At 36.3% G+C, this 60948-nt stretch overlaps 9 protein-coding genes across 11 annotated transcripts in view; 4 read left to right on the top strand and 5 right to left on the bottom strand.

The window, feature by feature from the left end:
• The first annotated feature begins 1021 nt into the window (after positions 1 to 1021).
• Positions 1022 to 7377, top strand: LOC137736659 (histidine kinase 3-like). The gene is made up of 11 exons (XM_068475895.1): positions 1022 to 2334; positions 2704 to 2985; positions 3267 to 3436; positions 3645 to 3857; positions 4016 to 4202; positions 4288 to 4339; positions 4462 to 4691; positions 4819 to 4917; positions 5089 to 6221; positions 6436 to 6787; positions 6937 to 7377. Exons 1-10 carry the CDS (start codon positions 1846 to 1848, stop codon positions 6701 to 6703), a joined length of 3123 nt encoding a protein of 1040 aa, XP_068331996.1. The 5' UTR covers positions 1022 to 1845; the 3' UTR covers positions 6704 to 6787; positions 6937 to 7377.
• Positions 7378 to 8133: 756 nt separating this feature from the next.
• On the top strand, positions 8134 to 10724 carry LOC137737897 (nuclear transport factor 2B). Its single transcript, XM_068477474.1, has 2 exons — positions 8134 to 8555; positions 10359 to 10724. Exons 1-2 carry the CDS (start codon positions 8259 to 8261, stop codon positions 10431 to 10433), a joined length of 372 nt encoding a protein of 123 aa, XP_068333575.1. The 5' UTR covers positions 8134 to 8258; the 3' UTR covers positions 10434 to 10724.
• Positions 10725 to 11943: 1219 nt separating this feature from the next.
• On the bottom strand, positions 11944 to 13162 carry LOC137738395 (uncharacterized). Of its 2 annotated transcripts, XM_068478033.1 has the most exons (3): positions 12898 to 13162; positions 12201 to 12546; positions 11944 to 12170 (listed from the first exon to the last, which is right to left on the bottom strand). In XM_068478033.1, the coding sequence occupies exons 1-3, from the start codon at positions 13060 to 13062 to the stop codon at positions 12133 to 12135; spliced, it is 549 nt and encodes a 182-aa protein (XP_068334134.1). In that variant the 5' UTR covers positions 13063 to 13162; the 3' UTR covers positions 11944 to 12132. The 2 variants fall into 2 exon arrangements, with proteins under 2 accessions (XP_068334134.1, XP_068334133.1); XM_068478032.1 differs by having other exon boundaries at positions 11944 to 12546.
• Positions 13163 to 13535: 373 nt separating this feature from the next.
• On the bottom strand, positions 13536 to 19517 carry LOC137737646 (calmodulin-binding transcription activator 4-like). The gene is made up of 12 exons (XM_068477186.1): positions 18927 to 19517; positions 18433 to 18558; positions 18197 to 18312; positions 17818 to 17906; positions 17696 to 17741; positions 16981 to 17580; positions 16672 to 16759; positions 16362 to 16573; positions 15188 to 15861; positions 14346 to 14910; positions 13910 to 14203; positions 13536 to 13820 (listed from the first exon to the last, which is right to left on the bottom strand). Exons 1-12 carry the CDS (start codon positions 18934 to 18936, stop codon positions 13710 to 13712), a joined length of 2931 nt encoding a protein of 976 aa, XP_068333287.1. The 5' UTR covers positions 18937 to 19517; the 3' UTR covers positions 13536 to 13709.
• Positions 19518 to 21953: 2436 nt separating this feature from the next.
• Positions 21954 to 22163, top strand: LOC137736640 (uncharacterized). Its single transcript, XM_068475876.1, has one exon. It carries the CDS (start codon positions 21954 to 21956, stop codon positions 22161 to 22163), a length of 210 nt encoding a protein of 69 aa, XP_068331977.1.
• Positions 22164 to 25000: 2837 nt separating this feature from the next.
• LOC137738391 (uncharacterized) lies at positions 25001 to 25544 on the top strand. Its single transcript, XM_068478025.1, has one exon. It carries the CDS (start codon positions 25098 to 25100, stop codon positions 25305 to 25307), a length of 210 nt encoding a protein of 69 aa, XP_068334126.1. The 5' UTR covers positions 25001 to 25097; the 3' UTR covers positions 25308 to 25544.
• A 1135-nt stretch (positions 25545 to 26679) lies between these two features.
• LOC137737360 (uncharacterized) lies at positions 26680 to 28856 on the bottom strand. The gene is made up of 2 exons (XM_068476812.1): positions 28313 to 28856; positions 26680 to 27126 (listed from the first exon to the last, which is right to left on the bottom strand). Exons 1-2 carry the CDS (start codon positions 28713 to 28715, stop codon positions 27110 to 27112), a joined length of 420 nt encoding a protein of 139 aa, XP_068332913.1. The 5' UTR covers positions 28716 to 28856; the 3' UTR covers positions 26680 to 27109.
• A 4806-nt stretch (positions 28857 to 33662) lies between these two features.
• Positions 33663 to 39002, bottom strand: LOC137737541 (agamous-like MADS-box protein MADS4). 2 transcript variants are annotated; one of them, XM_068477057.1, is made up of 8 exons: positions 38749 to 39002; positions 36607 to 36685; positions 35378 to 35445; positions 35190 to 35289; positions 34716 to 34757; positions 34524 to 34565; positions 34303 to 34430; positions 33663 to 33942 (listed from the first exon to the last, which is right to left on the bottom strand). In XM_068477057.1, the coding sequence occupies exons 1-8, from the start codon at positions 38931 to 38933 to the stop codon at positions 33867 to 33869; spliced, it is 720 nt and encodes a 239-aa protein (XP_068333158.1). In that variant the 5' UTR covers positions 38934 to 39002; the 3' UTR covers positions 33663 to 33866. The 2 variants fall into 2 exon arrangements, with proteins under 2 accessions (XP_068333158.1, XP_068333157.1); XM_068477056.1 differs by lacking the exon at positions 38749 to 39002 and adding an exon at positions 37754 to 37876.
• Positions 39003 to 60818: 21816 nt separating this feature from the next.
• Positions 60819 to 60948, bottom strand: part of LOC137737940 (probable DNA primase large subunit) — a 5778-nt gene continuing 5648 nt past the window's right edge. The window contains exon 20 of the mRNA XM_068477528.1: positions 60819 to 60948. This exon is cut by the window's right edge and continues 163 nt beyond it. The gene's annotated coding sequence lies outside the window, so the exon portion shown is untranslated.

Below are 60948 nucleotides of genomic sequence, written 5' to 3'. Positions count from 1 at the left end.
CCCTTCTCTCTTTACCAACTCTTTTGACTACTGGTCCTCCCAATCGCAATTTTGGAAAAGTACGGGGCATCTAATGCCATTTGGTAGCAAGTGGTCTAGTGATAAAAGTGCAGACTGCGACTCTTTAATAAACAAAAATATGCGAGAGGTTTCGGGTTTAGTGCTCTGAGCTGGTGAATTTATTTAACTATAGTTATGGACAAGGTAAAATTCTCATAACCTCTCTAAACCCCCAGAAAGAAATGAATAAATGTGGCTTGCCATTGGTTGTTCTCTTTTTAAAAGAACAAAAAAATGCCATCTGGTACAAAGCATCAAAGGCTGACATGTCAAAGAATGAAATTACACCCCCATGCAAAGGGTACTTTTGTCACTAAAAAGTACAGCCAAACAAACGCATAGAGTTAACGAATTGGCGACCATAGCGTGTGGAATTTGTCTACCAGGCATCGGATGGATCGGGATGTCAAACACCAAACGAAAGTTAGACCAAAAAGCAGCTACTTCTGCTCAGTGGGAGTAAATCTTTACGGCCCTCCGTTGGTAATTTTTCCGTCCACATAAAACACGTTTACACGATGTTATTCAGTTTAATTGCTGTGGGAAATCATTTTAAGCCTTAAACAAATCAGTTTGATCGATAAAAAGAGATCAAGTGGTGATTTTGCCAATTATTTTAGAGTTAAAAATAAAAAAGATTCACAGAGACATACCTAATGTTCATAAAACTTCACCTAAATAGTTTTATTCATATTTTTATGAGTAATGCTATAATTATTAGCTAGTTGTATTATTTTTTGTACTATCTTTTTAATAGAATTAAGTCCCGCGCCATAGCATGTAGATTTTGTATTTATTAGAAAGATAATATACATGATAGTTGAACTAGAAATTAAGAGTAGCATTTTTGTATTTTTATACAAACAAATTATATAACATTTGGTTTTGTTTTTATTTTATTTAAAATTTAAAATATAAAATTTTATATTTTCCCCTGGGTGGATGTTTTGGATAGAGATAATGGCCCGTGCTAGCAAGACATCTCCAATTTGCTACCACCATATTCTTGCAAAACTTCTCTCAAAGTCGCAGATTCTTCTTTGTTCTTCCTAGTTCTAAATGTCCATGAGTCATCCACACTTGCTAGCTTCTTCTTCTTCTTCTTCTTCTTCTTCTTCTTCCACTACCAAACTTGCTACTTCCACCATTACCTTTATTCCTTATGATGTTTTCAGTGCTTCTTCTCTGCATAGATCTCTCCAGCTGGTTGTGCTCAATAGTCAAACGTTAGCAAACAAAACCCACATGCTCGAACTTGTTCTGGTATGATTTCACGAAGGAGTTCTCTGTTGGTTTGATTACCAAATTTGGAATCTTTGTTGTCCCATTTGCTTGTTTTGGGCTTTGGTTGGTGGCCGGAGAGAATAATCAAATCAAATTCTTCTTAGAAGTTAGAAAAACCAGACAGAATCTTGGGATTCTCTTGTTCTTCTTGGGTGTGGTGGAAGTAAATTCATTGTCTTTTCGTGGTTTTGGGTGTCCTGTTTCTGCCTGCTGCTGCACACCCGAATTTGAAGTTATTTGGGTGTGGATAAGGGTAACTTCTACCGACACACATCCTACCAAGAATCCCAAAATCTTCCTGGCTGCAGCGGATTCAAAGTCGGTGGGTTTGTTTTCCAAGCTTGGAATTTTACTTCTAAATGTTGGGTTTTGCTGGACAGTTCCTGTAGATTTGATAGTTGGTGTCTCCCTCTCCCTCTCTCTCTCTCTCCTCTCCACTCTCTCTCGCTCTCTCTGTCTCTCTCACTGTTTGTAGTTAATTTGCTTGGTTTACTGTGGTGGATGAGTGTTTTCCATGTATTTGGGTTCGGTTTAAAGGTGGGGCATATGCTTTGGATGCTATGTTGCTGGATTGTATCTGTAATTTCCATGAACTGGTACCTCACTGGTGGGATTGTGACAGACACCAAGGCAGGATTGCTTGGTGAAGTTGCCAATATGTGCCTCAAATGGTGGGAGAAAGTCCCGATGAACATCAGCAAGATCCGCTACCATTACTACCAGTATATCGGGTCGAAGAGAGTCCGAAAAACGTGGTGGAAGGGGCTTTTGTTTACGTGGGTGGTTGGATGGACAATTGGGAGCCTCTGGATCTTATGGTACATGAGCTCACAGGCTAGTGAGAAGAGGAAGGAGACTCTTGCAAGTATGTGTGATGAGAGGGCTAGGATGTTGCAGGATCAGTTTAATGTCAGCATGAACCATATTCAGGCCATGTCGATACTGATCTCGACATTCCACCACGGGAAGTACCCGTCTGCCATTGATCAGGTAAAGAGATCATCTTTCATCTTTGGGTAATTTTAGGATGGTAAATATGTTGGAATTGATGTTTGTCATTGGTGCTTTTGATGCATACAGGTTAATTGGTGTTTTATGTCGCTCAGTTTGATGTTAATTGGCCAAGTACCTGTCTGTTAATTAACTGTTTTGGCTACGTAACTGTCTTAGTTGATGCATTTTGTTCATATGGGTATTACTTGGAAACGTTAAATTGTTCGAATTTTGTAGCGGTTTCTCAACCGGTGTTAATTTGATATGCTTAGCTTGTTTTGGTTTCAGATATTAAGATCTGAGCTTTCTTTAGCTAAGATGCTAGTTATCTATTCGATAGAACATCCTAACTTTCGCAACCTGCAGAAAACTTTTGCGCGGTACACTGAAAGAACTGCTTTTGAGAGACCCCTCACAAGTGGCGTGGCATATGCTGTAAGGGTGCTCCACTCGGAAAAGGAACAATTTGAGAAGCAGCAGGGCTGGACTATAAAGAGAATGGATACCCTCGAACAAAACCAGGTTCATAAGAACGACTATGCCCCAGAAGCCTTGGAACCATCCCCAGTTCAGGAAGAATATGCTCCTGTTATCTTTGCACAGGATACCGTTAGACACATCATCTCTTATGATATGCTGTCCGGGAAGGTATTTCCTTATCTAGTTTCTGTCGTCAACTTGTGCAATACAACTATACTGGTAGATCCAATCGAATTATATTATCTTAATTAAGCAGCATGTTAATTAGTGGTTGTCTAGGATCTATTACTTTTATTTTGCAGTCCTGCTGTATCCAAAATCTAGATTATAGTACCTTTCTCTTAGAAATTTAGAAAGCTCTTCAACATTGTCTCATGTTATCTAGAAAAATTTGGTTTCCTGATTTGCGATCCTCAACCGTGAAGTTTCATTCATTTGCGTTGCAACAGGAAGATCGACAAAACGTGTTGCGTGCAAGAGAATCAGGAAAGGGGGTTCTAACTGCTCCTTTTCGGCTGCTTAAAACAAATCGCCTTGGAGTAATACTGACATTTGCTGTCTACAAAAGAGATCTGCCCTCAAATGCAACTCCAAATGAAAGAATTCAAGCGACTGATGGGTATGCTTTCTATGAATGAGAACATGTTAATATTAAGAACGTAATGCAAGTTTTCTGCCGATAAAAAGCATATTCACAGTCCTTTATGGTATCATCAAGGCCTTGAAGTGCTGTCAGCAGACAGGGAATTGCTGTTAATGCTAAACTCGTAATATTCAGAGTGGTCATACTTTCGAAGTTTTTTAATCCTGTTGTTTCTGCCAACCAGGTATCTCGGTGGAATCTTTCATATTGAGTCACTTGTGGAGAAGTTACTTCAACAACTTGCTAGCAAGCAAACCATCCTTGTGAACGTGTATGACACTACCAATCAGTTGCATCCAATCAGCATGTACGGTTCAAATGTTTCAGATGATGGATTGCAGCACATAAGCTCCTTAAGTTTTGGAGATCCCTTAAGGAACCATGAGATGCGGTGCAGGTAATCACCTAGTCTTGTGCTCATATGTTATATGCCTCTCCTTGGTCTCTGGTAACGGGTCTAAGTTCATATCACTTATTGTGATCACACTATTTCTGAGGCACCTAGGCATCTAGAAAGTCTTGTAGAACTTTATTCCAAGTTTATTTTTTTTGCAGGTTCAAACATAAGCCACCATGGCCGTGGTTAGCCATTACAACTTCTTTTGGGATCCTTGTGATTGCATTGCTTGTTGGATACATTTTCCATGCAACTGTAAATAGGATTGCCAAAGTGGAGGATGATTTCCGTAAGATGATGGAGCTCAAGAAACAGGCTGAGGCAGCTGATGTTGCCAAATCTCAGGTACTTTCTGAATTTTGTTAATGCAGGAAAAATTTGTTTGGAATTGTACTATTCTTGTGCCTAATCACATCTTAATCCTATGTAGTTTCTTGCAACTGTTTCACACGAGATCAGAACCCCAATGAATGGTGTCCTAGGTGAGTTCGTGAGACTGCTGCCGTTATTTGTTTAAAATCATGTCCCTGCATTGCTCAAAATTTTCGAGCAAAACTACAGCCAAAAGAGCTTGCTGAACATTGACAGTTCTGTTCCCTTTCAGGAATGTTACATATGCTAATGGACACAAATCTGGACGTTACTCAACTAGATTATGTCCGAACTGCCCAGGGAAGTGGAAAAGCTCTTGTCTCACTTATAAATGAGGTGTTGGACCAGGCAAAGATTGAATCTGGTAAGCTGGAGCTTGAGGCGGTGCGTTTTGATCTGCGAGCTATTCTGGATGATGTTTTGTCACTCTTTTCAGGGAAGTCTCAAGAAAAAGGAGTAGAGGTAAATAACATTTCCACCCCCGGCACTTCCCCAGAACTTTTTTTATGTGTGGTTTTCTGCTTCAAGTTTTCATGGTCTAATAACTGAACTTTTGAAATTTGCATGACCAAATTTTTGAGGAGAGCAGTTGGCAGTATACATCTCAGATCAGGTTCCCGATATGCTTATTGGTGATCCCGGAAGGTTTCGGCAGATTATCACCAATCTCATTGGGAATTCAATCAAAGTAAGTGTCTAGTTGGTTCTCAACTCTTGGTTAAAATGATGAGATTTTGTTAAATATGGGAAATGAATTCTATTTAACTAGAATTCACAAAATATTAGGACAGGGAAGAAACTAAGCGATGCTGTCTGCTTTCTGTATAAATAGTTCTGAAATTGATTATTTTATTTAAAGTTCACAGAGAAAGGACACATCTTTGTCACGGTTCATCTTGTCGAGGAGCTGATTGGCTCGATAGATGTTGAGACTGAATCATCATCAAAGAACACCTTGAGCGGTTTCCCTGTAGCAGATAGACACTGCAGTTGGGGAGGATTTAGGTGTTTTGGTCAAGATGGATCGACGAATCAATTCTCATCCTCCTCTGACCTCATCAATATTATTGTATCTGTTGAGGACACAGGAGTAGGAATCCCTCTAGAAGCACAATCTCGTGTTTTCACTCCTTTTATGCAGGTGGGACCATCCATCTCACGTACACATGGAGGCACAGGAATTGGGCTAAGCATAAGCAAGTGTTTGGTTGGCCTCATGAAAGGGGAAATCGGGTTTGTGAGCATTCCCAAGATTGGTTCCACATTTACATTTACTGTTGTTTTCACCAATGCCAGCTCCAATTCAAACGAGTTAACAATCCAGCAAATGAACAGCCAGTCAAATGTTGCATCCTCAGAATTTAATGGCATGACGGCATTAGTAGTGGACCAAAGACCTGTTAGGGCCAAGATGTCAAGATATCATATCCAACGGCTTGGAATTTGCGTTGAAGTAGTTTCTGATTTGAATCAGGGTTTATCTAGCATAAGCTCTGGGATTACCACCATCAATATGGTCCTTGTTGAACAGGAAGTCTGGGACAAAGATTCGGGCACCTCAGCTCTCTTTGTCAATAATTTACGGAAAATTGATGGACAGGTTCCTCCGAAACTGTTCATTCTCACCAATTCTATAAGCTCATGCAGAATAAGTTCTGCAATTTCAGGTGTCTCTACCCCAACTGTCATCATGAAGCCTCTCAGGGCAAGCATGCTTGCTGCCTCACTACAACGAGCCATGGGAGTTGGTAACAAGGGAAATCTCCGGAACGGGGACCTCCCAAGTTTGTCTCTCAGCAATCTTCTGCTCGGGAGAATAATTCTTATTATAGATGATAATAATGTGAATCTCAGAGTAGCTGCTGGTGCTTTGAAGAAGTATGGGGCTGAGGTGGTCTGTGCAGACAGTGGTAAAAAGGCAATCTCACTGCTTACGCCGCCCCACCATTTTGATGCCTGCTTCATGGATATCCAGATGCCAGAGATGGACGGGTGAGTGATGCTTCTAGTTTAGAAAGCTTTCATTTTTGAAAACCTTACTGAAATGCCAGAGTATTAAAAAACTTGCTTTTTTGGCCTGTCTTACAAGTCAACTTGTATACGATGGTAGTTGTTTGTAGTTCATTCATAAAAAACTCACTTTCTGTTGCGTACTTGGCTAGTTTTTGGCCTCTAGATTTATATGTTCTATTTATTTCCCTCACAGGTTTGAAGCTACAAGGAGAATACGCAACATGGAACGCAATATCAGTAACCGTATTCAGCATGGCGAAGTTTCTGCAGGGGATTCTGAAAATATTCAAGCATGGCATGTACCCATTCTAGCCATGACTGCAGACGTAATTCAGGCAACCCATGAGGAATGTACAAGGTGCGGAATGGATGGATATGTTTCAAAACCATTCGAAGCTGAACAGCTTTATCGCGAAGTTTCACGTTTTTTCCAATCTACAACAACTGGGAGCTTGGAGTGAGGACTTGAATTGATGAGTTGCAGATGGCATAAGCTCAGGCACCGTTTCTCCAGGACACTGTAAATGGATCCAGAATTTTCCAGAGTAAGTTTTTATCGACAAAGATTTAGTTTGTGCTCGCTAATGCTCCTTCATTGTGTTATATTAGAAGAAAATGTACGAAAAATGTGATGAAATCATCTTGAGTTCCGTCAGGAACTGACAACGCACTGCCCCACTTTCTAATTTTTCAGGAGAACATGTCTTTTGTCACACAGAGCATATAAGGAGCCCTGCTCGATTACTTGGGATCCAAGTCAGTTTTTCTTTTCCCTTGTATTTTTTCGATGAGCCAGATATCAAAGCCGGTTCATTCTCCTTGCACAGTTGATCCATCTCAAGAACCGATGACTTGAAATCCCGAATCATTTGGGGGTGAAATGGAAGCTCTGGGTTTGGATTCCGATTCTGATTCCGAGTTTAACGATAGAAGTTTGCATCGTTGAAGATATATGACACTTTTCTTAGCACCAGTGTACCATGTATAGATTGATTTGGCCGTGAGGAGGAACTTGGAGCTTATCCTGGGAAGATGTTGGAGGATCCACCATGTACATTTGTAGAGTTTGATCAAATGTAGGATTTGATGTCAACTATATACAACGTTGGTAATTTCAGAAAATCTCATTATTTTTTGTCTGATTTGTACATTTCAAAGAATATGTTGAAAACATGCTTAAGAGTTAGGCCCATTCATGTCATTCGTAGCGGCATCTTGCACAGTATTTATTTTAGTTTTGTCCAAAATTAGACAACCTTGTTGAAATTCCGTTAATTTTGTCAATAATTTTAAGGAAAATTAATGAAAAAGGGTTTGAAAATTTTGAATTTTAACAATAAGGATAAAATAAAGGGTAAAGTGAATAGTATCAAGATTGATTTTTTAGTGTAAAAATGTGGTTTTTTGTTATAGTAAACAATACTGAGAGCTTTTCGTTAAAGTTCTCATTATTTTATCAAAGGGAGGGTTGTTTTGTTTCATTTTGTTTGGTTAAAGCCTTTGAATTTGCAATAGAAAGAAATCTCAATTATTATAAATCAGTTAATATAATTTTAGGTGTTTTATAATTCATGTGAATGAAGTATTTTGTTGACTGTGCCTTTAAAAGCTAATGAATTTTACGATGATGGATGATTAAAAAGGTTGAAACGTCTCATGACCTCTCTTTTCCTGAAAAAGTAAATTGTCATGATGAAGGTAGAAGCTAATTCCTTTCATTAAAAACAAAAAAAGGAAAAAAAAAGCGACAAATCAAAAATTAAAAGTTTAAAATAAAAAACAAAAATAATAATAACAACCGGCGTTCGTCATTGATAATTCAAAATTATAGTTTTAACTCCCCAACCCCCTGAAAAATCAATTAATTAAAAAAAAATAGATATAAAAACCTAGCCACTCGGTCGCAGCTTGTCTCAACCGCCCCGTATCCTTCCATCGCTTTGTTTTGCAGCAGTCCCTTCCAACAAATTTCACAGTCGAGGCTCCTCTGTGGCGCGGCGATCAGGTGCGGCGGCGATGGATCCAGACGCACTTTCCAAGGCCTTCGTGGAGCACTACTACACGTTGTTCGACGCCAACCGCGGAGCCTTGGCGAATCTGTACCAGGAAACCTCGATGTTGACCTTCGAAGGTCAGAAGATCCAGGGGTCACAAAGCATCGTGGCCAAGCTCACCAGCCTCCCTTTCCAGCAGTGCCAGCACAGCATCACCACCGTCGATTGCCAGCCCTCTGGCCCCGCCGGCGGCATGCTCGTCTTCGTTAGCGGCAATCTCCAGCTCGCTGGCGAACAGCACGCTCTCAAGTTCAGCCAGGTCCTATTCCTTAGTTTTCTAAATTCGTCTTTGCTTTAATCTTTTGCGGCGATTCTAGGGTTATAGATGCGATTCATTTGCTGATCTGCTGCTAAATCGGCGTGCGATCGGTGGTTGTGGCGATTTGATTGTCGTTGCGTTTCTGCTGGTGCTATGAGCAGGATTATGAGTTTTCTTGGCTATGATATTAGGGATTTTGCCTTCCGTGATCGAAGTTTAGTCCTCGATCTACTCGAAACTCGAGTATGCAAATCCGATAGTGGAACCGGCATCATTGATTGACTATGATTGGTTAGATTTATCAGGTGTTTTTCTGTATGTGATTTTGATTTGTGGACCTTATGATTATATTCATGCGATTTATTTAGTGCTTGTGTGATTGTAATTTCAGTCGGATGTGCTTATGCAAGTTTCACTCTGCGGATTACTCGCAGAGATGGACATTTGTACCTTCGAGTATTCTGATTTTGTTTCTTTTACAATGCGTTTGATTTGAGCTCACAGTGGATTTTATGCTCATTCGGTGTTTCTTTCTGTTTATGCACACCAATTGAAGATTATTAGTTGATTTAGCAATGCCTTTTGTTATTAATTAGATATGGCTTCTGCTGTAAAAGAGAGGGAACAAATGCACATTGTAGATGATGTTGAACCGTCTGCATAAAAGTGCTGTTTTCTCTTTTGAATTCTTAGTTTTGACTAAATGGTTGTTTCATTTTCATGTGGCCTAAATTTTGGTGGATAGGTCCACAAAATTCTCGTTTTCTAATTTCACGTTAGAAAGTTTTACATTGTCTCGTTATGTATTTTGGATTTCATGTTTGGTATTTATTGTTTGGAATTCTATTTGTGTCTATCCATTATCTCTCTTGCCTTTAATTGCTTTGTAGGTAATGTGAAGGGTCTCGTATCACCTTTTGCTTTATGGGCACCCATTTTACAAGGATCTTGGACAACGTGTAGTGATTTACAATTCGAAACTGCTTGATTCGCTATTCTTTTCAAGAAAGTTTTTCGCAGTTGCGAACTGATAGATAAAAACTTGGGATGGGTGTACTTGACCTAAGAGTGCTAATTAAGTTGGTCCCTTCGGTTTTCTGATTCAATCGTGATGTGTCATTCACTGACTGACATTTTGTGATTCTGCGGTATATATTCATTTCTTAGGCATATAACTGTGGCTACTTTCTGCTTGCACTCAGCCATCATCTATGATACCCAGTGATAGAACTCCAAAATTAATTTTCTTTCCCGCTCCCCTCCCTTTTGCATTGGGATATAACAGTGTGTTTGCATGAGCCCCATTAGGGATAAGAGCTCCGTTCTGCGTCTTCTTGTAGGCTTGCATGCCTTGTTTATCATTATAGGCGTATAGGCATGGCCATTGCTACCTGCTGCTTGTATTAACATTATGAGCTGTCTTCTGGTGTTGTCATCATCACTTTGCTTGATCACGATGTCAACAGCTTTTCACTTATGCAAAACCATTACATGTGTACTAGGTCGCGTTTTAAATTTTTTTTATGCGGGTGTATATTTCAGATAACTGATTAAATAATTCCAAGTTTCCCGAAATTGTTCTTAAACCTGTTGCAATTGCGTATTCTACGATGTTTACTTATTTTAGATAGAGGGTCTTGGGCCTGTGTCTGTCTTTTATCGATTCCAATTTCTATGTGGTTTACCATTTATGTAGGATTTTGAAGATCTTGAAATATTCGTCTTTGCAATGTAGTTTACTCGTTTTTGTTTCCCATCTGCAGCCAGCTTTTACCTAACCATAGTTCTTTATTTCGTTTCCAGATGTTCCATCTGATGCCGACTCAACAGGGAAGCTTCTACGTGCTCAATGACATTTTCCGGTTGAACTATGCGTGAAGACAAGATTATGAACCACATTTCAACAAAAGGGTGGGATTATGTGTGGCCTCTCTCTATTGCCCTGTTATTGTTTAGTTTCTAGGGATCTGAAATGGAAAGTATGAACGTTATTTCGGTCCTTTTCGGTTGGTGATGTGTTTAGTGTTGTTGAATGTGGTTTTTGTCTCTTAAAAGTTTTAGAAATTTGAAATATTGTTATTGGTTAAATTGATGATGTTAGCGTACCGGATAATTGTCTAAATGAATACAGTTATTGGAGGTTTGAAAACGAGATCTGTTTCTTTGCTCCAATTACTCTTCCAATATGATTTTGTGAAGGGGTATTGTTTTGCTGAAATATCTAGTAATGGGTATTATTATAGTGAGATTTTTTGGAAATGTTTTTAAAATGACTGAAAGCGCTTTTGGTAAAAAATGTTTTTGAAACACTTCTAAAGGAGTCATTAATTTGGTTTTCTAGCTTCCCTTTCCCACAAGTTATGTTGGGTTGGAATGGGCAAAAGTTCTGGATAACTGACCGAACTGCCCGACTCGGATCCAACCCGCATTGGAATGCATAGGCATCATTAACATCGCAGTGTGCATATGTATTATTACTTTTCGCTACTATAAAGCACCATCTGCAGTTTGGCCGATTTGGTTCAGTTTTCTCAATTGTGCAAGGGACGTTCGACCGTGTCTTGTTGAACCCAGGCAAAGATCATGCTAAACAACGTCATGATATCATGAAAGCATTAACCAAATGAGCAGTAGACTCCTTGCAAAAATGTCATAGTCACCACTTCACCAATTCACGCACATAACTGGCGCCACCGATTGCCTGAGCTCTAGCCCTGCCGGCGACATTTTTGTCAGCGGCGAGATCCAATTTTATCTTTCTTGCATTCTTTTGTGGCGGTAATAGGTTTTGTTAATCATCATGTAACCCTGTGATTCTTTGCTTCTTCTGTTGCTAAGTAGATGAATTTCCAAATAAGAGTCGTCGTAAAACTTGGTATGAGTATGGTTCTCCTCTCGTTAACTTTCAATTCTCTATTTGATCAAAACCGTTCATTGACAATATCACAACAATCTCAAACACACTCACTCGTTCCGTTTAGTAGCATACAAGTTGACGCATATACTGAAGCGACTTACAAAATTACGACAAGAAAAAGTTGTGCACGTCAAATTATGATTTGTAAGTAATAAGAAGAAACAAAAAAACTAAGGAGCCAAGTAATTTTCGAACAGGACTCACGCAACACTAGCAAGTATATTCAGAGTTTGTTCTCAAGCAGGCAAACACTCTTTGAGCTTTCCTTTGTCAATGGTTTGGTATTGCTGTGCTTTGAAAAAAAAACTGTTTCTGCTGTGCTGTGAAAATAAGCTCAGCTTTGTTGCTTCACGTTTTCAGTTTTTTTTTACCTAAAACTGTGAAAATAAGCTGTTTTTAAGTGTTTACCAAACACATTTTTGAGCTCAGTTTTTTTTTTATATCCACTTTTTATAAAAGCACATCAGTACCAAACCAGTATATAGAAGCTTTAAAGATGTCAACATTAACAACAACATTATACCTAAATCATCTTCAATGTTATTCTCGAATTTGAACCGGAGCAGGCGAAAAACAAAGCAGGCAACACACGATCGACTCTTCTTTTTTGTCGAAAAGTTCAATGCTTTTTCACTTAGATTAACATCTGGTAAGGGGAACTCAGGTATTTTGAGGGAAGGGAGGAGAAGGAGACTCATCTTGAGTGAAAGGAAGAGAAGCAGACTCACTCCGGTGGTGTTCTTCCGAGTCCTTCTTCTCCTTCAGCATCCCTCCTATCCATCGAAAGGGGTTTCTGATTCCGTCTTTGAGTTTCCAAATCATAGTCATCTCAGAGGCTTGCCAGGCGACAGTAAGCACAATCATGACCGAAAGCAGCCACTGAATGACGCTGTTCTGTTTCTGCACCTTGTTTAGTTCTTTCACAATTCGTTCCGTATCAGTTTCAGCCCCACCGCCATCATCCCCATCCACTCTGCCACCGCCCTCTCTTTGCGGCTCCAATTCCCCGTCTGCGGAGGGTTTGGTTGAAGATTTGGGTGGTTGAATCCCGTCATTAGCTTTCAATGACTCCAACTGTCATTAGAAATGAGAGTAGATTGAATTTTGAACAATACTCACTCACTCTCAAGAGATGAGAGATGAAACTGTAACGGTATCTCAAAACAATCATGCACTTTTTCATATGTCAATGCCATGCGTACTTTTTCACATGAGAGTGTAGGAATTCAGTGACATCTCGGCTCTAATCTCTATGAAATTCGATAACCACGGCATATTCTAATTTCAATCCAAAATATTAGTGGGGGGCAACAATTTGAATAAGATTCATGAACTTCTATTGCAAACCTTCCACACGAAACAAAGAAACGAATCCGAAACGAGGGAAATAGATAGAGAACTAGTGGATATGGCCCGTGATCTGACCTGAGAGAGCAATCGGTGGAGGAGGCGGCGGTCCTCATCTTTATCATCATCTTCACCGCCTTGGAAAACGCTGTCAGCGGAGGAGGCTTCGCTGTATTTGCTCTCCTCTAAGAGCCTCTTGATTGCCACGTTGATCAGCTCCAAGTTTTCATCCTTCGAATCCATGGCTTAAGTTAGGATGTAATATCTCACACAGAAAGAGAGAGAGAAGGAAGGAAGACACTCATGAAAGTCTAGAACCGTTTTCGTTTATTCCATCCAGATTTGACCAACGAGTTGCCAGTGGAATTACACGTAGCACTTTAACCTACGAGTGGCAGACATGCAATTATAGTCACAGTACTCTACTTCAAATATTCAATAGTTACCGCAACATGTTTTGAGTTTGATTTGTGGTGCTGATAAATCGTCACCACTCGTCTATTAATATCCTTGTTAAAACTTGAATAGTATAACGTCGTATAGATTTGGAACATGATAACGAGCATGCTATACACGTATTAGATTTCATTGCAAAAAGTAGTTGCACAATACATGCTCCGATCATAATCGTATTGTCCACGTATTTGGCTTTAGTAGCAGCTATAATGACAGTTTGGGTCAATCCATCACTTCGGGGAAGGGAGGGCAAGATTTTCTCCGAAGAGAGGCCGAGTATTTGAAAACAAATGGTCATCATTCATCAAACATCATCTCTTCACATAAACCCAGATCAGATCAGATCATTATGTACAAACTGAGAATCCATAAAACATCTACCATTTATCAGCAAGATTTTCGCCAACCTAGAATCACCACATGTTGCTTTGCTTCTACGGAAATAGGTACATATCAATGTCATCTACACTTAAGTCATCTTCACCGGAATGTGGTGTGTCTGCTTCAGCACCGAAACCTTCACCGCTAGTGCCTCCTAGTTCAGCCTGCAAGAGAAGCATATATCTTCTGAAATTAGCTAAACCCAAGTCCATGGTACGTTCCGTCACCAAAGATTAGTTGTTTGTTTGCTTACCTTAGCTTGATGGTACCTCGTCAGTATGCGATGATATTGCTGGCGTGCCTTAGGAGACTCGACCATGGACAGCACGCGCGAGACTGCCTCCTCAATGGCTACATTGACTTTTTGTTTGCGGAACACCTTGAGAATATCTTCATCTTCACTTTCTTCATCGGTCTGTGTCTCCTGCCGAAAGCCACGCAAACCAGCTCCTTTCCTTCGCCACCTTAGTACAACCTTGTCCAGAATTCCAACAGCCCAGCAAATTACCTTGTAGTGCTTCCTCACCTGATAACCTCTCACATGCGCCTGCCAAGACAAAAAAATTTAATACTTCATTTTACTAACCGGAAGAACATCAATATAATGAACTTATATGCGGGCGTTGCACCTCGTTAAAATGAAAAAGGTAAATAAAGAAGAGAACTTCTTTTGTCCAAAGGTGAGGTACCTGTATCTTCACAACTTTCTGGCGGAGAACGAGGAAATCTTTGCGGCCTTTATACCCACGATATTTCTTTTGAATAGATACTGCAGCTGAATTGTAATCACGCGGATTGCGAAAGCTTAGCTTTGAAAACACTGAAATGTCATCTGAACTGATACCATAGTCATCTATACTAACACCAGCTTCTTTCAGTTGCCGTTTTCTGAAAGAATGCGCCCGGAAAGCAGACTGTATGCGTGCTGCAGCCTGGGCTGCATTCCGGACTGCAGCCAAGGTGTTTTTAAGTGACTCCTGGTCCTCACTGCCCTCGAGGCTTCTATTTGAGATGCTGTTTACTGTTATTTCTGCTTCAACCTCAGCTGAACCTTTGGAAAGCTCAGTTTCTTCCAGTGTAAGGGAGGACAGATGACTAGTCAGTGACAGCTCTGAAAGATAACCTGCAAGTCCCTTATGCGCATTGATGGCTGCAATAGATGCCGCAGTTCTTCCAACTGGATCTTGGGAACTGGGATCTGTCACCGCTCCAGCTGATGCACCAGAAGCTACAAGTATGGCAACCATCTTTTCCCTGTTAACATTAAGAAAGTTTCAATGATGCACATTGCACAACAAGGGATAGCCTATTTCAGATTAAACAAATCCAAAAGTTCTGCTGAGTAATCACCCTTAATCCTAATGGTATGCCGATGCACAAACAAATCTGACCTAATAATACCGATGACATCATTACGTGTTGATACTTATATTAGCAATCATATTTGTACACAGATGACAACCCCTATGCATTACCCCCTTTGCTACTTTTTAACAAGCAATAACTCAAAGAGAAAAGGAAGTTTCATAACCTTCCAAAACGAGCAGCCCAGTGTAGAGCAGTCCATCCGTTTATGTCACGGAAATTTATATTGACTCCACAATTTAGTATCGGGTTTAAGGCCCACTCAAATCCCAAACCAGCAATCATGTGTATTATCCCTTGCTCTTTCTTGGACAAGCAACAACCATACTGGTCAAATTCATGGGATCTGGAAGAAAGCCATTGCTGCAACTTGTCTTTCAGTAGCACTTCCAAAAGCCAATATATGGTAGTAGATGAACTTCCATTGCCGAGTAACAGGGATTCAATGATAGTACCCCATGAATCATCATCAGCTTTCAATTTCCTCAAGGACTCAGACCCAGCACTGTCCCTTTTCTGCACTGATGAATCATACGTAAGCATCTGAACGAATCTAACTAGTAATAACAGCTCTTCAGCACTCTTAGCAGCTTCTTGTGGAGGTGAATTATTGTGGGTATAGCTACTGCTCTTCACTCGATATTCAAACTCCCTGACTTCACTGCAAGACACCCGATTTCCAGCAGTAATGCAGACAGTAACCTTTCCTGGAAGGTGAGGAGGAGCTTCACAACGGATTACACCTTCCTGAATGATCCGAGCAGGGACTTCAACGCCACCAAACATACAAGTCCATGCAGATTCTGATGGATCACACAGAAAAGATCCAATAATGATGACCTGCATCAAGCAAAGTAGGTTTTTAAGTATTTTGAAAATAAATAATATATCCAAAGGAGAATGTATGACATTAGAATTTTGTTATAAAGTAGAAACCGAAACCTAGTGGGTTCTGCACTGTTGGAAACTTAGCACCATAATAACTGAACAAAACCAATACCGTATAACCCCCTCCCCTTTAAAATGGACAAAGGAAAGTACCCACTACCCATAAACATGACTAATTTTAATTGTTGTTTCTTCCGCTGATCACAATGTGATGGATTGCATTTAAAATTCAAACTCTTTATTTTCTCAGGAAAATGTAAGATTAAAATGTCAAGTTAAATTTCTAGAGTTGAGGATATTTGGTTTTTGAAAGGGCTTTGATACTTGTATCTGTAACTCTGATAATGGGTCATCGAGTTCTGGACCTATAACTCAAACTTTAGTTTTGAAGCATTAGAAGCACCTGGTAGAAAATATTTGCACTAGTATGATAAAACTGAGAACAATCATACCTTCGTCGCTTCAGTGGCATAACCCCACTCTGGAGATATTTCCTGAATTGTAAACTTTTGATTTTGTGCAACGGTCAAACTAATATCAGATTCAAGAGATCCTATCTGGCCTTGCTCAAACAACTGTGTATAATAATCCGAATGTGTTCCAGTCACAGAAGAATACGGAGAAAGCTTGAAGCTGTCAACTTCTTGTGGCAGTGGCAAGGAATCTGGTTACAGGTGAAGCTTGTTAGAGTCTGAAAATTACTCAATAAATGCAAAACGAAGAATTAAAAGAGATTTTCATAACGAGAAAAGGATATCATACAATTGTCAACAATGTTTCCATTGGAATTTAGCCACTGACAATGCTCCTGCACTTCAGTTGGTCCACTCAAGGAAGACGGCGGGTTTTCCTGATCCAATTGGGAAAAAACAACGAATTAATGGCTCAATAGTTAAAAGGACAACTACGCAAATAACATAGAGAGGTTATTGTCACAATAGACACCCAGGACCAAGTTATGCATAAAAGGCAAACAAAGCGGCCAAAAGCCATTAACAAATTCATCTGAGTAAAGGTGTAATAAAAGTGCAAAATAAAACAGAATACTATGACCTTTTTAGCAACACTCACATTTCTGTCCAATGTATATAAAGATTTCTCCTCGGACTTTAGGACCGATGAAGTCTTGTGTGGATCCAGAAACTCTTTCCAAGTAGCAGATTCTTTGTTACCGTCTCTGATTTCACGGTCATCGATTTGATGCTCACCACTATAGTCAGCATTACCTTGCATCTGAGCAGGTTCATTGTAGAACTGATCATGTGCAACATATTCAGGTCCATTGAAGGCACTAAATTGATCCTGATCGGCAATATCACTATAGTCCAGGATATCTAAAGCATTTGGATTATCATCCACAAATCCTTTGAAGCTGTCCTCATCTAAGCTTAATTGCTCTTCAAGCTGCCGCAAAGCTTGATTAACATCCAACTTAGTCAAACTATCTAACTCCCCCGTTCCATATAAATTTTCTGGGTTCTCCCTTCCATTTTCCTTGATGACTATATCTGAACTAACTTCTAGTGAACCTGGACTGGATTGATTCTGATAAGGTTCATGTAAATCACTAACAATGGAGATAGAGCCTGGATGAGTAGTATTAGAGCTCGGACTGCGGCTAAAGGAAGAAGATACTGGTGATTGTAAGAAAGATCCAGTACTCGGCTTGCTCTGAAATGCATAATTGTATAAAAAACTATCACAACCTGGTGAGGGGAGAGAGTGAATTCATGTGAAAAGAAGTAGTGAGATATGCCTGGTTTATGATCAGGTTCTGAAGACTCACCTCATTAGTTTCTCTATAATGCACAAGAACAATGTGCTCATATGCCCTGTAAAAAAAATTATCTATTTTGTAAAGAATCTCTTCAGGGAAATGCACTCAACAATAATTGCAAGGGTACTCACGGATCTAGCATCCAATAGCTACGTCTCTGAAAACTTGGGTTGTCCTCTCCATGTGCGTAATAACAGTTTAAAGTTTCGACATTTCCAACCTATGCATATGAAACTTGGTTACTCAAGCTGGAATATAAGACTACATTGGCCTCAGTAGTGCAAACAACATTAGCTTAGTGCAACAACATAAAGGGAGGAAAATAAAGCACGATTTTTTTAACACCAGAAACCATTCCATCGGAATGCTGAACCATCCAAAGACTCCAGACAGATGAATTTTATCATTTTATAACTACCCGAGAAAACAAATAACTGTCATGTGTAATAAGGACATACCTTTTCACAAAAGAATGCATTCAGTGTAACTAAATAGACAGCGTTAACAAACCTTAAGCCGTTCATGTGCTTCACCTACGGTTCGTCCATCCTTCTTTTTGCGCCATCGGTGCCCATCTCTACGAAAGAACCGAAGGATCCTCTTGTTAAAAAGAAATAAAGATCCACCTGTTGGAAAATCCAAAAGAAAAAGATGTAAGGATAAATGGATTCAAAATCTAGTGGAAGCAACAATGCCACTAAGCCATGCCATTACAGTACAATAAGAAGAACACACAGGAGACATACTACTAGGCTGTTGCGCGGGCGCCGTTGCGAACTTATACTTGTCATGGTTCTGCAATATGAAGAGCACTTCAGCAGGCTTCAGCCAACGGGCTTGCGCTTCTTGAAACAGATCATTGATGTTATATCCTGAGACATCATATGACATAGACAATGTCAAACAGTTTCCAATTGACAAGACAAACACAAATTTGAGATCACTAATATTTGTAATAAAATAGTTGTTTGCAGCAGGAAAGACTACTTCATGCAGAGAGAAATTCACCAACAAAAGAAGTTCAAATTTCGACGGTTATTAGTTATTTCGGTGCATAAGCAAACTTTAATCAAACTGTAAACAGGCCCAAATTTCCCTATTTGTAACACGAAAAGGGGCAGAAAATTTCCAATCTTCAACATAATCATAGCATTTTCGTACTCAAAATTCAATAAAAAATTGTAAAGTTGGTATTTTTTTTTTCTGGGTACATGTGAACAAGCTCAGTGGCCGTACATACCTGATTGCATCGTGATCGGCTGCCGAAAAATCAAAAACTGACGAACTGCAGAGAAAGCGTTTGACTTGCGGGCATTTGAAAACCAGGGGCGGTCGGCGGAGCAAACTCGAGAGTCGAAGTTTGGACTTTGGAGAAAAAGAGACCGGAATCTAGGTCGTGAACCGGATCGCAGGTGAGCAGAGTCCCGTTCGCCTTGTACTCGAAAGGAAAAAACCCGACAGAGACAGCACGATCAAAGACAATAAAGACAAAGTGTGCCAGGATGTCGTCAGAGAGGACGAAGGGTGTAGGTAAACAGGAGCGAGTTATCTCCCGCGCCCTGTAACTGCGAAGCTTCCTGAATCCTGATGAGGTGCCAAAATACTATTGCCGAGCTCCGTAGTCATCGAGGTCAACATGTACGGACGAAAATAGTACCAGCAGCTGCCGAGAAGTAGAGGAACGAATATGGGTTGGTGGAGGCCACAAACGTTGTCGTCGCTACCCGAATGGTATCATGGTCATTTTAGTACTGCTGACCGCTGATGCACATATTGTTTTTAGACCATCATAAACAAAGGAAAACGTGGAAAAGGTGCCGACTGCCTTGCCGTGATCGCATTATCCGCCAACAGATTCTATCTTTTGCTCTTTGGATATGTTTGGGACTGAAATTCCCCACTAGGACCCCTACCCAGACTCGGATTGAGACTCAGAAGGATGATGATGCTCTTCAAACATAATACAGCCACACAAATTATGGATTTCATAAAAGAGAAATGTTACAGAGATTTTATCAAAGTGAGATTCTTAATGAATTTTTTATCACTTCATAATTTAACGTTAATTTTTACACTAATATTATAAAATATTGTGTAAAAAATATAAGATGTTGAAGAATTTATGATGAGTCTTACTTTTGAGAACCCCTTAACATTTTCTATCATAAAAATGAGAGACTGCCTAATTGACGGCAATCGGCCTCAAAAGTGGGGATTGTATGTTTTTGGGAAAAGATATTTTTCAGTATAACCCGGTTACTCTATATTCCAGTATTTTTAGTTGTTAAATTCTTGATTAAGGATGTAAGGTCTTTTGGGCTTTTCACAATATACACACATAAAGTGTGAGTGTAATACTAGAATATTGAATTTATATAGTAATCACATTAATAGTAGGGTAAAAAGTTAAGTGTGATACCAATACAATAAACTAACGAAGTTAATATATTAAATTCATGAGTTTGATACTTATAAACTAATTTTGTAAAAACGTATGACTCTCATAGTTATTAAACGCACACTAGTATTGTAGTAGCGTTATAATACTAGGTATTACACACGCTCAAACTATTGTAGAATACCTTATAGTGATAATTGCTTATTGCTTACAAGATGCAATCCAAGAGTATATTCCATGTGAAGAGGCCATGCAAGGAGAAATTTTAAGAGTTAAGTCGCATTACCACGTTGTTATATTATTATAATAGGAGTGGACAAGACAATTGATATGATACTAGAATTCTTGTGTGGAGCTAACGACCACTAACTGAATTGGAAATTGATATGATACTAGATTATCCCAAGCTGAAAACGAAGCTCTTTACCAATCACAAACTATTGCCGGCGGCTTGCGTTGCGATTTTGACAGGCACTCTATTTCGGGCAAAATAGTTAACATACCAAACAAATAGTGAGCCAAAAATGAGACCAAATTAACATCAAGGACGTGGAGATATTATATTTCATGATTCTTTATATATCCAGAACAGGTCAATTTGTTGAGAGGTCATAAATTGAGTGGGTTCTTGGTTATCTTTCGAATGTTCAAACACGATGATGCAAGACAGAAAACATGCCAACAGGATCCTTTCCGGATCATTTTGGTGAGAATTCTGAGGATTCATGAATCTTGTCCGTTTATCGTATATCGTACGGTTAGTTTTTGTCAAGTACTGTTTGTGTTTAATTTTAAATAATATTTAAAATAATTTCTGACCACATAATGTACGATGAACTAACAAGATTGACGAATCTCCGGAATCCTTACAAAAAGTATCTGGATTCGAAAACATGGGCACACCATTTGCACAAACTATTATAGTATATTAGTAGGTGTTGGAACTGAAACTGCCTAATAAGCCTACTTACTATGTTCATCATCCAATTAATTTTATGATCAAGGTGAAGAAAGTCATGGTTCCACCATAAAATCGATGGACAATATGGAAAGTAGTCAAACTTACTTATAAGTTTATGCAATGTCTATTCTCCCATTAATGTGGAATTCATTATCAACACAAGAGAATGTTTTATATGTGGTCTAATGTCCCAATAGATAAGATGTTGGGTTTCTACATATGCGTCTCGAATTCGAAACTCTCACATTCTTTATAGTATTGTAATAGTTTTGAACTTTTTCGCTTCCCCACAATATTAATAAATTTAAAAATAAAAACATGAAAAAACACGAGAATGTTGCAAATTGTTGAGGATTTCAGCTAAGGGCGCAACAGGGACTCTGTGGTGATTAGCCCAGTAATACACAAAAACAAACGGATAGGGATCAAACGTGGGTTAAGTCAAAATGATACGTACATATTTGTGATGGGCCAGCAGTAGCACAGCAGCAACATTAACGAGAAAGAAGCCTAAGAAGCAAGGAACCTCTGGCTCTTATTCGTCGTCACATGCATGGCAGAAACACACACAGACAGATCTTAATGGGACGGCGGCAGCGAATCCAAGTGACTTGTTTCCCCAACCCTCCACCCCACCACCCCCACACCCCCCCCCCCCCCCCCCCAAACCAAAACAGACTCTTCTCTCTCTTTATCTCGCTTCAACCAGTCAGTCAGTGGTTCCTTCCCATCGAAGTCTTCTCGACATATACATAACCCCAAATCCGATCCTACCATAGTTCTCACTGGAGCACTACTGCTATAATTATTACGTACGTATCAACTGATTACTTCCTCGGTTTATTGGGCACGCAAAAGATCCTGCGAAAACTCTAGATCATTAGTAGAAATACAAAGCGAGCTTAAGGATGTTGGACTGGGGCCCAGTTTTCGTGGCGGTGGTGCTGTTCGTTTTGTTATCTCCGGGCTTGCTGTTCCAGTTGCCCGGCCGCCATGGCTGTGTGGAGTTTGGCAGCTTGCACACAAGCGGTGCAGCCATCATGATTCACTCCCTCCTCTACTCTGGTCTCATTTGTGTCTTTTTGTTGGCCATCAAGGTTCATTTTTACCTTGGTTAACTAAAATTCTTAAGTTACTCCACCTCCTGTGTACTGATCGAGGTAAAAATGGACACAATCTGAACAATGTGATCAACTTTTGTTTCATCGATATTCTGTGTTACTTCATGAATTTGTAACATTTCAACTACAATGTTTGGGATTTTTCAGCAATAATATGTAAGTTTTTTGCGGCTTTGATTAATTGATGAAGGGTGGTATTCTTTTTTTTTGCAATTTGGGTTGGGAAAGTAAAAACAGTGGTAACATTTACGTTGGATGGTTGAAGCTTGGATTTGGATCATTGGATTTCGATGTGCCTATTTCATTGATGATTGGCTTAGCTCTCACTCGTGGATAAAGCGGACTCGAGCGAAATAGCGGGCGTGGTCCATGTAATATTGCAACCTGATATTTCCGTAGTTAAAATCAATATATATATATATATATATATATATATATATATATATATATAATGTTATTCAAAAACTTGCACTACAATCAATTAAAAGTATATGTAGCTGCACAGGGATGTTCAGTAAAAACAATAGAATAATGCTCGGGAGATCAACTTTTTAAACCAAATTTTATAGATCATATGACATGTTTGTTGATGATTGGGTTATAATTTAAGTGTTGATTAACATGTTTATTTCCTATTCGTACCACATCATATAGTTTGCATATTTTGTTTAAAAAAATTAGTCTACCTAGCATTACTCAAAAGAATAGAGGGTCAATATGAATGAAGAGGGCATAGATAATATTTTTTACTAATCTGGATGGTCGGAATATAATATGGTTTCAATTTAAAACGATACAAATTAAATTGTTTTATAGTAAAAAAATTATGTTTTAAATTCTTGTGATGAAGTCTGTTAGTATCTAAACCCAAAATTGAAAATTCCGTCAACTCGCAATTAGATTTGTCTTTTTGTTCCTTTAAACTCATTCAACGTTCTCTTCATGCCCAACAGGAAAGGAAAAAACAAAAAAACAAAAAAAGCCATTCAGTGTCCCACTGAATTTGAACTGGGATCGAACCGAAATCGTCTATTGAAATAATAGAGGTGAACGATGAAACCGAGAAGTCGCGAGATGGGTGTTAGGATTCGCCGTAGAAATCGAAGTGGGTTTGAGTTAGATATCTAAGAGGGTTGTTGAAATTGTTTAAACTCACATAAGTATTTTGGTATTATGCTTTGATTTTTAATTGATGTTGATTTTGATGATTTGTAAAATTTTAATTAAGCTGAAGAATTGTGGGGGAACCCAAACTGTACCGTGAACGGAGTTTCGTCGTCTAGGGCTTATATCCATTGATGAAGATTCTACCCTCCTAATTTCTCTACTCTTTCATGTCCTCCTATTTAAACGGTCACAGTTAAGCCACGTCAACATCTTATATTAATTTTTTTTTATAGAGATAATAAGACAAAAAACAATGTGTGAGTGGAGGGGATGGAAGATGATAAGAACAGAAGGGTAGAGAATCCTCCTCCATATCCATGAACCTACATGCTGGTTTTATATGTATTAGACTTATGCCATCTCCAATCGAAAGATGGTCAAAATGCTCCTTTTAGCCCTATAATTCTGCAAGAAATTATATTTTAATGAACAATGTTAAGCCATATTTTATATCATCTCCAACCGAGGGGGCCAAAGGTCTATAGGCCGAACATAACCCTTTGACAAAAAATCATCTCTAACGACCAAAGGACCGTAGGCCAAACATAATTTATTATTTTAATTAAATTAATATGGTTAATTAAATTAAACTACCATATTAAAATAAGATTTTCAGACATATTTTGAGTGTCACTTGTTGCCAAATGAATAAGCCTCTGGATTTCTTATCTTTATATAATCTCAATAATTTTTTGGATAGGATTTCGAGTAATACGTGAGTAACTCTCTAGATTTCTTATCTTTATATAATCTCAATAATTTTTCGGATAGGATTTCAAGTAACACGTGTAGCTAAAGTGAGTAACTCTTCAGATTTCTTATTTTTATGTAATATTAATATTTTTTTGGATAGGATTTTGAGTGACACATGTCGAGATGTAATTGGTTGTGCAAATTTTAGATAGGATTCTTATCTATGTGACACTTCTTATCTTCAACTTTTAAAGTTGTAGGAATGATGTAGGTATTTATAGGAATTTTTTTTTTTTAATTCGTCAAAAAAAAAAAATTCAAATTCCAAAGGTAACCTGACGGTAGCATGACGTTAGCTAGCCGTTGCTAGTTGGCGTCACGTTGACGCCAGGTAGCCGTTGGCATTCAACTGGGCTGAGCTGGAGGGCTGGCTGGAAATGGCCAGCTCGCTGGCCTGATTTGGGGGTTTGGGCCTAGTGGGGTCTACAAACCCTTTGGCTTAGCTCTCGGTTGGAGACGATTTTCGTATCATTCTGAGCTATTTTAAGCCCTATAACTCTTTGACCAAGTCGGTTGAAGATGACCTTAGATATGGACTAAAACGGTTCAGGACTTCACAGCACATCCGTCTATGGAGCCATGTGTCACAGTGGTCCGTTTTAAAACATATTAGACTTGAATTGAATATGGTGACGTCGTCAATATTAAAAAAGGATAAAGGAAAATGGTCATCAACCACAGCTTTTTAAAGGGTTTTGTTCATCACGTTGCTGCTTTGCCATATGTCTAATTAGCATCATCCATTCCACAAGGCACCGGCCAAATATGATGATTTATCATTTTCCTCTATATATATATAAGGAGGTGGCAGAAGATTTCTTGATCCACAATCAACACTGATGCTCCTTCTTTTCAACATTCCTTTCTTCCGTTGCTTAATTACTTACCCTCTTTGATTCTCTTCTTTCTTCCCTTTTAATACCACACACATAAACTCTTTGTGACAGCCTACACTTGCACACAAAGAAGTAAAAACAGTAGGAAGATCATCTCACATATCGTAAAGATCGAATGGCGGATTGGGGGCCGGTGGTGATAGCTGTGGTGCTGTTTGTGCTTCTGAGTCCGGGGCTGCTGTTCCAACTGCCGGGGAGGGGCAAGGTGGTGGAGTTTGGGAACATGCATACGAGCGGGATATCGATCCTCGTCCACACCATCATCTTCTTCGGCCTCCTCACCATCTTCCTCATCGCTGTTGGCGTTCACATCTACACTGGATGACCATTACCTTAGTCTCCACTTTAGAGATTTGCTTTCTTAATTATTTCATTTAATTTCAATATGCATACTTTGTTCAGATTGCTTGTTTTGAATTTGAACAGTACTGTTTGATGTTCTAAGTTTTTACTTATGATCGATAAGAAATTGGTGAGAATAAGTTTCTTAATTTGGGGAAAGCATGTACTCCTCCAAATTTTTTTTTTTTTTGAAATTTCTTGTATTCTCTAATTTTTATTGAACGCCATTGGTTCTTTACATCTAAGAGCATCTCAAAATGATATGTCAAAACTGTCACATAGGTATATAACAGTAATACAAATTGTGGTTATGTGTGTTAAAAATTTAATAACTTAAAAAATAAAATTTCTCACCACTCCTATTAAAACACTTGGTGTACCACTTGTGTTTCCATCGTAACTAAAAATTTCTCCACAAAGTGATTAAAAAAAAATTTAGAATGACATTATTATTTAACATATTGGTTGTATCAAATAATTGTACAAAATGTCAAATTGCAAACCATTAAATATCAATTTAATGTTTTAAATTTAACATCTCCTTTGGAGATGCTCTAAGAAGTCATTCTCTAATTTTTTTTTTCTTTTTTTTTTTCTTATGATCAAAATTGAATGACCATAAATTCTTAGCATCATGTGATCAAGAGACCGAAACTCTATTTTGACGTGAGAAGCACTATTCAGACTTGATCGGGAGAAAACCACCCCATTTTCAGTTCTTAAGCACTTGGCAGTTTGAAGTTTCCCAAAAAATAAAAAAAATAAAAAATAAAAAACACACACACTTGGCAGTTTGATGTTATTTTCCCTTGGGCTTTTGACATTTTCACAATCTTCCTTGGTTGTAACTTGTACACTTCGCAACCCCTCACTGACTTGTCGGACATCGCCGCACGCTTTTGTTTTCTACTTGACAATCAATCAATTTTCTCACAGCTAACATTATGAATTATCGAGAAAAAGACAGGAGACAATGCACAACTAATGGCAGCCTACATCCCCACTACTTACCTTGAAGAACTTGCATGACAACTGTAGCGCCCAGTGTGATTGTTGCAATGCCTTGTAGAAAGAAATTTACATAGGACATTACACAAAACGCCAGTGCAACAACAGTTTACTCATGTCATGAAAATCTCCGTTACCTAAAATGACAGCTGGCCAAATTAATTCGTTATGGAGATGATTCCATCCACACCCCATGCCTCTTCATTTCCCACTGGATAGAATGCGTACATTTAAGTTAAAAGCGAACGACTTTAAATTCCCCTACAATTTTCCCATCCGTTCCCTTCCCTGCCCACACAAGTTACTACCAACCTTATCGTTGACAAACCAGTCCCAACATACAAATATGCACAAAACAACAAGTGAAAGATCATTTGTTCCAGAAATTGAAGAAATGTTGAGCTGAGCTATAAACTTTTACAGATTTGAGAACAAGAGATATATAGAGATGTATATGCACTGAACAACAAAGATATCAGAACAACGAAGAGGCTAAGCGACATCCCCCGCCATCTCCTCAAAACCAGGAATTCCATCATCCTTCAACAATTCACTATTTCAGAAGCCATTTCCCCGTATTCAGTAGAGTATTAATAAAACATTTATCCACTGTGTATGCATCAATTACTTCAACAAGCTCTCGTATTTAATTTTCCGCCCCCTTTACCTATATGCAGCACCACTCTCACAAGAACAACATCTGTGCTGCTGCTGCTGCTGCTGCTCCGTCCTTCCGTAAGACATATCAACTCTCTTGAACCACCTCCTCCCTCTCCTTCACAATAGCTTCCATGCTGCACCAATAGAAAATTTATAGAGACAGTTATTAACAATCTTCAGAGAAGTACCAATCGAGGCAGCAAATAATATTTCCTGTGCGTCTAGAATGAATGAGGGAACAGGGACTACACCATTAACCTTGACAGGGGAAAAGAGCAGGGAAGATGAACCAAAAAATAACTAAATGTCAAACACGTCCTCGCAGGCCTTAACTTCACATAATATTTCCTTAACTTTTTAATAAAAATATACCCACGACAAATTATACTTCAGATATCATTTTCAATACCAAAACGCTCTGTGAACAGCCACATGGACCTACATCCAATCCGAGCTGAGTTCTAACTAAATTTAAATCCAAGCTAGCATGTTCATCCTTCAATTGGGTTTGATGAATCTAAACCCTGGTTAGTCGGGCCAGGTCACATTTCATTGCACATTCAACACCAGGGTTTATCTTCCTTGGCGGCTTTACAAAGTAAACAAAACCTTCCAATCTGTTTCTTCCGTTACAGGAACTTCAAGATTGTGGGACTGCTCAAATTAACAGATGAGAAATTTAGAAGAAAAAAACAAAGTATTCCTAGGATACCAGTAAACAAAGATGTCCAAATCAATTTTCCTCTCGACGTTTTCTTATTGAACGATCATATGCATTTCTGAATCGAAGGGTATTAATGAAGTTTAATACTTTTTCATCAATGATGGATTAAGGTTGGAAATTTGGCACAGTTGTGGCAGCAATCAAAGCGGAATTTGATGAACAGATGGGGGGCCGAGGGAAAGCCAAATACTAATGCATATGCAGCACATGGCTCCGCGCTCTAACAGAGCAAATGGTTTGAGACTAATTTCTAGCTGGTTGTACAGTTCTTCCCCAATAGCGCGATATTCCAATTCCAATCAAAGTCGGTAAATTTAACATCAAATGTTAAATCAAAATGTTTCCAAATATTACCCCTTTTTTGGTTCTAATTAAAGAATATATAATCTTCCAAATAAAATATGTTTAGCAAATGGTTACAGATGATACAATACACAACGAAAAACCAGACAAATTTCATACCAAAATATACAGACGAACAACATCAAAAAAGCCATAAACCATGGAAAGGAAAACAGAAGCAGATTATCCACCAATAGACAAAAAAAATAATACTAAACGGTGAGAATTAACGCTAAAAAGGAACAAGAACTTACCAGGAATGTCCTTCCGCGGCGTCGGCGGAGCAGAGGCGTAGCAAAGAATCGACTTCCCCAAGAAGGAGAGGCTCGATAGGATCCCCGCCACATACAACACCATCAACAATCCCAGCACCCACGGCATCAATAAGAACCCAATGAAGAAAGTCACCGATCCGCACAGCATCAGAGCCATCGAAATCCCCAGCATCAACGACGCGAACCCAGCCGGAGAGATCTGCGCCGTCGACGCCGGCGGCGGCCGCCTCAACGACGACGAAGACGAAGACGGCGGCATCACCGTGGAGTTATCGGAGAATTGAATCGGTGTGGAAGGAGATCGGAGGAGGTTGAGAACCAGAGCCGATAGCTCGTAGAAAACCCTAGACTGCTGGTCTTGTTCCTGCTGCCTCCGCATCATCTTTCCTTCTTATTTTCTCGGGAAAATTAGAAAATTGAGGTCAGCAACTCTTAAAAAAGCCTAAATACTTCGAAATCGAAATCGAAATTTGGGCGAATTTTTGCTAGAATCGAGGCAATCGGATAAAGAAGTCTGTTTGGATTGGATAGAGTTCTTTCTCTTCTGAATCCTTTTGTAATAATTAAAATCCAAGTGGTGAGTTTTGAGAGGCAGAGGTTTGTTTGTTTCTTTTGATAAAATCTCAGAGAGAGAGAGAGAGAGAGAGAGAGAGAGAGAGAACCGGATTTTCCTTTTCTTTTATTTTTATTTTTTTCTCGGAAAATCGGCTGTTTGGATTGGAAGAAAAAACAGAGAAAAGAGAATAAAGAGGGGAGGGAAAATCAGCTATAAATGGAGACTTCAGCTATTTGCGCGCTTTATCCGGAAAGCAAAAAATAATAGGAGGTAGTTTGGGATAGGACTGAGGGCACGTGGCGGGCGCGATGTGGACTGGAGTGGAACTGCAGTCAGTGATGAGATGAGTTGTGGGACCTTATCCTCTCCCGCAAACAATCACCTTTTTATTTTGAGTATATTTTTGCTACTAAAGTCATTTGGTACTTATTATTTTATTTATTAGCCTTGTATAAGTTTAAATTTTAAACTTAACAACTAATTTAAAATTTTAAAATTTACAAATTAAAATTATTGAAATGATTAATGCTTAAGTAGGAGACGGTTTACAAACTAATAAAACAATTATAGCAAAAATATTGTACAATTTTATTCTTTTTTTGATAAAAGAATAAAAACAAATAGATGAGTTGTTTTGTGAGTTTGTTGAATCATCCTAGCCTGTCATATTGAAATTTGATCCAACGACTACAAACAAGAGGTCCCTATAAAGTTATAATAATTGTAGCAATTTGATCAAATTTCAATGGCCCGAATCATTTGATCATTGGGCTCAGTTCCTTTAGGTTCGGAAGGGGATCTGGTTCATTTTTTGGCAAAATGGTCATCGAGATTGGTATAACTCTCATTTTGGTCCTTGAAATTTGAAATCGATGGAGATGGTTTTTAAGTTTATTCACCATCAATCATTTTCTTTCTTTTGCGAACAATCTTTGTGAAAAAAGACCAAAATGATAAAAAATACATTTAATAAATAATAGGCAAAATGATTTGATAAAATTTGATCATATTTTTGTCGTTTTAGTCCTATTTAATAGAAATTTATCATGAAATAACTAAAATAATTAACGGTAAATAAATTTAGAGACCACTACTATCAATTTTAAATCATAGGAACCAAATCTTGTTAGAGCTCGAAAAAGGAACATATTGGGGCCCAAAAATTTTCTATGTACGCTGGCATATTTAGGATATTATTGTTTGAATTTTCTCACTTTGATCATGCAACTATGAAATTATTGTTATATACGGGTGGCTTATAATTTGAGAAATCTTGTAATCAAATGGTGCCAAAGTTGAAGTCAGATCATTCATTGAAGTTGATCCACAAAATTATTACTTTTATGAAATTGGGATGCAATGAGGTCTCAATCCCATATACGTGCCATTTTATATCCCTCAAACATCCTATTTGTAAATCAATATACATATATATATATATATATATAGATATATATAGAGAAGTGTTATTGGCACTCCAAAAATCTCATTGTACATTTCTTATAAATGTATTTTTCTTTCCAAATATAGAAAATTTGAAATGTGGAATGAGATTTTTGAACTGTCAATAACAATTTTATATATATATTCAATTTCATACCTTGACCAGGCCCCTTAATTAACAAATATCAGTTTGCACAACTTCAACAAAATTACATACATGTCAATGTCATTAGCCAAGCCCCTCTAGACTATTTTTCAAAAACAATTTCAGCTACATAAAGAATCAATTTTGTATACTTTTTAGTATAATCAATTATACTTTAAATAAAATTACATGTAAGCCATTAGCCCAAACCTCTTCAACCATTTTTGCACAAATTGTTTCACTTATATGTAGAATTAGTTTTGTATATCAATTTGTGTACCTTTTAGTAAAACTAGTTTGTACATATAATTTTGGTTTTTATCACAAACGATTCCTGAAATTAACCCACACCATCAAGATGGTCATAGAAATTAAAAATCAATCAATGTAGTCTCTGAAAATAAGTGTTGCGAATCAAAATGATCCTTCTTGCCACAATTCTGTAAAAAAATTTGTTATGTGCTTATGTGAGTTTAATAATTAATTAAAAAATTGTCTAAATACTTTTTTTGCACAATGAATTTTTTTACTTCTTATAGTAGGGCCTACTCTGAAGAGAGATCCCTTCCATAAATTCTCAAAGGCATAAGGCTTAACCAAGGCCTAAGAGGGGGTGTGGAAATAGTTTTCAACCAACAATAGACACACCTCAGTCATTATCTCAAGGCGGATCTCGCCGTTCTTTGCATCACTAGACCACTAGGGAAGCGTCGAACAAGCTCTCCAAGATTAAGGTTGTGAGGATGTTGATCGCCTAAATGTTAACGGTGATGTCCCAGTAGTCGTTGCCAATGGGCCAAGCTGCCATCAAAGGTGATTTTGATCTAGGTTCAATTTAATGAAGGGTGTCGAAATGTGTAAAGATAGGTGTATTGAGATTTTTTTAGAGAATAGAGAGCGAATGAGGTAGAGAAATGTGGGCTGGGATCGGAGGTGATTGCAGGACTGTGTTTTTGGGTTTTGACCAATTTTTTTTATTAACTATTAAATTATTAAGCCTATTTGTAATTTTTTAAAAATTTAATTAGACTTGTGTGACCCATTTATGTGACACATCTGTCATCAGCACATAACATAATTTTTGACAAAATTATGACGGAAATACTACATTAATTTGAGACACATACTTTGCGGGATTACATTGATCAATTTTCAATTTTAAGGGCCATTTTGATGTCGCGGGTCAATTTCAGGGACCGTTTTGATGTTGTGAGTCAATTTCAAGGATCATTTGTGAGAAAAGATGACTTATGAGGCCCATTTATGTTACACAATAGAACTTAACATAATTGTGACGGAATGACCATATTGATTTGCGACAGCTATTTTTAAGGACTAAATTAATTGATTTTCAATTTCAATGATCATCGTAATAGCAAAAGTCAATTTTAGGACCATTTGAAATAAAAATCCTATACGTTTTAATAAATCAGTTCGTGAACGTTAGAAAAATATCTTGTGAAAATGACAACATAATTATTTATAAAATCAGTTAAACTATTTGTACAATTAATTTTGTATATTTTAATGTCAATAGTCAAACCAACCACCCTCACCAGCTGTAGATTCAAAAACTTTCCTTGTTTGATGAATAGACATATATTATTAAATTAACATTGATGGTTAAATATGGGGACACATATTTTGACTAATCTTATTGATAAACGTTTTCCTCGTGTGCAACATTCTCACAATTTACACAAATAATGCACTTTCATGCATTTTCTTTTAGTTAATATTCTTAATTTTGTATCGGAGTTATGATTATTCATAGTGATAATTAAGTTGCTACATTTACGAGGGTTGATTTAGTCGGTAAGATTTCTGTTTTGTGTGTTGCTTCATCAAAGTTCGAGTTTCGCTGTCAACAGTTGTTATTGGTTCGCTATTTGTAAATTTCTACGTAAACATATACATGTGGCAGCTGACATTTAGATGCCATGCATAAGGCCTTCGACTCGAGGTTGTTGAGATACCCTTGCGCTAGTGATAAGAATAACCGATCTCCCTCTAAACTTAATCGAAACAAGTAAGTTGTTACATTTACGAATTTGTATCAAATACTAGGTTGAATATCATTATACCTTACTATAAGTTAAAAGTATCACTCTTTCATAGAACGTATATTATTAAGGAAGAAGGCCTTATGATTAAACATTCATATAAGTCCTAATATGCCCTTAAAATATTATAGAAAATAAAAAATTCAAAAAATACTTTTCTATACTTACAATCTTCGGCAAGGTCTAAACTTACTGTTTCATTTATCAATTGTGAAATGACAATATACTCATTGAATGGTTAATATACGTGTATTTCTTAAAATTTCTAAGTTTTCGAAAATTGTATATCAAGGTAAAATCAGGTGTGCATGGTCAAGAAAAATTCTCGTGCATATACGAAGTGTGAAAAAACCTCTCTTAAAAATTATAATAAAAAACAACTAACATAACATATTTTTAAAAACGCATAACCCTGTGAATAAAAAAAATAAAAAAAACTTTCGCGATCGTAAGCACATTTTGAATGTCAAGGGTTGTATTAAGCGACAAGTAAACAGCGACAGAAAGAAACAATACTTCTGTCTTGATTGGATAAGAATGTGGCATTTGTCGATAAAGTTGCAAAAAATGTACGCAATAGACACGGACATTTGTGGCTATAAAGTCAAGCTTCTCGATCGTCTTGTACCGCGCACAAGAAAATTGAATACTTGTGTAAGGCCTGGACTCATGGGCCTAAATTTTGGTCAGATTGTCCAGCCCAGTAAATTCCGGCCCAACTGACCTTGTGCTTCTTCAAGATTAGAAGTTCCACCACCACAAAAGAGTCCAATTCCTCCAAAATCACGATATCCGATTCATGATTCCGTTTGTGTTTACATTCTCATATAGTCAGGAAACTAAAAGAGTAATTCGTAATCGAAAATTCGAAATCCAACTTCGTGTTCTAATTTCAATTACGTATAAGTAAACATGTACAAAAAATGTTGACCTTCAATTGTTTGAAAAGAAATCATGATTTTGAACTAACTTGGCTAAACTCGGATCTGCATAATGCTTTAAACTTTCTGCTTAAGGCTAAATAATTGGTGGTTGGTGGTGGACTGGAAATTGAGAAGAATTTAGAGGCAAATACAGAGAATTTGGATTGGCAAAACAACACCAAAAACTGGAAATTGACAATTCTTAAAGGTCCAGAGTTAATTATGGCATAAATAAATCCATACAATTACAGAGAAATGAATGTCGTCGTTGATCGTTTTAGGTCAAATAAAACTCAAACATAAAAACAAAACATGCATAGATTGTATCTTGCTTATCAATATTAACTGCAAATAACATGCATGGCTATAGCGGCTGTTGTTGTTGATGACCATGCATGCATACTCATGGCAACCATCCTCCCATGTAATTACTCAAGCTTGGACCTGCTGTCACCACCGATATTGGATCATTCTGATATCTGCAAAATTAAACAAGTACATTCATTCAATGAGAAAGATGACTCAAACCCAGAAGGAGAAAGAAAGAGAGAGTATCATCCATTTATTACGAGTCTTAAACTTCACAATAGTCACTGACATTAGTTGTACAAAATCGGGCGCGCGAAAGGCCTATAAGTGGCTAATTAGTGATGTTCAATTTAATTAAAATGCTAATTAACTGGGTTTAGCATAGAGGCTAATTAAATACAGAAGACCTAGACCTGGCATCCACACCTTCTAGGTTCAAGCAAGAGGAGATGATTTCAAGTACAGCATAGACTTAATTAGGTTTGGAGTTTGATTATATTATAAAATGCAGTACTCGTACAAGTACATACCCAATCTGTAAAGTGGGCTCGCAGTCTAAGGGATGGAAGAAGACATCACCCTGGGCCGCCTGAGCTTGTTGGCGGCCGTACTCGTCGGCATTTGCATTCAGTTGGAGTGCATGGTATCCCTCGAACAACTGCACAACATGAGCACCAAAAGGTCAGCTGGTACGTGCAACGTCTGAAAACAAAATCAACTTACTTGTTCAAAACTATTGACTTTTGCCTACCCTTTCTTTCAGGGTCTTATTTGCTTCGTTTAGCATGTGTTCCTGTGCATAAATCAAACAATAAATAAATAAATATACAGGATGATGATATATATGCATTTGCGAAAACTGAAAAGCACGAAAACTTCCGTTGGCCAAGATGGGAAGAGTAAACTCAAATGAAAATACATAAGGATATATGTGTGCTCGTACCTTTCGCTGAAGATCTGTGAGCTGATCCAGCATACATTGGGTCTGTAACATAAGAATGCATACCAAGTTACAGATATCAGTTTATGTCATGCATGCTTCACTTAGAGGCAATCTGGAAAATCTGTTTCGTGTTCTTGGTTTTGGATTCCCAGTCTCTATATACTAGGTAAAACTTTTTATTTTATTTTATTTATTTTTTATTCTGCAGTAAGGATGATTTTCCATGCATTTATACACACGTCTGATTCACTTCATAGTTTTCTAATACAACATGAGGCAAGCCGTTTCAAATATCACAAAAAGTTAGAAGAGTTTACGGAGCACCCGACAAATATACATGAAAAATCTGTCACACAATAATAAAAACCTTGAAACAGCCAAATATTCAAGGAATCACTGAGAAAAAAGACAATATGTTAAATCAGTTTAAACAGTTTAAACAGTAATTAGGTGGCGATCGATGAGGTCAGGTACCCGTGTGGATCTGATCTGCTTCAGCGACATATCCAGCTGCCTTTCAAGTGATTCAAGATCTTTGCTGCTTAGAGGGCCAAGATCTTCTCCAAGGAGATTCCTAAGGCAGTTACGAGAAAGTTCGTACTTAGTAAACCTAATTTTTAGCCTTTAAGGTTTATATAACTGAAGGTCGGAAAGGCAATAACCTTTGGTTTCGTTGTAGGGCTTCGAAGCGTGCCTTGAGCTTCAAATACTCCTGCTGGCTACTCAACTCCTGCATATATATATATATATGAATTAGGAGGTTTTCATATATATATATATATATATATATATATTTGAATCCAAAACCTTTCCTACAAAGCACCTTAATCAGATTTTTGGTCTAATATACATACAAAAAAAATTAATAAAGATTTCATATTGTACAAACATTTGAATTAGTAAAACGGGGAGGGATCGACCTATATATTTAAGCACGCCTAAAAACACGTTAAATTTCTATCTTCAAACTTAGCTTGTGGAGAATTCTGAATTGAAAATGGGTACTGTGATTATAAATTCATACTTTCTTTCATAAGCTAATCAACCAACACTAAGATTCTTTAATAGCAAGACCAAATGTTAAGCTTCTTTGAGTCCCAAACATTGAAGTATTTGTGTAAGTAATACATCAATACTAAGAAAAACGTTGGGATTGTCATTTACTAACAATCAAGCTATGCAACAACAATAAGATAGGGAGAGAGAGAAACAATTAGCAGTAGATAGAAAATAACCAAACCCTTAATTAGGAAATGAGTCAACTATGTATATCAACTAACACCCTCCTTCACTTGCATCTATCTTTTGTGGGAAGAGGTAGACAAATGTAATAAGATTTAAGTGCAGTGCCACCTTATTGGTTAACAAATTACCGAGGTCCGGGATGGGTGCCGGCCGGTTAGAGGTTTCAAACTTAATTAGGACTTCATATAACCATTTACAGCTAATAAATCATGTGACAATAGTAGAATTCAAAAACTAAGGATCGTTTGATAATCATTTCGTTTTCAATTATTACTTTATCTGAAAACCAAAAACTTGTTTGGTAACTGCTTTTGATTTTTAGTTTTCAGAAAAATGAAAACTAAAAACTAAAATCGAAATAACGGATCCCAAGTTATTATTGGTCAATAGGCTAACACAACGTATATACAGTTGATACCAACAAGATCTTAATTGAAAGGAAAAACCAGTAAAAATGTTTCAATGTTAATTGTACTTTCTTCAAAACATTCTAAATATCCATAAGGTTTGAGAATGAACCCTTGTCATAATGCAGTGTTTCTTGCCAGTAGTTTTGTTTCTTTTGTATCCAATCAATATTCCTTGTTATGTAGGGTAATAAGCAAGAAACTCAATATCAACTAATTAATTGAGAAGAAAGTATTACCAAGGCCTCCCTTGTTGATACATTTGTCTCCGGTGCTCCATAGTTGCACTTCTGGTACCTCTCAAGAGTTTTGAGCATGCTGTACAACAACATGAACAAACATGCATGTAAATTAAACACTCTTTGAAACATTATTTGAAGGGTGTAAATCATACAAAATATGAACTGATGGTTTAGAGGAGAAAACAGACATCACAGGCCAGATAAAATGAGACATTTTATGCGCGCGTGAGTAGGAAAACATGTAATTAGCAAAAACAAGTACGGAATTCCTTGTCCATATACAAAATTCAAATTTAGTCACACCTTGACAATTTATCGTTGGCTGAATGATATGAATGTTTATAGAGAGACTAATAGTAAAAGTGTTAAGTCTTGTACAATAAAAATAAATAAATGCTGCTTAAAAAGCTCTAACTCTCAAGCTTGCAAATTTCATATTATCTAACATAAAGTATGTGCAAATTAACTTAAACACTTCAATAGTTGCGTAATTAAAATACTTTATAATTCAGTTGGTACTACAAGATCTAAGAAGGTTTTACATCACCGTTATACAGATGCATTTGAAAAACCAACAAACAAAGATGAAAATTGAAAACGGACAAAAGCAAGGCGATTATATATATGTTAATTTCTCATAGAAATTATACGTGTAAGTACAAAAAGATTTTTTACTGATAAGATAGATCACTGGTAAATTAAGCAACTAGAAAATTCAGAAGTGATGGACGTAAAGAAGTCATTTTTGACATAAAGTCGGATCAAAAAGAGTGAACAAGAAAAACCCTAAAGTCGGATCCAAGCCAAAATTGCAGAGATTTAGTACTAATCACTCGATGTCAAGATGTGATTGAAAAACACAGTGGAAAACAAGGGAAATCCTGTATATTTAGAGGACCCAAATGAGGAAGTCAAAAAACCAGGTAATTAACTGCTTGCTTTTGGCTTAATGTTCCCAGGAATCTCAATTTAATTTAAAAAAAAAAATAGAAAAATTGCCCGCCCCGAATTTTCTGTGAAAGAACAGAGATGATAACAATTTGTAACAATTTGTAAAAGAAGGAAAACAGAAGAAGAGAATTTGGTAAAACAAAACCCTAGCTAAGTAATTAAGCAGCTAGGTTTTTGGAGAGAGAGAGAGGACCGGTTGATTCGTGAATCGCAGAGTAGTTGGATCCAATTGCAGATTAATTCGTCTGTTAGTTGGTTCTTCCTGGAAGAAATGAGAGCTGAAAATCCGAAAACAGATACAGGAAAAACAAAATATCTACACCTGATGAAGAACAAAGGCCTGAAACTAATTAACTAAGCTGGCTAACCAGAAAGCTTCAAATGCTGAAAGGCTTTTGGATCGATCAGATCGCTCTTATGATAAAAAAATCAGGAAAAAAAATGGAAAATTGAAATAAATTGAGTGAAGCCAAAGTTAGGGCGAGCAAATTGAGAAGAGAAAAAAGGCAAGTGCTTTGTGGAAAACCACGTTCACAGAAGTTAAGGCGTTAATTAAGCATAGAGAGAGAGAGAGAGAGAGAGAGAGAGAGAGAGAGAGAGAGAGATATCTTCTTTTGATGGCCTTTATCTTTATTTCCAGTTGCAGATCTAACAGCAATGCCGAAGCAGAAACACTCAACCTGCTAAAAACACCGAGGCAATCACCAAAACGGCAACCAAAAAAACGCCGCTAAATGTCGTCAAATTTCAACAATTTAAGACAAAAGGCGAATTTTTAAAAATAAAAATTAAATAAGTAAACTTCACGAGGAGCTTTTGCCAAAGCGCTGCTGCTGCTGATGCTTCATAACTCATGATTCAGCAAGAGAAAACTGGAAACAGCAAAAAAGGTTCACGGAAGCAAACGCCTTGGAGATCCAAAAAAGCACTCCAAAAATCATAGAAGAAGAAAGAAAGAAAGAAAAACAAAACAATTGAAATTAAATTATATGAAAATAAACGAAAGTTAATTACTTAGTTAGATAAGAAATAAGAAAGAAAGAGAGTGTATAAATTGATGTATGTGTGTGAGAGAAATTGCGATAGCCGAAATGGTACGAAAATGGAGGGAGGGAAAAGGCCCGCGGGGGGGGGGGGGGGGGGGGGGGGTGTTTAGTTGTTTTGGTGAAATAATATTGGAGAGAGAACCTTGAACTACTGCAAAACTCGTACAGCTTTCCTCTATTGGAGAAGATGATGAGAGCAAGCTCGGCATCGCAAAGAACGGAAAGCTCGTAGGCTTTCTTCAATAGTCCGTTCCTTCTCTTCGCAAAGGTCACCTGTCTGTTGATCTTGTTCTCTATCCTCTTCAATTCCACCCTCCCTCTTCCCATCTCTCTCTCCTTCCTCCTCCCTACCTCTCTCTCTCTCTCTCTCTCTAGATTTCCTTCTCTATTCACCAAGTAAATTATGTGACGACTCTCTCTCTCTCTCTCTCTCTCTCTCTCTCTCTCTCTCTCTATCAAAAAACAACTACAACAACAATAGTTGCAAAAAGCTTCCTCTTTTGCTTTATTTATATACTTTTATTTTTCTATTTTCCTTTTTTATATAAATATGTATAATATTTTCATGGTTATGAGCTTAACACCATTACCATCTTCAATTCTCTCAAGAGTTTCACTCTCTCTCTCTCTCTCTCTCTGTTCCTCTCTCTAGCTTTGTGTTTTGGTTAACAATGATAAGACAGACTAATTGAGCAGAAGGAATCAAATTAATAGTTCAAATCAGTGGTGACTCTGAGATAAAGATGGAATCCAACGGTTGAAAGTATTAACAATTAACATGAAACGGATTTACTGTTTAGGTCTAATAGTCAAATGTTATATGAAGAGACATACATATAATTGTATTATAATATTAAATTAAAACGTCACGATAACAGTAAACTCATTCAATATAAATGTAAGTTTCATGGACGGGGAGGAGGATTTTGGCACGTGAGAAGTAGGTGATGCTCGAGAGAGAGACAGCCCAATAGGGTAAAAGCGTGCGAAATGGGAGAAAACCTTAAAACCGGCTGGCAAATGGGGCAATCAGTGCAGAGGTCCCGAAGGATGCTACGTGTCGAAATATTAAGTCAACAACGTTTGATATCCACCTGATCTATTTTCCGCCTCGGGCAATCATGTGACCCAACCTTAAGAAGTTGAGCCTTCGTATGTTCCCCCATTTTACCTAAATACCCTTCCTTTTGTCCCCACCCCATCGCCAGCCTTTGATTCAGCGGTGGCTGTTTTCATCTTGCTCAAGCGCACCTCAAGTTCAACTTACATAGATACAATGGTGATATATTTTTATTGAGTTGGAGTAATTCTCAGATTTGACTTTATCTATATGAGAACGATATATTGTTTACGAGTGGAAGTTTTAGTTGTGGCAAGTTCAATTGTGATAACGTACCTAATTTTGTTGCAAGAGTTGAGACTAGTTATAAATTTTTTTTTATAAAGATTCCATTGTTTTAAGATCATTTGATTAGGAACAATACTTGGCTACTCAAAGGATAGGCAAAAGTTCCTACTCAAAATTGCTCAATGCTGATTTATAAAATTTTATTTTTATAATCGGAACTATTCATATATAAATCACTCTATAACGATCACATATGCAAAAAATCAACTAAAACTAAGATTGTTTAGTCATTGAATTGTATAAAAATAGATGAACGGAATTGGTAAAGCATTAGAGACATTTACTACAATAGATTGATTAATCGACCTTAGTTTTAATTCATTTTTTTATAGAGATCGTCTTTACAAAGTGATTCATAACATGAATTGTTTTGATTATAAGCACAAAACTTTGTAATTCAAACACAGAAATATTTTAGTAGGAGTTCCTGCTCATCTTTAAGTAGCCAAACATTGTTCTTTAATTAGCGGGTAGCTTAAGTGTACTTGATATTAAAGTTATATAGTTTTAGGGTGTATTTGTCTTAATTTTTCAATTGCAAAAATTACTCCAGTATTTTTGTACAATTTTAAATTTTTACGTGGCTGGTTTTTACTGGGAATGTGTGGTAGGTCTGCATGAACATCTAGAGATTTAATTTTGGGTTTGCCAGTTTTTAAATCATATTTTCCAAGCAGCATAAAAATAGGATTTATTGAGAGAATTAGGAAAATCTTAAATCCCAAACCTTGCCTAGCAAACAGAAAATAAAAAGAAATAAACAATAAATATCAACCTAACCAATAATTTTGTCTACATTATTAGAAAATGCAGAGGTGAAATTCCTGATTTTTGGTTTTACCATTTAGACTAAGAAAAAAAGCAAAAATAAAAAATTGGTTTTATATGTTATATATATTTAGCGGGAACCAAATGATTTCAAATTGAACAACTTTTGGTACTCAAGGATGAGTAGAAGTTCCAAAACTTTTCGTGTTTAAATCACAGAGCTTTGTTGTACTCAAGGATGAGTAGAAATTCTTACTCAAAACTCTTCGTGTTTGAATCACGAATCTTTGTACTTATGATCAGAATCGTTCACATTATGAGTCACTCTAAAAAGATCTTATTTACCAAAAAGGAAAAAAAAATAAATTAAAACTAAGGTCGTTTAGTCAATTTATTGTAGTAAATACATAGACAGGTGCTTTTACCAAGTCCATTCATCTATTTTTATATATACAATTCGATGACTAAACGATCTTAGTTTTAATTGAGTTTTTGCAGAGGTGATATTAATAAAGCGATTTATAATATGAACGGCTTTGATCATAAACACGAAGTTCTATAAAATCGGCAACAAATAGTTTGAGTAGAAACTCTTACTCATCATTTGAATAACCAAATATTATTCTTTCAAATTTACGAGTGATGCCATGGGTTTTGAGTATGTTTTGCACTAATTAATCAAATTTACGAGCATGCTCTATTTCAGGTCCATCTCGTCCTTACAAATTAAAACATGTTTTTTTTAGGGTTTATCTTTTATTATTACCTAAACTGCCTAGACATGAATGGAACACAACATTGCTCCATCCAATAACACGATGATTCTACTTGACCTTAAACTTGGGTTTTGAGGATGTTTTGCACTAATTAATCAATTAGTTTAAGTGATACACTGTGATTTGATGGAGGTTTGCACACTTGCCAAATAAAATGTTGGTACTAAATATCTCTATTTCAATTAAAGACAAACAAGTAAACGTTTGAAACGTTTTTTTATGGGGTCGACAAGTTCAATTAACCGTGGAATATTTGGGGTTTGAGTGTTCTACCTTCTTTTGACTAATGTAACAAAGACATCACATGTCAATCTGGTTCTCTTGAATCTTAGGTCATCTCCTACCGAAATGGCTAAATATAGATCCGTCTAGAATTCTAGCGCTGCAAAAAATTATTTTAAATGAAAAGTGTCAGCCTATACTCATGTACCATCTCCAACCAAACAGGCTAAACATAGCCCATAAATAATGTATTAGTTTTAAGTTTATACTTTAATTTTATTGATTAATTTAATTAAATTACCATTAAATGTTTTTAAATCTAGTCGTTGAATTTAAATTAATTATTGCAATTAAGGAGCTGAGCCCCAAAAAAATTGCTAGGGGCTACATTTTGTCCATATGCCCCTTTCACCAAATAATGATCTGGTGGCCTTCATAGAAGTACAGCCCAACCATCGATTGGAGATGCATTTGAACAAATCAGGCATTTTTTTAGTTTTTAGACCTTTAGCCATCTCTATTGGAGATAACCTTATGGCTTTTTATGGTCACTTAATGTTAATTTGATCTAATTCAATGAACTAGGTCATTTAATTGTTTTTTTTTTTTTAGTTTTCCTTTCTTCTTAACCGTTAAATTAGATCAAACAATAAGTAATCACAATTTGAACAATAAGTAATCACAATTTTTTTAAACCATAGGCCAGGGGAACGGGACTGCGACTGACAAAGACATATTTGAAATATTGACTCCATGGAACAGAAGCATGTGAAAATCTTGTGCAATGAAATGAGAGGAAGGTTTATACAAAAAAGGTGGTCTTAAGGAGACGACTCCTGGACTGGATCAAAGAAAGGAAAGAAGGTAGCTGAAGCAAGGTTTTGCGTAAGGGGTGAGGCAAAGACAAAGTACACAATGATTTATATGCGCTTCACCTTTTTTTTTTTTTTTTCTTTTCAACAAACTATATTAGCTACACTTAGAGGAGGGGATGAGTTTAGCCTCACGATGAGCTAGCAATAATGTGGCTCAAATTTGTCTTTGGCAAGAATCAAATATAAGATCTCTCACTTACAAGTGAAGAGGAATACCACTAGATCGAGTGGCTGATGTTATTACAAGTTAAAGCAAAATAAAGATATTATAATTTGTCTTAAACATTTTCAAGCCACCCGTAAGTTTTTCCTAATCTATAGAATCATTTTTCTTTTTAGAATTCATTTTTTTCAATATTACTATTTGAATTTGAACTATAGATTACGTAGTGTAACAATTCACATATTTCAGTCTCTTGGATCGCACATGTATTGTCAAGATTGTAGAAGATTGACTAGCTGCAAACTACTAATCACATATATATCGTCCCAAAAGTATTTATTATCACTTACAAGCTTCTACCATAAAAAAGCTATGACTAAATAATAGTAGAATCATTCATTATTACGTGTGGAATTCTTCTAATTTTACAACATGCATTGTCTACAATTTATTAATCACTTTGTCAAAATTATTCACGTTCAGAGTTTTATTTTAAAATAATACTATTCAAACATCCATTTTATTTCCCACGCACATTTATTAATTGTTTCAGTTGAGAGAAGAATTTGTTCAAAATAGGGAAGGCCAATACCAAACCAATGTCCCATCGGTCGCATCCTAGTCCCGTGCCGGCAATTTAGATTGTGAGTCCTTTTTTTTTTTTTTTTTTTTTGTTTAAATAGATTCTTTATTTTATATATATATATATATATATATATATATATATATATATTTTTTAAATCTTTTATCCAACGATATTAGGTAGAGATTTTAATTAAGTCACACAATGATTCATCAATAGTTAACTATCGAATTTGCAAGTAGTACTGGATAGAGGTTTTCGGTCTTCAGCTCACAACATCTCATGTTCACACCCTTCTCCTCTTTTAATTTAGCTTAGGGTATATAATAACATCGCTTAAATTTAAAAAAAAAAAAAAAAAAAAAAAAGGTATCAACCTCGTTATTCATGACGAGCCTTAAATGAATGCAATATCACTAGACTAGACTAAAATACTAATGTTATTTTAAACACCTAATTAGCATAAGCTACAAGTAATTCGATCACTGAATGATATCCATGAACTAAAATAATAGTTGAAGTGCAATAAAGTGAAGAATAATAATTAAGGATAATACTTGTGTTTCACTTATGGGGGAACCTACTTGTATCTCCCCTTATAATTAACGTAGCTTCATTAAACGACCTTCATGATCATAACTATTCATTATTTTTCTCATCATTTAAAGATCATATTTGTAAAAATTAGTCAATTCAAATTCGTTTAGCTATCTGTGTGTGTCAAATTGGTCGACAATTTTGATAACATGTAGCATTCTCATGATGAACGGTCCATTTGTTTGATGCATACAAATTGCTAAACAATCTTCAAATTGAATGATTTTTTTCATATATGATATTTAGATGATGATTAAGAGTATGAATCCCGATTATGAAGTTGATATAGTGAAGATACGTTAATTATAAATGAGGGGACAAGTAGGTTCATGGGGGAACACAAGCATTATCCAATAATTAAAAAGCTAGCGGTGAAAATACACTTTGAAAAATACTTTCATTTCCCCTTGGAGGAATGAGCTCGTGCATTCACTTGCAAATAACGTATCACCATCGTAAAAATTTCTTAACAGGAATTGTTTAATTTCTTAATCTTTATTTGAAGATCATCATTACAACAAAAAAAATCATTTAAATACGAGATCATTTAGCCATCCAAATGTATAAAAAAAATTAACGCTTGATTGTAACAACATGTCCCTAATTTTACGATTTTATTAATTTTAAAGGAGTGAATTGATGAAAATGCCCCTTGAGGCGAGATTGCTGACTTTCTTTGACCGACTTTTGTGATGTGTACAAACTATTATTTTACTGTATTTTTGAAGTACTCGACGGTACGAATGCGTAGGCGCAAGCGGAATTGAAATCGTACGATGGAGGTTTTACGGAACTACGAATCCGAAAAATACTTTTGTAAAAATTACTATTTATTATTTTATATATTTATCATAATAATTATTTTTAAAATATTTTATTATTGTATTATTATATTAATATTTTTTGGGGGAATATTTTAATAATTTATTTTTGGCCCGTTGGGCCCACACATCACAAAGTCTTCATTCTCTTGTTGCCACATGTCCTTTTCCTTACACTCTCTGGAACTCTCTCAATCCCTCACTTGCTCTAACTCTCCTTTTTTTTAGCTCTTTCTCCTCCCCATCAACACAGACACACAACACCACCAATCATCGTACCTCTGGCGACGCTACCACCACCACTTTCTTCTCTGCGAGTCTTACGAACACAGAACGGGGAGAAACCCCTCGTTTTTCCTTTCTCCCTCGCTGCACAGTACGTACCATGTTCAATATTGAATCCGACGAAGAAATCACACATGGGAAACATTCCCCAGTTTTCTGACGATAACCTGAGCTTTGCAGGCTTTTTTCGGCCGTCTCTGATCACGGCTTGACCTTTTGATGGTGCGATTACTATCAGAGACTTTGGCCTCGCTCGTTCGAACGACTACAATTTCGCAAGTATCTGTGAGTGGGTCTTTTCTTTTATATAGTATATATATATATATATATTATTTGAGTTTCCATACATTAATAATGCATTTACTAAGTGATTCCATAATTAAATTGACGTTATAAAAATTGTCGCGATGATGAAAATTGTGAGATTATTATGAATCCTACAGGATGCACATGTATGCATATTATTACGGGGTGCCTTATTTATATTTACGACAGTGAATATATTATGTCGATGTATATGGATTTACCGATGTATGATTTTATTTACGTTACCTGCTCATTGTTGCTACACCGGTGTTAGTACTCGCTTGGGCCATGGCCAGTCTTTCACGTGTATGTTCACATCGCACCGTACGCTCACTTTGGATCCATTGTAGGTGCTAGTCATGTCCTAGATTGCTATAGGCAATTAGGACTTGTATGTGATGCGCATAACGCCAATCTTCACGTGATTGTAGTATTAGAGTGTATATCATTATTACACCCAGTCCTGTTCATGTCAGAATATCTCTGCATGAACTCGTGTGTCAACATATGTTGATGAGCACTCGATATGATATATTCGTTTATGCGAGATGTGATGATTATAAGATGTTATGTGCTTATTTATGAGATATTACATGCTCAAGATATTACGGTTTACGGTAAGTATTCCATATTATATGTAATACCCTGAAAAATTTAAGTATATGAAATTGATATTCATAGTTTTATGAATATATGGTGAAAATCGAAAATAAATTTGATTTATGGTTATGGAAATTTAATTGAGAGATTTTAGAATTTTGTTTCCAGAATTTATTATAATTTACGTCGAAAAATTTTTGACAAGTGGAAATGACGAAAAGGCCCCTAGTTGGCTAAATGTAATTATACGATGACGTATTTTATCCTCATATATTTTAAAGTATTTCTTGAAATAGTTGGATAGAGCTCGACCCTATGAAAGTGTAGGCGAAAACTATTTGTAAATCGGAGTTGAAACGAAGAAATTAGAGGTAAAAAAAAAAAAGCTAACTATGACATTTTTAGCCTACCACCAACTATTATGTTCTAAAATTTGTGGTGTTACAAATGGTATCAGAGCAAATGATCCTACCTTACAACGTGAGATATTATTGATGGTTGTGGATGTGAATTGTGAATTGCATTAATATTGCATTATTTCATAAGTTCTATAACTAATGAAGAATTTATGTGGAATACCTATATTGTGATTCACCATGAAGTAAATTGAATTGAGTAGGAGTAGAAAATTTTAAAATGTCACATGTGTGGGCTGTGAGAATGAGTTAACAATGTGATGTGTATCGACCAGGTATATTACGATCTTTTCCAGTTGCTAGTCACTTGTTGGGATAAAAGAAAAAAGGTCGTGAAATCGTTGTTTTGCCAATGATATTTATGGTTGAAAATTTAAATATTTACAGAAATCAAGATGAAATTTATCGAACGGGAAAGAAATCATATATTGAAGTTATGGATTTTTCATTATATTTGGAATGGTGGAAAAATCATGGAGATTTCTTCATTTATTGAATTATTGTTGGACATGAATAATAGAATGAGAATTTGAGTTCGTTCAATATAAACGGAAATTGCAGGTTGGTTTTAAATTCCTCATTTTTATATAGTTATTATGATTAGAAGTTCTAATGATTTTCGCTGGAATTTCTAACATTTGGGTTGCCAATTCTGTTGGTTTGACTTGAAATTGTAATATTTACTTAACCACTGATGATAATGGCTTGAAATTCTGATATTTATTTGGCCGATGATGGCTACGATGGGAATATATGATAATTGTTTTTCCAAAAATGAATATGGATAAAAATTTCTAATGTCTGGTATCGCCAGTGATTGTGGCCAAAGATTTGAAGAAAGAATCAAGGTAACAGCTATGTAAAGCCAATGATGGTAAGTAGTTTTACCCATGACTGTGGTTCTTATGCTAATATTTATTTAGCAAATGGTAGATGTGGCTTGATATTTGATATTTATTCTGCCAATTAAGGTGGTTGGAAATCAGAGTATACGTGTGAAAATCATGACAAATTATTTTGAGCTTGAATAAAATCGTAGACTAAGGTTATGATTTTATTCACTATAAATGGAATGGTGGGATTAGTTCTAAGTCCCTTCTCATCATTCGATGGTAGAAATCTCGAGGACAAGATTTATTTTAATGGGGGTTGAATGGAATACCCTAAAAAATTTAAGTATATGAAATTGATATTCATAATTATGAATATGTGGTGAAAATTGAAAATAAATTTGATTTATGGTTATGGAAATCTAATTGAGAGATTTTAGAATTTTGTTTCCGGGATTTATTATAATTTACATCGAAAAATTTTTGACAAGTGGAAATGATGAAAAGGCCCCTAGTTAACTAAATGTAATTATACGAGGATGTATTTTATCCTCATATATTTTAAAGTATTTCTTGAAATAGTTGGATAGAGCTCGACCCTACACAAGTGTGGCGAAAACCGTTCGTGAATCGGAGTTGAAATGAAGAAATTAGAGGTTTAAAAATAAAAAGAAAAAAGGGTAACTATGACATTTTTAGCCTACCACCAACTATTATGTTCCGAAATAAAATTTTCGAGTCAGGGTATTACATTATATGTAGTATGTATACTTTGGAAACTATATTTGTTTTACAGCGAGGGGTTATTACATTTTCGAAAAAGTTTTTACAAAACTTTATTTTTAGGCCCACTCATCCATGTTTTTCACCCCTTCAAGTTTTAGTAGCTGACCTTTCGTGTGGACGAGGACTCTTGACAAACTTTGGTATAGATGTTTACCTCCAACGGTATAATTCTCATTCTACCTTACTGTACTTTACTAATGCTCTGACATCACGTGTGAAATGAGTTCATTCTCGCTCACTAGCGTACTCTTACATTTAGGCACTTTTAGGTTTAAATTTACTTATATTTTCCACATCACTACACTTTATGGCTTTATCACCCTCCTGGTGTCAGCCAGCACAGCTCGATTCGGAGTTCATGTGGACATTCCTGGTCGGGGTGTGTCATTGATCATAAATATGTTACTTGGTACTTACACTGTTGATTTATACATTTGGATGATGTCATCCGATGTGAATGATTTTTTGTTTAGATGATCTTCAAATGCGGATTAAAAAATTAAACGGTTCTAATTATAAAATTTCTAAAATAAAGATAAGTTATTTGCAAATAGAGGAATGAGCTCATCTCCAAAAAATGAAATTAATGCAAGTATTATTCATTCACTTTATTTAGGATAAGTTATTTGGGGTCCATATATCAACAAATCCAACATATTTTCCAGTTTTATCTTTTCTCAAATCTTAACACACAGTTTTATGAATTTTGCAAATCTATATATATGGTGTTGTCAATTGTTGGGTATTATATTAGTCATCGCTAGTACTAAATATTTGAGTCAGACCACTTATATATTCTCGTGGCAGATTGAAAAGTAGGTTAGAACATAGAATGTGTTGGCGAAGAAAATATAGTTACAATTAACGTGTTATTCATTCCAACTTGGTCGTTGAAAGTTATACAGATCAAAATGAGTACGTTGTTTTCCAGTCCAGTATCTGTGTAATGTTTTTATTATTTTTCAGTGACGTAAATGGGAGGGTAGATACCATATGGGATTGGTGTCAAAGAAGTTTGTTATTAAAGGGATCAACTGGGGGTTTCGCCACAGTAGTCTAATATTCCAATTTTCGAGAAGATTCACAAAGATATTTCATCCTTATCTTGACCATCATCGTATGATTCACACAACGCCAAGAATCGAACCCAAGACATGCCATGTAGAATACGGACCTGAAACTCGACCTCAACCAATGGACCATCCCGTGGTAGTTATGTTTGTTAATTTGTTTGTTGTTTTTCTTTGATAAGAATAATGAAAATTACAAAGAAAAGCTCCTAAACCACACAGAGTTATCAAGAGCAGGCACAAGTCGGATTTGGACGGAGGATATGAAAGGATATTGTTATGGATTGAATAAATTGAAGAAGATCAATGATAAAAATTAACAAGGATACATATATCGGAAGTAAAATTAAGTGGGTGTGTGAATAACACTATCTGTATGAAAATACAATTGTATTTCATCTATCCTATATTTCAATAGAGCTAAAACATTCTCCACAAAATTGGCTTCACGAAAAACATGATGGAAAAAGATATATAGATCAAAGGAACAAACTCGTTGACTGTTTGAAGCGAATAATTAAACCACGTGCTGAAGAATGTCCTTAATTGAAGCGGATCGTTCCCTTTTTAGTTGACAAACAATTAGTATCTTGTTAGATAATTGTTTAGCTAATTAGCTAGTCCTAACGCACACCGGTATTAGAATGTAGTAAGCTATTTGGAGCTAGGGTTTGAACCTTGTCTCGGCTAATTGGGCAGTGATGAAAGGTAGTTGTTTTAGGTCAGTTGGAAAAATTAATAAACAAATAAAGGACTAAACTAAACTATGGAACTGGCCCTTTCTCTCTTACTACAATATTTAAGGTTGGAGCACAAAGTTTCTTTGCTCGATCGACCAGCTTTTTTCAGGTCAAAGTGCATTAGAATATAACCCTACTTTTTGGTGAACATGGCCACCATCCATGCATTTACTGGAAAAGTCGGTTCCAGAGTTGTAAATATCTGAATTTTCACATTCCAAGTGATCAAACCAACAAGTCACCATCAACACGCATGCATGTACTGATCATTTAGACTCATATATTCATCTTTTAACTACTAGAGAGTAGAGAGAAAGTTGAAGGAGATAAATAATATGAAATATTACAAATATTACTCTCTTTTTTATACAAACGATACTGAGAATTTAAAATTGGGTTAAGTCATATAATTGGATGGTCACAATTAGGTATCGAATTATTATCCATGAGAAATGAATTTATAATCTCTCCCTTTCAAGCTCAAAGGAATACAATAAACCGTACAATGCATCTTAGCGAAAGTATATGAATTCTTACTTCTAATGATGCGTTTCCAACACTTTGGAGTGGTCCAAACAATACAGGACTTGGTAGGTATGGCAACTTTTGAATTAGCCAATCAACTGACTTTCACCTTTATTCAATGCATAGCATTCACTATATATTTAGAACAGTGTTATTCACACACCCATTTTTATCCTTCATATATTTTTGTAAATTTTTGTTCATTGATTTTCTTCATTTCATTTAATCAGACGAAAAAAATTTAAGAAGGGTATGTAAAAGGTAAAAATGGTTGTGTGGTTAGCAGTGCCCTATATTTATGGCCAAGAAACCATCTTAGCCAGTGGGGGACTTAGGAGAGAATATTTATATTGGCTTATATATTATGTATGGTGTCTTTGATTGAATAGGATTAGGAACTAGGATTGCATTAGATTTGGACAGGATTATGATGCTAATCCAATGATTTGTTTGGTGCTACAACTTAATGTTTTTGAGTTTGATTTTCTAAGTATATATAAATTAGTATTCAAAATCACAAGTTTGTCATAAGTAAAATGATCATTCAGACTTGGCTGCAAACAAGTTAGCTACAACATTGTGCTCTCCTTATTGTTTTCAAGTCCGAATTTCCCTCCCTTACTTAAGTTAGAATAGAATTCTTCAAATGAAAGCAAAGTAATATGGCAGAGCACTGTGGTCACCCGGTAGAATTTCTGTTCCGGGGTTACAAGGCAATGACATAACAAAGGAAAAGTGCTTACCTGAGCTATGTTCCGCCTCAAATTTGAAAATATTGGAAAAATCTATAAGAAGATAGGTAAAATTAAAGAGAAAAACCGTCTAATTAATTAAGAACAAACCCACCTCATCCTAACCTCCCCCTACCACAAGGTTCCATCCCAGTCCAAGTAACAAAGTTGGCTCTGTCCCTATCACGAGGTCGAACTAGTTGGTTTAGTTATCCCACAAAAATGAACTCAATGGGATATATTATGATCAGATTAGTTCTTACCCAATCTCTATTCACTTATGAACAACCGAAACACGAGATAATCCTTACCAAAAGAGGCCTTATAGGAAATGAGCCAACAACAATGTAGATCGAGTTAATAATACCAACCCAACGTACAGTTTTCCTTTTGTCAAGGGATGGTCTATGTCCTCTTCTCCATACATCATGATGGAAGTGTACTAAAATCTTAGAACCCTACTCTTTTTTTACAGCATTCTTAAATTACCATCAACAAGTTTTCTGCACAATTTACATATAAAAGAATCTGAGAGAGAGAGAGAGAGAGAGAGAGAGAGAAACATGGCCACGCATGCATCCCATGCTAAAAATCGAAGGCCAAACAAACACACAGAGTGACAGAAGCACTTATAATATCACAACTATTTGATTGTGACCACCGACCACCACCATCGTGCCTTCGTACTCACAACTCTCCTCTCCCATCATGCGTCGCTCCCTCAGTGGACCACTCAACACAGATGCCTGGCTTGGCTATATAGCTTTTCTGTTTTTCTTCCTTTTTTATTTTACACTTTTTGGTCAAAAATAGATTGGTTTTTTACTTCTCAAACTTGCATGTACATTGTACATGAACATCAAAAAAAATATATCATCAAGTGCTCCTGTAGCTGCTGCTATTGTTCATCAGCCCATGGGGGGATCTTAGTGTAGTCAATTTTTGGAATAAATTTCCATTTTTTAACTCACTTTTTTTAAAACCAATCTGGTTTGCGGTGCGGTACATTTGTAATTGGTATTTGTGGATTTATCGGGTTGATGAAATCATGAAAGGGGTTTAAAATAATGATTGTGGGAAAAGTATATGCTTCCAGTTTCACTGCTCTTACGCTTTGCTTCTTTGGTGAAAAATAATGAATTATATATACTCTCACTTTCTATGTTTTGTATACCAGCTAGGGTTCCAGCGTACATTTCACTGCTAGCTCTAACCTTTTTTCACCAAACTAGAAGTCTCCATTTTAGGAGAGTGCACTATGAATATTTAGACGGTCGTGTTCATATCGTGTCACTTCCTGTTTATACCAGATGTTAAGTTTTCCAAATCAAGAATTAAGCTAACTTAATCAATCGTTTTGTGTTCTGGTCGACTCTGTTGCTATTCAGACCGATACTTTTATCTTTGAGTGACTCCCAACATTAAAAAACAAAAAAAATTGCAGATTTAAAATGCAGAAGTATGAAGCTAGTCGAGAAAGGAATTTGTTTTAATGTCACGTACACAGCCAGCTTGTATATGCAAAGATTGTAAATCTTGTCACTTTCAAATTATATAAGAGTAAATTGTATAATTCCTCAACTTATCAAAACGTATGTGTAGCTATGGTCATTCTCATCAATTCCGTTAGAACTTTCTTCAAAATGAGTCACGTGTCATGCACGCGGGGTTAAATCAAGGGACAAACATAGAAAATCAAATAAGAAAAATTATATAAATGATCCCTCAACTTTAACCCAATTGTAGCAATGGTCATTCTAACATAACTCATTTTGACAGATTTTGACGGAGTTAAAGAAAATGACCATAACTACACATTTTGATGAATTGAGAAACAAATGGTAATGAATTTTTAGTTAAAAGACTATTTGTCTAATTTAATTAAAATTGAAGAATCATCGCTATAATTTACTCAAATAATTTCACACACACACGTATTACGTACTATGATTGAGGTGGATGGGTGGGGACCAGCGAGCAGGCAGGCATAATTTGAATAGATGAAGGAAATCCAATGGCTGGAGTTGAACATAAGTGGTCCCCGAAGAGTGCTTAGGGTTGCCAGATTCATTGCCATTTTAGGGCGAACACCATCCACGTCAACCATAGTAATACGTGGACCTCTTTCCAATTTGGGAACATGTATTTAAGGAAGTCACGTCGAAGCCGTCCTCTCCTCCTCCATCACACTATTCAAAACACCGATCCAATTTCTTCGCTGGCCGGTCTTTTGTCATGGCCGCACGATCAATTCAAAGTCTTTATCTTCGAGTCCTTTGGCTTTGTTAAAAGCATGATCAAAGAACCATATTCTTTGGCTTTCAATCTCTTTGGGATTTTGATCACGTCTTAAAAAGAAAAGTATACCATAAAGAAAAACATTAAACACAATCGTTATATGTGCTCAAATGAGTGATTTTTTTTACATGAATTAACGACTGACAATTACTTGTTGATGTGCACGATTTCAACCTATTAATCACGGCTGAAAATCACTTCATGGTTAAGCGACTGACGTAAATGCAACTCATATGGTGAATATGGTTGGACATACCTCAAGTAATTTGGATGCTAATCATTTGTCTTCCATTCTTTTTACTATTAGCTATTGCACCATTATTAATTCAAAGTCTTTTTTGAGTCTTTTGACTTTTTTAAAAGCAAGATAGAATAACAATATTCTTGGCTTCAATATGTGGGAGATTTTGATCATGTGTTAAAAGAAAAGTATACCGCAAAGAAAAACGTTTAGAGCAATTGTTTACACATAAACGTGGTGATATTTTCACCATTTTCTAAAAGAAAATTTCAGTGGTATGAGGTGAATTTTATAGAAAAAAAAAAATTACATTTAGTCATGAGGGACACAAACTTTATCCTTCTTAATACAATGAAGAGGAAACAACAAAAAATACAAAAAAAAAAAAAAAAAAAAAAAAAAGAGGGATGACATAGAACCTAACCCTTCTTGAAAATAAAAAAAAATTACAAGAAAAAGAGGGAGGGACATAGAACTAACCCCTCTAAAACAAAGCCTAAAATATAGAAACCTGCACAACAAGCTTTGAAACACCAAAACACAAAGTGTTAGGAAAAAAAATTAAATCACACATCCAAAAGATATAGTCATCTGTAAATTGGAATTCATACTAATTCAAAAATCGAAACCAGGTAAGCCAAGAAAGTCCGAATGCAGCGAAGTTAGAATTGCCGGCGGAGGAGAAGCATGCCACATTGAGGTTGAGGAAAACACACTCATGTTAGCAAAACTATCCGTTACAACAGTCTCTTTCCACTAGATGTGAGGACAATAAAAATTATCATCTCAATGCAAGCCAAATATTGTTTATTTAAATAGAATTGTGACTAGGCGACTGACTGAAGCATAACTGAATATGATAGAATGGAGTTGAGCATTTGCCCATGCCATAGTTTCGATGCTAATCATAGTTCTTCCATTCTTTTTACTTTGGGGGGAATTTATTGGGACTCTTAGAAACTAAGAATAGCATCTGACGAGGACAAATATTTTCCCATATTGATATCATGACACGTTTGTTCAATCAAACTTAGCCTAACAAGAATATCGCTGGCACCAAACTCCTTTCATACACAAGCTCCGTACCATATTTAATTAGTTCAACATGATCAACAACTTGTTTCAAAAGTTAATTCGAATAAGGAATAAGGGTTCGTTTGAAAGTGTTTTTAAAATGACTGAAAACGTTTTTGGTAAAATTGATTTTGGGTTTCAAAAGCACTTTAAGTGATTTTTAGAAGCAACAAATATGTGTTTCTTGCAGGAAACACTTTAAGTAATTTTTAGAAGAAGCAATAGTTATGTGCTTCTTATAGGAAGCATTTCAAGTCCTTTTCGAAGATCCACTTGGATTTTTACTAAGGACTAGTTTCAAAAACATTTTCACCAAAAAAACTTTCAGTCATTTTAAAAGCACTTTCAAACGATCCTTAAGTTGTCAATTTGTCTCCTAATTAATTATGTCAATTCCAAGTGAGATAAGGTGCAATTTATGATTTACGAAACTTTCTTAAAACGCATAATCAACTCAAAAGTACTAATATGGCGACACTAATTAACAACTCAATAGCGCGTATGCACATGGCTTGCAACCCTAAATCTTATCTATAACAAACATAACACAAAAAGTAGACATCGGAGGATGGAATGAAACTCTCATTACATGTACTGCAGAAAACCTAATTACTTTTCTCTGATTAGTGCCCTAAACTCTTACTTTTGTTTGGCCTCTCTTGTGTGATCAATCAATCTTGTAAAATTAGGGATTTTCAACCTAAAACACCTTGATTTCCAAAAAGACTTTCTCCCCTTTGCCCCAAAACATCGATGGTTTATAAGCAAGACAAAACATTGGGTATTAGAAGCATCACTTAGTTAATTGAGAAAACTAGAGCGTTAGTCTGTAAACTTTAGCCGAATTGGAATGTTGGTTATTGAACAAAAAATTCGTGAGTATTAGTTTATGAACTTGTCACAATGTGGAGCAGTACTGATCTTTTTGGATAACTCTGTTATAACTTTCATCACTTATCTACTCTTTTAAACTTTTTATTTTGTATGAAAATTTAACGACGTTATCTAAAAGGATCGTTGCTCCACATAATAACAAGCTCAAGAACTAATACTCATAAATTTTTAATGAATTTTTAATTTAGAGGCTAAATCACCTATTGAGCCAAAATACATAAACCAATACTCCGATTCTCTATAATTAACTAACTATTCTTTTGAGATGTACATGCTAACCAAAGCTACACTTTAACGTTTGAACAAACCAACTTATAATTAAATCCAAAACTTCATCATGCCTCATCGGATCATGTGCGTGTTGAATTAGGGTTTGTGTGTGCCACTGCCATGCACCACCAACAGGATAATAATTGTGATGAAAGCAAAGTTGCGGGGAAGCATGTGCGCTAATGGTCCTTTTGCAGAGGGAGGGATTGCAGTTTAGGGTTAAGAGAAGTGGAGGTCTTTCACTTATGAAAACGAAAGTAACTTAATTTGGTTTACTCTTTGTCCACTTTAGGTCATCTTTCAACCACCACAATTGGACAGCAGCAGAACCCAACAGCGACGCAAATATTCCCCTTTAAATATATCAATTACATCTAGCAATAAAGGCGTGGTTGTCTTCTTTATACTGGTATTAATCAATGTGTTCAACACATATTTAAATTCAAACAGGAAAATAAAGAAAAAAACACCACGTTTTTCATTGTCTGTGAAGTTTGACTCTTATTGTTCATCGGTTGTTGTAGTTAAGGCGGTTTTGGTTCTCTAATTAAAAAGTGGGTTAAGTTCTCTAATTGAAACGTGCGCTCTTATGTCCATAATAATCATGCATAATATTATTTTTTTTTCTTGACAAAAAACGATAAATTGATATTTCATTGATCATCAAAACGAATATAGAGGTGCTAGTTGCGTACAATGCTCAAGTGACTAAGAAAATGTATAATTATGCACAATCTTAACATAAAACAATTGATTTTGATACGGGGACTAGTTAAGTTCTTCTTTAGTTCTCTAATTGAAAAGTGAAGTCTAATGTTGGGGTGATCACAAAGCATGATATAATATGATTGGACAATAAGTTTATGATTTCGAGTATTACATTAATACACGAAACATGTATCAAGGCATGTTTATCTCAAAATATTTCTCAATAAACTAACGCATAGGAAGTAGAAATATGATAAATAGAAGGATAATGCTTGCATTTCCTCTTTAGGGATGAGCTCACTCCTCCACTTGCAGCTAACGTATCTTCATCGTAGAATTCTCATAATCACAACCGTTGAACGGATAATGCTCTTGTGTCCCCCCTTGCATGGGGAGACTTACTTGTCGCCTCACTTACGATTAACGAATTATTTACCGTCCGAACATCATGATCGAAACTGTTCATTCTCTTTATTATCATCTAAAGATTATGTATGCAAACAATCAGTTAATTTGGAGATTGTTACCCATTTATATGCATAGAACAAATGGACGGTTCATCATGAGGATGCTACTTGTTACCAAAATCGTTGATTGGTTTAACACGTACGTATGGATGACTAAATGATTTCCAAATTGAATAATGTTTTGCAAATGTGATCTTTAGATGATAACAAAGAGAATGAACCGTTTCGATTATGATGTTTGGACGGTAAAGATTCGTTAATCATAATTAGGGGGACAAATAAGTCCTCCATGGGATACACAAACATTATCCTCGTTGAATTCCTTAAGATTCATTTGAAGATCATTCCTACGCAAAATAGTTCGAATTAAAGTTCGTTTAGTCATCCAAGTTTATCAAATAAATCTAAGGTGTAGGTACCAAATAACATATTCATGATGAATCGTCCATTTATTTGATGCATTTGGATGACTAAATAAACTATGATTCGAATGATTTTTTGTATGAGTGATCTTCAAATAAAAATTAAGAAATTGAATGGTTCTGATTATGAATTTTTTATAGTGAAGATATGTTATCTGCAATTGGGATAATGAGGTCATTTCTCCAAGGGAAAACACAACTTTTTAGATTATTCTGTATCCAATTAGATTTTGGATTTAATCAGGATCACATGGAACACTCTAGGTTTTCATAGGTTTTTTGAGTTTTATGTTTTTATTTTTATACAGGCCTAAACCGTTCATTTTTTTTCAACTTGGGAGGATGATTTTTTTAATGAAGATCTTAAAAACGATTTGGATTATGAAAAAAATTTATGGGGTAGACATGAACGCATGGTTAACGACATATTAAGTTACTAACTAATTATCACTTGAGCAATCTTATATACATTACACTAAATTAGTGGGGGATATGAGCTATTCTGCACAATGGACCAACATAACAATCTAGTGTTAGACTTATCATTCACAGGAGTTGAGTAACACTAAAGCGTGGTAGTAGTTTAAAAAGATAATTCAAACTCAGTCGCATCACCATATTATATGTATAATCTTTGAAAAGATTTCTCATCTCACATCTCTCATCTCTCATCTCTCATCGATTCCAGAGAGTAATGTTTGACAATTTATCTTGTGTTCCTATCATTGTGTACGCCACAAATACGAGGGCCAAACCAGAAGACCACATATCTGATCGATCTAAATATTTCAGAGTGGGTTGTGTTGGGACCAGAGAACTGACTGGGCTGTGAGCGAAACTAACTTAAGTAACATTGAAAGAGTATAACTCTGGTGTGCGGTACAGCCCATACAACTCCAAGGTCCAAACTATGTTCCACTACCACCTAAGATGTGAAGAGATTACTCAAAGCATATTTGAAGTGCGTATTAGCTTAAAAACAGTTGAGGTTCTATCACATGACTGCGGGGCAGCCTAACTTAGCCTCACGAGAGAACAGACTCGAAGAGAGTAGAAATGAGGTAGTTGCACACCAGCTGATCAGTTTTATATTTGGGATTAGGCTTGGCAGGAGCATCATCATCAGCAGGAAGCTCAGCGTCAGGCGCAGAAGATGAGCCATGAACATGAGAGAAAAGATCATGACCAATCAAGAAGGGACGTATCTGACACTTCCAGTTGAGAAAATTGGTCTCTGTAAGCTTGAAGAAGTGAGCCACATTAGGTCCATAAGGAAGAGATGGAGCGAAAGAGGAAGAGGAGGCCGCTGCCGTGGGAGGAGATGTAAAAAAAAAAAAAAAAAAGAATTTAGGAGGGGGGGCTATGCCACACTAGGGTTTGCAACCTCAACTCTCAGATACCATACATAAATTATAAACTTGACAATTATATTCATAGCACAAAGGCCCATATATACAATCATGTATACTTAACGTATAAGTAAGGATCTCTACAAATTAGAAATACAATCAGACTTAAATTACAATATTAATTCCTAAACCTTAGGAGAGACGGTTTCCTTGGACAAGACCCCTCTTAACACATAATTAAGGTTATATCGTAAAACCTATTGGTAATATGGATAGTAACTCGGCTACTTATTAAAACTTAGAAGGTTCATTTTATCAGGCCAAAATTCCAAACCTTGGTAATTGGAAAGTAAACTTCCCAAATTTGTGAACCTGGGTTCAGGCTTCCTCCGGAGTTTGTTGTGTCCATCAAGACGTCTTCTGCAGCTTGTATTTCCTTCATCGAATTCCTCCAACGAATGGAACCTTCAACATGTTACGAAGAAATGCTACTTACTAGTTTGTAAGACTAGTTTTGCTCAAGTTTTCAGTGTTATCAAAATATACATTTTCAACAGACTGTTTATAACATAAAATTAAACAAAATTCCTAGAACAATTGCCTCCCCCTTACCTGCTGCACTGCTGACAGAACCGCCGTTCCTGGCCCTTGATCGGAACTTTTCAGGCATTTGCTAACGTCCGGATTGCACCCATCAACCAATCATGCAGCAATTTGGTTTCATTATTGGGTTGTCGCGGTCTTTTCAAAGATGTAGTACTCGAAGATGGCTTCCTCATAGAGACCCCAGGATCCTTCAACTTGCCCTTTGATCCATCTTCCATGTCGATTATCAACCGAGCTCACAAGTTTTGAACTTTATGAGTAATATCCCCTATTATGCAGAACTAGAAATTGGAGCACTGTTAACATGCTTTTTCTCAAGGGCAACCAGTTTCCAAGATGTCCTCAATATTCTCCGGAAAAAACTCTTTGGAATGTACAGTTTCTTGTCCTTACCACATCTTCTCTGTGTGGGCGTGTGGGAAGGGTGGGTTCAAACTTGGGTGCATGGGGACGGACACTTTACCTTGATTAACTGACCTAACCTACATATAAACTAATATACGGACTATTCACAAACAATCTAGAATCCATCCATAATTTCTTCAAATTCTTCCCTAACAATTTGTCAACCATCTAATTCTCGTCTTCCTGATTGATAGATACATGTACACTGAAAAGGGAAGAAAAACAAGAAAAAAGATAGAGAATAAGAGCCTGGTTTGGAATGATCAGCCATCAAATTTCTGCCAAACAATACATGCAGCTAGAGCAGTAGCTGCTCCATGATTCTCATAACAAATTTTTGTGGACACTCAGGACCACATCATTTCTGAAGCTCTTATGAAAATATGAGATTTCATGTATTTTAGTCTCATTTGACTCTACATTGGTTTCACTAATAGTCGTGAAAGCTACTCTAATTAGGTAATCGTAGGCAAGTTATTCTCCTACTAAAGAATTCGATCTCCGCTTCTTTGATTCTTATCCGTTGGATTTTGACTACACAGTTTAGGATTTAGAGTCAACCCGCATCCACAAACCAGGACTAGAACCAGAAATAAAATTAGGAGCATGGGGTTGGAATTCAGGTACTGGTCCATCTGAGATTGAAAAGCCTAAACAATAACAAGAGCCGCGAGGACAATGACATGTGCATAAAAGTTAAAAAGTAATATTGTGACGGATTACGTATCGAATTTTTTGCGCTGAAAGTACGTTGTTGAACACACAACGATATTAACACATTATGAATAACATCTTCACAATTAGTCAATAAACGGGCTATTGCTTGAGTAATAAAATTGTAATGATAGTTTAGGTGGAGCTAAAGAGAGGAACCACATTGTAAGAGGAATGGGCAATGGATATCCACAGATACTCCACCCCGGTCACCACATTGCAACAAGGTAAAGAAATCGACTTTGAACTCAAAGACTTTCTCGATAAAATGAAGACTGGATGTCATGTCGTTACAGACCAAAGGATCATAAACATTGTATCCACGAACTATACTATTACTTGTATACAATGAAAAACAGATGCCAAATATTGCATTACTCAAACCTAATTAT

The sequence above is a fragment of the Pyrus communis genome, chromosome 6 (assembly GCF_963583255.1).
Source record: "Pyrus communis chromosome 6, drPyrComm1.1, whole genome shotgun sequence".
Taxonomy (NCBI): Eukaryota; Viridiplantae; Streptophyta; class Magnoliopsida; order Rosales; family Rosaceae; genus Pyrus; species Pyrus communis.
Note: the sequence above shows the minus strand (reverse complement) of the source record. Positions and strands in the feature narration are given on the sequence as shown.

What these genes read in the sequence shown, in the direction of transcription:
- LOC137737897 (XM_068477474.1), top strand. Translation starts at nt 8,259, where the DNA reads ATGGATCCAGACGCACTTTCCAAGGCCTTCGTGGAGCACTACTACACG. An exon ending in ACGCTCTCAAGTTCAGCCAG is followed by an intron (nt 8,556 to 10,358) that starts GTCCTATTCCTT and finishes TTTCGTTTCCAG; the next exon opens with ATGTTCCATCTGATGCCGAC.
- LOC137737541 (XM_068477057.1), bottom strand. Translation starts at nt 38,933, where the DNA reads ATGGGAAGAGGGAGGGTGGAATTGAAGAGGATAGAGAACAAGATCAAC. An exon ending in ATAAGACCCTGAAAGAAAGG is followed by an intron (nt 34,431 to 34,523) that starts GTAGGCAAAAGT and finishes CATGTTGTGCAG; the next exon opens with TTGTTCGAGGGATACCATGC. An exon ending in GAGCCCACTTTACAGATTGG is followed by an intron (nt 33,943 to 34,302) that starts GTATGTACTTGT and finishes TTAATTTTGCAG; the next exon opens with ATATCAGAATGATCCAATAT.
- LOC137737360 (XM_068476812.1), bottom strand. Translation starts at nt 28,715, where the DNA reads ATGATGCGGAGGCAGCAGGAACAAGACCAGCAGTCTAGGGTTTTCTAC.
- LOC137736640 (XM_068475876.1), top strand. Translation starts at nt 21,954, where the DNA reads ATGTTGGACTGGGGCCCAGTTTTCGTGGCGGTGGTGCTGTTCGTTTTG.
- LOC137737646 (XM_068477186.1), bottom strand. An exon ending in TGGAAACATTGTTGACAATT is followed by an intron (nt 16,574 to 16,671) that starts GTATGATATCCT and finishes ACCTGTAACCAG; the next exon opens with ATTCCTTGCCACTGCCACAA. An exon ending in AGAAAGTTGTGAAGATACAG is followed by an intron (nt 14,204 to 14,345) that starts GTACCTCACCTT and finishes TTGTCTTGGCAG; the next exon opens with GCGCATGTGAGAGGTTATCA.
- LOC137738391 (XM_068478025.1), top strand. Translation starts at nt 25,098, where the DNA reads ATGGCGGATTGGGGGCCGGTGGTGATAGCTGTGGTGCTGTTTGTGCTT.
- LOC137738395 (XM_068478032.1), bottom strand. Translation starts at nt 13,062, where the DNA reads ATGGATTCGAAGGATGAAAACTTGGAGCTGATCAACGTGGCAATCAAG. An exon ending in TCCACCGATTGCTCTCTCAG is followed by an intron (nt 12,547 to 12,897) that starts GTCAGATCACGG and finishes TTCTAATGACAG; the next exon opens with TTGGAGTCATTGAAAGCTAA.
- LOC137736659 (XM_068475895.1), top strand. Translation starts at nt 1,846, where the DNA reads ATGAGTGTTTTCCATGTATTTGGGTTCGGTTTAAAGGTGGGGCATATG. An exon ending in AGAATTCAAGCGACTGATGG is followed by an intron (nt 3,437 to 3,644) that starts GTATGCTTTCTA and finishes TCTGCCAACCAG; the next exon opens with GTATCTCGGTGGAATCTTTC. An exon ending in CTCAAGAAAAAGGAGTAGAG is followed by an intron (nt 4,692 to 4,818) that starts GTAAATAACATT and finishes TGAGGAGAGCAG; the next exon opens with TTGGCAGTATACATCTCAGA.